At 41.7% G+C, this 68,886-nt stretch overlaps 7 protein-coding genes across 10 annotated transcripts in view; 6 read left to right on the forward strand and 1 right to left on the reverse strand.

Annotated features, from left to right (window-relative positions):
- Positions 1 to 3,729: 3,729 nt before the first annotated feature.
- scinla (scinderin like a) lies at positions 3,730 to 13,116 on the forward strand. Its single transcript, XM_040129541.1, has 17 exons — positions 3,730 to 3,818; positions 5,251 to 5,476; positions 5,643 to 5,797; positions 6,549 to 6,710; positions 6,807 to 6,956; positions 7,048 to 7,137; positions 7,228 to 7,357; positions 7,572 to 7,660; positions 7,768 to 7,983; positions 8,071 to 8,204; positions 9,171 to 9,261; positions 10,586 to 10,756; positions 10,861 to 11,035; positions 11,127 to 11,242; positions 12,057 to 12,134; positions 12,223 to 12,283; positions 12,369 to 13,116. The coding sequence occupies exons 2-17, from the start codon at positions 5,296 to 5,298 to the stop codon at positions 12,536 to 12,538; spliced, it is 2,169 nt and encodes a 722-aa protein (XP_039985475.1). The 5' UTR covers positions 3,730 to 3,818; positions 5,251 to 5,295; the 3' UTR covers positions 12,539 to 13,116.
- Positions 13,117 to 13,464: 348 nt separating this feature from the next.
- zgc:109982 (uncharacterized protein LOC553564 homolog) lies at positions 13,465 to 15,846 on the forward strand. The gene is made up of 6 exons (XM_040129070.1): positions 13,465 to 13,561; positions 14,100 to 14,261; positions 14,410 to 14,589; positions 14,675 to 14,768; positions 15,314 to 15,497; positions 15,610 to 15,846. Exons 1-6 carry the CDS (start codon positions 13,465 to 13,467, stop codon positions 15,844 to 15,846), a joined length of 954 nt encoding a protein of 317 aa, XP_039985004.1.
- A 699-nt stretch (positions 15,847 to 16,545) lies between these two features.
- Positions 16,546 to 19,813, forward strand: dr1 (down-regulator of transcription 1). Its single transcript, XM_040129635.1, has 3 exons — positions 16,546 to 17,476; positions 17,625 to 17,788; positions 18,602 to 19,813. Exons 1-3 carry the CDS (start codon positions 17,257 to 17,259, stop codon positions 18,746 to 18,748), a joined length of 531 nt encoding a protein of 176 aa, XP_039985569.1. The 5' UTR covers positions 16,546 to 17,256; the 3' UTR covers positions 18,749 to 19,813.
- A 76-nt stretch (positions 19,814 to 19,889) lies between these two features.
- Positions 19,890 to 23,601, forward strand: LOC120791288 (protein wntless homolog). The gene is made up of 12 exons (XM_040129634.1): positions 19,890 to 20,138; positions 20,360 to 20,623; positions 20,730 to 20,854; positions 20,948 to 21,103; positions 21,210 to 21,346; positions 22,009 to 22,177; positions 22,265 to 22,362; positions 22,449 to 22,512; positions 22,739 to 22,882; positions 22,992 to 23,075; positions 23,210 to 23,375; positions 23,501 to 23,601. The coding sequence occupies exons 1-12, from the start codon at positions 20,033 to 20,035 to the stop codon at positions 23,599 to 23,601; spliced, it is 1,614 nt and encodes a 537-aa protein (XP_039985568.1). The 5' UTR covers positions 19,890 to 20,032.
- A 3,546-nt stretch (positions 23,602 to 27,147) lies between these two features.
- On the forward strand, positions 27,148 to 55,032 carry gng12b (guanine nucleotide binding protein (G protein), gamma 12b). Of its 2 annotated transcripts, XM_040128930.1 has the most exons (4): positions 27,148 to 27,261; positions 34,581 to 34,627; positions 52,822 to 52,942; positions 53,036 to 55,032. In XM_040128930.1, the coding sequence occupies exons 3-4, from the start codon at positions 52,850 to 52,852 to the stop codon at positions 53,159 to 53,161; spliced, it is 219 nt and encodes a 72-aa protein (XP_039984864.1). In that variant the 5' UTR covers positions 27,148 to 27,261; positions 34,581 to 34,627; positions 52,822 to 52,849; the 3' UTR covers positions 53,162 to 55,032. The 2 variants fall into 2 exon arrangements, with proteins under 2 accessions (XP_039984864.1, XP_039984865.1); XM_040128931.1 differs by lacking the exon at positions 34,581 to 34,627 and having other exon boundaries at positions 27,158 to 27,261; positions 53,036 to 53,161.
- Positions 55,033 to 57,997: 2,965 nt separating this feature from the next.
- On the reverse strand, positions 57,998 to 60,113 carry gadd45ab (growth arrest and DNA-damage-inducible, alpha, b). The gene is made up of 4 exons (XM_040127665.1): positions 59,966 to 60,113; positions 59,354 to 59,455; positions 59,030 to 59,237; positions 57,998 to 58,784 (listed from the first exon to the last, which is right to left on the reverse strand). Exons 1-4 carry the CDS (start codon positions 60,013 to 60,015, stop codon positions 58,671 to 58,673), a joined length of 474 nt encoding a protein of 157 aa, XP_039983599.1. The 5' UTR covers positions 60,016 to 60,113; the 3' UTR covers positions 57,998 to 58,670.
- A 1,375-nt stretch (positions 60,114 to 61,488) lies between these two features.
- sec16b (SEC16 homolog B, endoplasmic reticulum export factor) overlaps positions 61,489 to 68,886 on the forward strand; it is a 12,403-nt gene continuing 5,005 nt past the window's right edge. For 2 of the 3 annotated variants that reach the window (XM_040129545.1, XM_040129544.1), the window contains exons 1-12: positions 61,489 to 61,839; positions 62,170 to 62,478; positions 62,966 to 63,063; positions 63,190 to 63,292; positions 64,646 to 64,860; positions 64,952 to 65,103; positions 65,227 to 65,288; positions 65,494 to 65,632; positions 65,722 to 65,952; positions 66,297 to 66,394; positions 68,465 to 68,546; positions 68,683 to 68,800. In XM_040129545.1, the coding sequence (XP_039985479.1) occupies positions 61,808 to 61,839; positions 62,170 to 62,478; positions 62,966 to 63,063; positions 63,190 to 63,292; positions 64,646 to 64,860; positions 64,952 to 65,103; positions 65,227 to 65,288; positions 65,494 to 65,632; positions 65,722 to 65,952; positions 66,297 to 66,394; positions 68,465 to 68,546; positions 68,683 to 68,800 (1,639 nt within the window). In that variant the 5' untranslated portion in view covers positions 61,489 to 61,807. The remainder of the gene's footprint in view (positions 61,840 to 62,169; positions 62,479 to 62,965; positions 63,064 to 63,189; positions 63,293 to 64,645; positions 64,861 to 64,951; positions 65,104 to 65,226; positions 65,289 to 65,493; positions 65,633 to 65,721; positions 65,953 to 66,296; positions 66,395 to 68,464; positions 68,547 to 68,682; positions 68,801 to 68,886) is intronic. The other variant, XM_040129546.1, reaches the window with a different exon arrangement.

Consider the following 68,886-nt stretch of genomic DNA (forward strand, 5'->3'; position numbering starts at 1 on the left):
AACTATCTACATTGAAAGATACCACCACAAGAAAGTGAAAAAAAGTGGTTTTATTCTGTAATTTAGGTCAATTAATCCTTTTGAAGGAGTTCTCCAGTAATTCATTATTGTATTTACTTTAAGTGGTGCGACTCACAAGAGACAGATTTTAAGAAGAATTATTCAAATTAGTGCATTGGAGGCCGAGACATGTGGACTTTTAAGTGGACTTTTAACAGACACCGACTGCATCGGGCAGTGTCACATTGTTTGACAAGTGATGCACATAGCACACAGTGGATCTATGATAGGAATAGTGGTAAAGTGGTTGGGATGTGCCTTTCCCAGCGATTGAATGCGATAAAATTAATTAAAATTACTCCTTTTCTGGAGCTGTGACACTCGTTGACACCAGGAAATAGGACCATGTTGTATTCTGATGTGTTGACCCCAGCCCAGTATAGGATATACTTCCATGTTGGATGACTATGTACCTCACCCTTCGCCAACACCTTTTTGAGGCTCGGTGGAAAGCAAGAGTTTGAAAGTCAGGGTAGTGGATGGATATGTTTATATATCAGATTTTCATACACAAGACATGAGTTTACATCCAACTTGCACTTACCATTCACGCTTTGTTTAAACATAACCATGATCTTTCCCTAACCTTAACCACGTGTTTTAGTCGCCTAACCTTAACCACACCCTGACCTAGGTTCTTCAGTTTCCAAACCATTGTCATAGTTTATTTGTCATAATCATGATATATATATCTTAGTTGTCATGCATAGATATAGTAGAATAGAGAGAAAACAAACAAACAAAAAAGACACATAATCCAGGGTTTTGCAGGGTTTTCCAATACTGCTCTTCTTGTCTGGCTTCAAAATTTGAAGTCTACGGGACCAAAAAGAGATGACATCATTATGGCAACACCGAGAGTTATTTTCTCCATTTCCTCGGAGGCAGCAGAAGACACACAGGGTACACCATTCAAAGAGTAGTACTCCCCATGACTAGTGGACTGAACTTTATGTGTGAAATCAGTCAAGTACCCATTGAATGCACTGAACAGTCACACTCTGTGGTTAATGTGGTGTTTCTGGCTTTTGAGATAAATTGCTGAACTTATTCATCACATCCGTTCACTCAGGTAGTCGGTCATTTACAACAGCTCAAACTTTGACATGTAATTTCACTAAATGTCTTATCCACTGCATTTGTTTAACTCCATTTCCTGTTATGATGATTGGTAAGTGTTGTGCCTTAACACTTTCACAAATATATTGTGGCAGACAAATCCACTCACTTAGGACCAACGAATGCAATATACCAATCAAGTCCATCACATTTATCTCAACCCAAGAGAGCCCCACTCCTGGCCTGTGCTTCATCTGGACTCCTCAGGTGAACGCAAACTGAAACCCAACATCTGCCCCTTGCAGCATCATACCGTGTTCCAGTCAGGTTATTGTCCCCCTTCTTTTCTATCCTGGAGAAATCCAATATACATTAAAAGTAAACTTCGTTAAATGAAGGTGAGGGTATTATGAGGGGCTCTATTTGCTCTATTTGCATGTTGTTTTTGTGGTGTTTCCAGTCTGTGTCAAGATAAGCTAGCTGGCTGCTGGCTGTAGCTTTCTATTCTTACACCTAAAACAAATAGAGGGATTTCCCAAAATGTCAAAATTCCTTTCATCTTATCCAGAAAATTCAAGTCTAAGCAAGTGCTACTATGCAGAAAATAAAAACTTAGATCTGTGGGCAATTTTTACTCAATGACTTATGTGCCCCTTGTTTAACCAGCAGGAAGTCTTGTTATCAGACTTGTGATTGTGGCATACGCTTCACAGCAGTGTTCTGGCAACATACTGCTGAGGGGCTGTTTGTCTCTTCATGTGAAGCTTTGCAGCCCTGTAGGCTACAGTAGCAGCCGCATCCACCACTGCTATGCAATACAAACTGCAGGAGGGTTTTAGGCCTACTCAGGTTAGAACAAATAGCTTGTCTTTGGCAACCTTTGTGCGTGTGTGTGCCCACAAACACTCGCGCACACACACACGTACACACACACACACACACACACAGCATTTGGAGGGAGCATTGTGGGAACCAAAATGCTGGAACCCAGAAGTTTAAATGGCTGTTTAAGGGTTAAGACATGGTTTTAGGATTAGGGCTAGAATTAGGTTTAGGGTGAGGCAGTTATTAGTGATATTTAACATTAAGGTATGGGGCTAGGGAATGCATTATGTCAACGATGGGTCCCCACGAATATAGTAAAACAAGGATGTGTGTGTGTGTGTGTGTGTGTGTGTGTGTGTGTGTGTGTGTGTGTGTGTGTGTGTGTGTGTGTGTGTGTGTGTGTGTGTGCGTGCACTTGTGCATGTGTTTAGTCTTGTGGAGGCTTGGCGGTATGTTCCAGACAGGGGCCTGTGAGTTGTGTGTACACTACACAACAAGGCAGAATGTGCTGATGCAGCTCTAACAGTAGGCATGATGGACCCAGCCCAAACCTGAGGCGACGGCCGGAGCTCAGAGGAGAGATTTATGCTTTTGCTTCCTGTCAAGCTGACACATGGTACTCACAATGGTCATAGACTCCGGCCGCTGACAGGCCAGTGCCAGACACTTACACCCCAGCCCAAATGCGTGCAAAAAAATAACAAAGCAATTGCCAAATCAACCGTGCGACCAAATTAGATGCGTGTTGTTCAAAGTTCACACAGTCGGATGACTTTCAAGAGATGGCCAGCTGTTCTTGCCACTGCAGATCCACTGCGGGACCTAGGAAACAGAGGAACAGTTCAATTTAGATCCAGTTTCCTAATGTAATGATTGTAAAACCTCTTTTGAGACTGACAGATACTGCTTAGTGGCATCCAATTTCTGATATGAAGTTAACATTTAAATTCTAAAATATCTTGTGTGAGTCAGGTTTAGTTGCATCAATCTTAAAGCTCCGATTTCTATTTCCTACACTTGAAATCCTGTCTATACAGTAATTCATAGAAGACGCTGCAGCAAAATTAGCACAGGATTTTTTTTCACCTACATTTCTATGAATTGTATAACGAAAAATATAACAGTGCTCATAAGGGTTTCTTTTTTTTCTCTTTGCAAATCATAAATAACCACAGGTGAAATCAGAATATTAACCACCCTTCATTTATAATGGCCGCATGCGCAGACTGTTCATGAATGGATGGTGATGGGTTTCTGCAGTGGTGGAGGAAATACTCACATCACTTCTGTAAAAGTAACAATTGTCCTTTACAAGCAAAGGTCCTGAGTTCAAATTTTACTGAAATAAAAGTACAGATGTGTCATCATCCAAATGTTATCAAAGTAGCAGAAATAGGAAAAGCCTCAAGTAGGCTACAGGTACCCAGACAGCAGAGTACTGAAGCAAGCGCAGGCTGCTTGGTTTTATTCTAGCACTGGGTTTTAGTGGGAATTGGTGTCGGTTCACTGCCACCAGTCTGGCCCAGACGTCAGCATATCACCCAGAAGTTTTCCTCTCATTTTCGACACCGGATTTTCCCTTTTTTCGCGCGGGTAGCATGCCAACCCTGGGGTTTCACTTTTAAACCCAGCATTGTTTCACACTGCGACATAGCTGGGCGCGTCCAGGACCCGGCGCTGGGCGCGGGGCGTTAGCAAAGAAGACTTTTGGCAGACCGGCTTGCGTCGGGGTGCGGCCGAACACGCCCCTGCGTCGGCGCGCCGAGGTCTCTCCAGCCTACATAAGGGGACCTGCGGGGCGGAAAACCTGGAAGAGCAGCGGCGCGGCAGTGTCAGCATCCTCGCAACCGGCACCTGTCTTCTGTCCCCACCAGGTAATGGAAAAATCATTCATAATTAGCATACTTCTGCGAAATTAGTACTAAGTTTATCATTTTCTCCAGCTGTCAGAACAGCTGGAGAAAATGAAGAAATGACAGACCAAGTTGTTCAAGCGTTTGAGAAAGTAGTCCTAGCGACGCGTCTTCATGAATCCCAGAACCAAGTCCCTGACATGAACTCTTACCTTGACTCTGCATCAGTGGGGACGAAACGCTCCACGCTTTACACGGGGGAACTTCGAAGATACATTGGTGAAGGTTTTGAATGTATTTAGGGCGATGAATAAACCTGTTTATTTCCCCCCAGGGATTGGATGCCAGCCAGAAATTCTGTCAGTTAATGAATATGACAGCAAGAGGGAAACAACTGTTTCCTCTGGCTCATGATATATATTCATATTTTATTTTCCCCAGTGTTGTGTCGGAACTTCACAGGGCAATAATTAAATACTGTATAAGATGCATTGTCTGTGCCCGTGGGGAGTTTATTTTGCAATAGAGCCCGACCGATTTTCGTCAGTAGATTGTATCGGGCTGATATTTTGCTTATCACAGATATATTCGTAACCGATATGCGCCGACATGAAAACTTTTTTCTCCAGAACATAATGCAGAAAAAGATGCTCGGAGTAGTTTAGAAAGGGTTTCTTCACATAGATTGGGGCTCCACCTCCGCCATTTAACATACTCTCAGCGCTGTCTACGGCACTTGGAGCAGAGTAGGCATCGCAGCTGAGCAGACTGCAGTGCGGAGTGGAGTGGTGTCCTCACAGTAAGTTGCTAACTAGTTTGTGAAATACATTTATGGAAAGTTAATAAACAACAACCATATGGGTATATATGTGTATATATATTCAGCAACACATTCAGAATAAATACAGGATGGACCTTGTGTTCTGGGGAAAAAAGCGAACTTGTAATAGGTTTTGAATAAAGCAACATTATTCATTGTTGATAGAATGATATAACTGCTTAAGGATCACTATGTTTGTACTCCTTGTTGTATTTTCTTTTGAGTTTTTCCTCAGTCTAATCCAAACATGACAAGAATGGTTACCTGACTTCAGCAGTCTCAATGGCAGAATTCAAATTTGTATGAAACTAGAGCTGCAACAATCGATTATTTTCATCACTGAGTAATCATTGAGTCTATAAAATGTCAGTAAATAGTGAAAAATGTCCATTACAATTTACTAAAGCATAGTATGATGTCATCCAGTTGCTTGTTTTATCCAACCAACTGTCCAGAACCTAAAGATAATCAGTTAACGATCAAGAAAAGGTGGAACTAGGGAATGAATGCCATTTATGCCTGAAAACTGAATTCAGTTTCCAGTTAATTTTCTGTCGATCAAGAAATTGATTATTCAACTAATCATCAGTCCTATATGAACCTGTTACAAGCTATGAACTCTCTGTGTTTTAGGGTTAGTTTTTGTCCTTGCCGTCATCCTCTCAGGCCCAGAGCACTATGGCATACCACAAAGAGTTCGAGACTGCAGGGAAGAAGCCCGGCCTGCAGGTGTGGCGGGTTGAGAAAATGGATTTGAAATCTGTCCCGACTGAACTCCATGGAGACTTCTTCACCGGGGACGCGTACATAGTACTCTACACCACCGCTCCTCCATCTTACAACATTCACGCCTGGATTGGTATTGTATTTAGATTCTTTGCTGACACCTCAAAGCAGCCTTTGGCTTATAATCTAATTAAATTCCCCTCATTTGTCTTTCTATACCCTAATATTTTACTGTCATTGCTTTTTTTGTGTTGTTTTTTGTTTTGCTTTTTTTTTTTTTGTTATCTGTTATACGACAGGCGACGAAGCTTCCCAGGATGAGAGGGGGAGTGTTGCCATCCTAATGACCCAGCTGGATGATTTCCTGCATGGTGCCCCAAAACAGTTCATCGAGTTTCAAAACCAAGAGTCACTCGTCTTTCTGAGCTACTTCAAGTCTGGCATCAAATACAAGGTGAAACATGATACATGCATGCATGTTGTTTTTGTGGTGTTATAAAGAATTTAAAACATATTTTCATTTAGGAAGCAAGAGAGATTAATTAATTTATGTGTACCAAACAACAAAAACAAGACTTGTGCTACCAAATGAAACTGATGTAATGATGTAAGCTATAAGGGTTGTAAAGTATTGTTTATATGGGAAGTGGAACTCCTCACAGTGCTGTTTTGGGAGCTGTTTGGAGTTGTGGTTGGTTTGCTCCCTCAGGTTTTCTGCTGGAGGTTTCCATGGAGAGTTTGAACCAACAAACAAGCTGAGCAGAAACATGCTCTTTAATGCCAAAACACCAAAGAGCTGTCGATGTCATGAGCTGAAGTAGGCCACTGAAAACAGACAAGCCTGTGTTGTATTTTTGTATCACAGGTGGTGCAAATTTGAAGTTGAAACACTAATCTTCTCCAATTAGAATCTAAACAGCTTTAAAGGAATAGTTGAATATTGTGAGAAATATTCTTATTTGCTCTCTTGCCAAGAGTAAGATGAAAAGATGAATAATGATGCTCCACATTTAGCGTAGCAGCCTCTTTTCATGTAACTCTCGGCAAGAAAGCAAATAAGATAGTTTCCCAAAATGTCAAACTAATCCTATAATATTAATCTTTACACCTATGAACAGTAGGCTGTCCTTTGAAATCCACATAACCTACATCTGTAGTTTAATAGCTCTAATGCTTTATTCGACTTGACTTTGCTGCTGTTACAGAAAGGTGGAATAGCCTCAGGCTTCCAGCATGTGGTGACCAATGACGTAAATGTGAAGCGCCTGCTGCATGTTAAAGGTCGTCGGATCATCAAAGCCACAGAGGTGGACATTTCCTGGGCAAACTTCAACAAAGGAGACTGCTTCATCATTGACTTGGGAAAGGTGATCTAGAATTGGGACTGGATACCCAAAATATGTTGGACAGTGTTTCACCATAACTAATCCTGTTTTCCTCTGATCCTCCCTGCGAAATGCTAGGATATCTACCACTGGTCTGGCTCCGAAAGCAATCGCTATGAGCGCCTGAAAACCACTGAGCTGGCCATTGATATCCGCGACAACGAGCGAAAAGGCCGTGCTCAAGTACACATGATTGAAGAAGGCTCTGAGCCAGAAGATGTCATTAAAGTGAGCTTTGTTTGACAAAGAATTTATCCGGCTCGTTTGGCTGTGAGGAAGGATGTGATGTTGCAATCTGTCTGTGTGTGTTTATTTATAGGTGCTTGGACCCATGCCCAAAATCCCACCTGGAAGCTCAGATGATGTATCTGCAGATAAGCAGAACAAAAACCAGGCATCTCTCTATTTGGTAAATATGCACAAATATTCAGCTTTTAAATGAACTCCGTTGAATAATAATAATTAATGTAGATGCCCTGATCATCTCTCTTCTTTCTAGATTTCTGATGCCGCTGGCTCCATGAAGACAACTATGGTGGCTGAAAAAAACCCATTCAAACAAGACATGCTCTCCAACAATGACTGCTACATCTTGGACAGTGGGGACAATACGATATTTGTCTGGAAAGGTATTGCACCTAGACATCTATTCATTTCTGCAACCTTTTGTTCTTTCGATACGCTCTGTTTGGTGTGTTTATCAGTGTTGAGTTTGCTCATAGCAACAAGTTATTAGTCAGCACTCTGTGGTTCCTCACTAGCTCAAAAAAAATATATGAGTCATTCAAAAATTTTACTAGAGCTTGAAGTGTCTAACCACAGTAACACACCCCCAAACTGCAGGAGGGAATGCAAATCCAGAAGAACGCAAAGCGGCACTGACTGCTGCAACCAAGTTCATCAAAGACAAGAATTACCCCCAAAAAACTCAGGTAATGTGGTCATGTGGTGAAAGTCTGCTACCAGTACTTCAGCTTTCCTATCTTGTCTTGCTGTCTAAGAATATGCTTGTTCGTCTTTCTGTTTCTGACGTGCACAGGTCCAGGTGATGCCAGCAGGGGCTGAGACCACCCTGTTTAAGCAGTTCTTCTTCAACTGGCTGGACAAGGATGAGACTACAGGCCCAAGTAAGCCCTACACCATCGGTCGCATTGCCTACGTGGAGCCGATTCCCTTCGATTCCTCCACACTTCACACCAACCAGAGAATGGCTGCCCAGCACGGCATGGTGGACAATGGCTCTGGGAAAGTCAAGGTGTGGTCACTAGTCTAACTACGCTCATGCTATGTATTCATTTCTTCAAATATCAACGTGTAGATGTGACAGCTTTGGTGTCTGTAGATTTGGCGTGTGGAAGGAGGTGATAAAGTACCTGTGGACCCATCCAAATATGGACAGTTCTTTGGAGGTGACTGTTACCTTGTGCTGTACTCCTACAACATGGGAGGTCAAGAGAGGCATATCATATACACCTGGTGGGTGCAACCTTTTTCAGCATGGTTGGTTTTACCTGTTAGGGGGACCCAGAGCAAAAATTTGTTGTTGGGTCTGGCTGACCCCACTTTCCATAGTAATATGCACCATGTGAGCACAACATAAACTAAAAGGTCTTAAAACTAGATTAGGACACAGAGCCCCTCTACAAAACATGGCCACAATATTAAATGATAATACAGGAACCATCTTAGAAGATATCTCTAGTAGTGCAAATTCCTTTTTTGTGACCAAGTTTTATTAAGGTGTTACACCATTCACACAGAACAGCAGAAACATATATTTATACAACTGACTGTAATAGAATTGCAAAATAAGAGCAAGGTGTGATGAAGTGAGAAGAAAAAAATAGATGGAAAGAGAGTTAAAGAAAGGAAAGAGGGGAAAAATGCAATTCAACCACCCATTTGGTCTAACACAGCTCCCTTGCCACTAATTACTTCAGTTAGAGTCTGTCTTTACATTTACATTTATAAAGGATTAAAGTAAATTGAAACTGATCATCATTAAGACATTAGATGCAATTGACACTTCTGAAACTAAAGGGCTGTGAAAAGACTATGCAAGGGTTTCACTTTTACGAAAAGAATTTTCTTAGCTGTAAGAAAAAAGAACCTTCTTTTGATATCTGGACAGATTGAGGAGTGACTTGAATCCCAATAACATCTGAAACAACATTGGTTTGTTGACAACAACGAGACTAGTAAACAAGACTAGTCAAGACTAGTGGCTCTCTGATGCTATAATGAGGCACAGTTGAGCTAAATTCTAACATGTGATCAACATCAAATCATGTACAACCAACTCACATGTAGTGAATCTAGGGCTTTGTGGGCCCTGGGGGGGTCGACCACTTAACCCACAGTTGCTTTTCAGACTTAATTGTGAATATCACTCATTTTGTTTGAAGCTGGAATGAGTAACGGATGCGGTTTTGTTGTCTTTAGGCAAGGGCAGAAGTGCACTAAGGATGAACTGACTGCTTCAGCCTTTCTCACTGTCACCCTGGACGATTCCATGGGTGGAGTAGCTACACAGGTAACATATTACTGTAAAAAAAAAAAACATTCAGGTTTATCTTCAAGGAATAGTTCAACATTTTGGGAAATATGTGTACTTGGCAAGAGCTGATGACTCACATATCTGTCTGTTATCTATTATGAAGCTACTGCCCGCAGCTGATTACCTTAGCATAAAAACTGTAAACGAGGAAACTGGTGTTAATTAGTAGGTTTTAGAGCTGCTGGTAGATGGACTTTATTACTTCTGGACAGAGTCAGACTTTACCCCTGTTTCCAATGTTTATGTTAAGCTAAGCTAACCCTTTTGCTGGCCCTAGGTTCATATTAAACGGACAGACGTGATGGTGGTATCCGTCTTCTTATCTAACTCTCAGCAAGAAAGCGAATAAGAATTACCCTAAATGTCAAATTATTCCTTCAATGGTTTACCCCTGCCATTCGAGAATAACTAAAATCACACCTGTCTTCATCAAACATGTAGGTGACTTCAGTGGTGTGTGATGACTTTTACAGATAGGAGCAAGCAGAGCCAAAGACCCGACTACACCCCAGAAAGGAAAAGATATTAATATGATAACTGAAAAGCAAAACAGAATTAAAATGCTTGGGTATTGTTTCACCTGGTAAAAAATACCAGGTAAAATGTGTAAATTGAATAAATGTGTCTGTGAAAGCTTTCCTGTTAAAGCCTTCCTTGCGCTTTCCTTAAAAGCTGCTTACTTATACCGATTTGAGAAAATCACAGTGTAATACGCTTGTTTACTTGATACTGCTACCACTTAACGCTTGAGAAGAAAAGACTGTTGACAAAATTTTCCAATGCCCAAGTACAGTTTCCCAACGCATCTGTGCGTGTGTATAATAATGCGTGCAAAATATCGCAACTGATCTCAGAACGGCGGAAGCCGAGTCAAGAGCGGCTTGACAAGCACACTTGTCTGTAGCTAGCTATAGCTAGTCACCTGTCCAAGATCCCAGGACTATCCACAATACGAATGTGCAAACGTGAAAATGCTTCTCTCCCCTCTGCTTAACAAGCCCCAGCCTTTGTCAATGGGACACGGCCCCACCCATGAAAATGACGGAAATGATAGATGCGACGGCTAGCTTCCAGAGACGATAGCTTAATGCAGCCACAAGAGGGCAGTAAATTACAAGATGAATGCAAACAGGCTATATTAGATCATTTATGGGACAGAACACTGTCCGAGTATTTAAGAAGCGTTATCGCTTATTCTTCGGCATCGTTTGAATTGATGTCTATTTTTAGCTTTTTTTTTTTTTTGTCCGCTTGCCTTGCTTTGCACGCCACTTGTTGAGCTACTACTATGTCTCTGCAGGTTCGTGTCACTCAGGGCCAAGAACCTCCTCATCTTGTGAGTCTGTTTAAGGACAAGCCTTTGGTCGTCCAACTGGGCGGGACGTCCCGCAAGTCTGGCCAGAGCAACCCTGCCAGCACACGACTCTTCCATATCCGCCAGAGCTCCACGAAAGCCACACGGGCTGTTGAGGTCAGCGTTGTTTATTACATTGAATGTGCATAAACTGACACTTTATAATGAATAGTTCACACCATTTCTCCCTCTCCTTGTGTCTTTGTGTCTCACTGACCCAGGTGGAGCCCACTGCCTCCTCTCTGAACACTAATGATGTGTTTGTGCTGAAGTCACCCAATTCCCTGATCCTGTGGCTGGGAAAGGGAGCAACTCCAGAGGAGAAGGCAGCAGCTCAGTATGTTGCTGGCCTGCTTGGAGGAACTGCCACTGAGGTACAGGAGACCAAGGAGCCAGGTGAATGCTGAAATTAGAGCTTTTGATCTCTGCAGGATAACTGTATACAATAGTTCCTTTGGAAAACTGTCTGTTTTCTCCTCGTCGTCAGCTGCTTTCTGGGCAGCACTGGGTGGGAAGAAGGTCTACCAAACCTCCAAGATCCTGCAGAAACCAGTCAGGCCTCCTCGACTGTTTGGCTGCTCAAACAAGACTGGCAGGCTGATAGTGAGTATTTAATTTTTCATCTATTTTGATTCATTAAGTAGAGGTAGTTATTTGATATGTACAATAATTTTATTTATTTATTTATTGTCTTTTTTTTAAATTAGAGTTGGGACCAATCCAATCCAATGTCGGTATTGGTTGCCGATACTGATGTAAATGTACTTATCGGTTAACGGATTTAAGTCACTAATCCGTGTACTAATCCAGAGTCCATAGTCTGATGTTTTTATGAATTATAAATATGTAATAATGAAATTTTAAGCCCATAGCCAAAATGTTGTAGCACAGATTAATTAATTTGTAATTAAACAGTGATAAAGCGATTTCTAGTAGTACCCATTCTCTTATTACTTTTGAACTGTTGTATAGAAATCTATTTAATAGTAGTTTATAATGCATTGCCGTGCATTGTTCAAGTTTTTCAGAACATCAAAGGCGTTGCCATTGCAATTTTCACTCCTACACCTGTTTGTATGTGAAGCCTAGTTAACTTACAGTTAAAATAAATTGCTTTAGAATAGATTTATATTTAATGCATTTTTGTTTTTTTTTTGCTCTTTTAATAAGAAATGTTGTATGGTTTACTACAGCCTCATGTAGCCTTACACATATGACCAACACCACCACCAACAACAACGATAATAAGAAAAAACAGTTCTGGTATCGGTATCAGTATTGGTATCAGCAGATATCCAAATCCAGGTATCAGAATAGGATCAGAACGGCCAAAAAGTGGATTGGTGAATCTCTAAACCTAATTAATTGGCTGTTTTTTGTATAGCCACTTTATGAATGTGTACTGCTCAATTTCTAGGCAGAGGAGGTGCCAGGTGAGTTCACACAGATGGATCTGGCAATCGATGATGTCATGATTCTGGACACCTGGGATCAGGTATGGTGTCTTCGCTTCTCCATTCTTGCAGATCTCATTTTTATTGCTGACTTATCCCTAAATGCCATCGGGTTATTTCTCCCACCAGATCTTCGTTTGGGTCGGAAAGGATGCCAATGAGGCCGAGAAAACTGGATCACCCAAGATTGGTAAGATAAACAGAGCTATTAGAGATTAAGAGAATTTACAGAAGAGTCTTAGTTCACAAAAATGTATCCTTGTTTTTCTTTCCAGCCCAAGAGTATATGAATTCTGACCCCTCCGGCCGTCGCGGTATCCCCATCACCATCATTAAGCAGGGGGAGGAGTTATTCACTTTCACGGGCTGGTTCCATGCCTGGGACCCCAAGATGTGGGACAAAGATCTTTTGAAATGCATACAAGAGCGTATCAAAAAGCATTAGTAGAAAAACACAAAGCAGTAGCTCTTTTGAAACATCTGAAAAGATTGAATTCTTCCTTAAACTTGTAAGATATGGTGATCTTGGAATTTCAAAGTTCTGTGTGGGTGCAGGGCAGCTGGGGGATATATTGAGCATTAAAGATTTGACATCCTATTTTGAAACACAGATGTAGTTAGCATCTCATGGGTGTTATTTAAATAACAAACCATAGTCTGAAAGAACATTCACATTGCGATATAGCAACACAGACAGGATCTTATAATTCCACACTCACACAATCTAAAATATAGTGAATCAAACCTTTGCTGGAAAGGTTTCTGGAATTTCCTTGGCAGCTTTTTTTTCATTCTTATATATGCATTACAACAATAATTGTCAAGTGTTTACGATCGAGTGAAAAACCATGATGGACCATTTCTCCCAAGTTCAGTATGACCTTAAGGAAATTTTGAAAATGTACACGTTTCATAAATGAGCTACTGGAAGTGTTTGTGACAAAAACAATGTCTATTTTTACACAAAATTTCGCTTTTTACAGCCTGGATTGCCAAGACAAATTTGGATTGAGAAATTCTGCATTTTAATAAAAGTATCACATTTTTGAAAATGATCTTTTCTGACTGCGTGTTTTTATTCAAACCAGAACGTGCTTGTGCTGTGTAGTCTTTCACCGTATTTTTCAGATCTCACGATTCACTGCAACAATAAATTTGTTATGATTATCCTAAATCCTCACTACGCATTGGCACCATGTGCAGACCATGCTTGATGTAATCTCCAGACCGTGTGCACAAGGCTTCTGCTGAGTTGCAGACCTGTGGATTAAGGAGCAGGCTTTAAAAGTGCCTTTACATCGCCTATTACTGCCCCTCTTTTGTCCTCTTTCTCTGCTGCTGGAGCTGCAAGATAAACACTCACCAGGCACAATGAACCAGAAGGTTGTACTGATCACAGGCTGCTCCTCTGGGATTGGCCTTGCCTTGGCTGCCCGCATTGCAAAAGATGAGAAGAAGAGGTTCATGGGTAAATTTTCCACATTTTAAAGAGCTTTGTTGAAACTTGCCATGGTTGAAAAATGCCTTTCTGGAACTGTTTGTGTCACTGGTATGCAAGTAGACGGAGGAGCAAAAATCAACTGAAATGAAAGAAAGATAACGCTTCAAGGTGTCTGTGTTGCACATGTTTCACATTGTGATTGCTGAGGAACACTTAATTTGAGCTTCAAGGATTTGATTTAACAACCTCTTTTGGTAATTGGCAATTCCTTGATGAGTGCAGCAAGGGGTACTTGCTTAAAATGATAGAATGGTAATTTAACAGTTTAGAGACTGTACAAAAGTTCGAATTATTCATGGGCGAGGGGAATGCTATGTTACTTTTTTCTGAAAAATGTATTGGAAGAGCAGGGCAGAGTCCCTTAAAATTTTCTCACCCAAGATTTATATTTTATTGCCATTTAAGAAGAAGTGTCTGATGCCTTTTGGACTTTCACTTCCCCAGACACTTCTGCATCCAAGTAGTAAACAAAATCACTGCTTCAAATTAATTTTGTTTGTCGTAGTCTACGCCACCATGAGGAACCTGAGTAAGGGTGAGGCGCTGGTTGAGGCAGCAGGTCGGACTCTGGGCAGGACCTTGGAGATCAAACAGCTGGACGTATGTAACGAGGACTCCATCAAAGCCTGTGTAGACAGCCTACCTGAGCGCAGGGTGGACATTCTCAGTACGTTCAGTGTGGTCAGAAAAACTACAAGTTCTGCAACTGCAGCCCAAGTATTGTTTTTGTGTCTCTGCATATTTTTCCACTACATAGAAATTTTGCTGTAAATGGCCCTGTGACATTTCTTGCCATGCTTGGCTTCCTCTCACAGTAAGTAATGCTGGGATGGGTCTGATTGGACCCATCGAGTGTCAGTCAATTGATGAGATGAAGAATGTCATGGATACCAACTTCTTTGGGCTGGTGCGGTTGCTGAAGGAAATCCTACCTGACATGAAGAGGAGGAAAACTGGCCATATTGTGGTCATTAGCAGTGTCATGGGTATTCAGGGTGAGGACGGGTCCACCTTTTCATCATGAGAGCACCCGTTTATGGTGACAAAACAGTGTCTTAACTGTGTCTTTCTCTGTTTTAGGAATTTTATTCAATGACGTCTATGCAGCTTCCAAGTTTGCAGTGGAAGGCTTTTGTGAAAGCTTAGCAGTACAAGCCCTGCGATTTAAACTCAAGTAAGATAAAGATTCTTTTATATTGCTTCTGCAGAACACAGACACATGCACATTTTTGCTATTTCATTTTCTACTTGTTTTGTCAGCGAAAATCAAACTGTGCTCACAAAGCTGGGATCAACAAGGGAAGCACAATTCCCCTTCAGAGCTAAAATGAAAATGCCTGAAAACCTACACTTGTATGTGTCAGAACCATCTGCACACCTATTGTTGCACAACCAGACCTGCCATTGTCCTTTATCTCACCAGTGAGAGCAAAATATGCAAGCCAAAATATGCGATGTTAGACCACAGCAAAGGTTTGGGGCAGGTCCTAACAAAGCTTCATTCAGTAAGCAAATGTTAAAGGGAGCAGCCCTGCATGGTGGTTTCAGATAGGAGCAGAGGAACTGGGGCATGTATTACAAAATGTTCTATTACAATGTATCAAAAGTAATATTAGCGCTGAAGCAGTCATTTACATGTTAACTTAGCATGCTGCTCCCCAGTTCCCTATTGGGATAGGATTATGTTTGTACTGTACTTCTCCTCTTTTCTTTCCTCAGTATCAGCCTGATAGAGCCAGGTCCAGTGATAACAGAGTTTGAGCGTAAGGTCTATGAGGAGGGCTTGAAGACTGACCTCAGCAAAGCTGACAAAGTGACTGCTGACATGTTCATAAACATCTACTTGAAGAACTACAAACAAATCTTTGAAACCCTGGGGCAGACTGCAGAGGATGTAGCCGAGGTATAGGACTGTTAATCTACAAACAAAATCCATGTTATATCATTTTGTCATTACTGCTGAGATAAATAAGTGAGCATTATGGTTTATGTTTCTTGTGTGTTTTTTCTTCTAGCACACTCTCAAGATCATCACAATGGAGATTCCACCTTTCCGTCATCAGACAAACACTCTTTACACCCCTATGACCACACTCAAATATGCTGACCCCAATGGCGACCTTCCAATTGACACATTTTACAAAATGGTGTTTGAACACGACAAGGTCTTCAATGCCAGTCTGAACTTCCTCAAACTTCTGCGCTGGAGAAGTCGAAAAAGCTTTACCTTGGAAAAGGACAAGAGCAACTAATAGAGAGTCCATGTCGCATCTTTGTTATTTTCATTAGATTACATTCATTCTTGTATGGTTTCCCAGTCATTTTCCTTTATTTTATTGTCAGATTTAAGACTTCTCTGGGATGAAAAAATAAAAGCAATAAATAATGGTGACAATGCAATCTCTTCTCACATGTCTCTGTAAGATCCTGCTGCAGGTTTTAAACCACACCCTGGTAACCTTCAACAGACTACCATAACTATCTTAACTCGTTAAGCCTCCGCGCCCTATATTACATAATATGTAAGTAGTAAGCAAAAGAATGAAGGGCAACGACAAAGTCAGTGCATCAGATGAAGCATTCAGACAGTTCAGATGGTTAAACTACCTTATTTGGGGTTGATATGTATCTTTAAAGACATTTTAAACATTTAAAAGCCATCTTTTAAAGATGTTCGATACCGTGTCAACCAGTTCTGTTTTTGACATTGTGTTGTAACACTGGATTACGGGCTGTTTAAACATGGCCTAATCTGGGATTCAGCTGTTTGCTTGGAGCCTCAAACCCCATGGACATTTGCTGATGAAATGTTTTATTTTAAAAAATCCGAGCTTTTAATGTGTAGGCATACAATAGAGAAATATAACAAATTTGAATATAATGGAATAGAAATTTGTAATTATTTAAGTGAACAGTAGATGGCAGTAAACACTAGCTAGGCGACTTCAAACACCTCTTGGTCACACACTGTATCCGGCCCTTTGTTTGACGTTGTATCCGGACCAATTTGGGCTAATATTATCCAGAATACAAAATTACAAATGAATTGCTAGTAGCTTTAAGATTGTTCGACATGTTTGGCTCAGTTTGTCGATGCAAGGAAGAGTAACTTGCAGTGCCGTGCCGACTTTATTCTACTCGTCGTCTCTGCCTAGCCAACTATTTACCTCAATTTAGAGGCAGTTCATTGTTAGCCTAGCTTTAGCCATGCTCTCAGCCTCCGCTTTCACTTGTCTTCAGGGTTACGGCTTGCTTGCGACAGGGACCACAGCTACTAGCTAGCTTGGCAGCTAGCTAGCTAAGCATTTTCTCCTCGAAAGTATTCACGTTTTTTGTGTTCCCTTATTTGTACTTTAACGTTTCTTGAACCTCTCATTTTTTTCTGTCACATTCCGCGTAACAGCAGCGCTCTACAGAAACTGCACCTCGTCAGTACGGATAAAATTAGCTATTAGCTTAGTTGGCAAGCTATCCAGCCGGCTGTCTTTGAGGAAACGTTTGCTTGATGACATTTAAATCGGTGTTGACGTTGTCTTGATCCGGGCTGTATACCTTAACTCCATTAACTCAAGAAGGACTGTCAACGTCTGCCAACGCTTTTCACCACTCAGTCAAGAAACGGAGTTGTCTTTTATCTGGTTTTTGGTCATTTGCCTGCCACGATGGCTTCCTCCTCTGGAAACGACGACGACCTGACAATCCCCAGGGCAGCTATCAACAAGATGATTAAAGAAACTCTCCCTAACGTACGAGTGGCTAACGACGCAAGGGAGCTTGTGGTTAACTGTTGCACAGAGTTCATACACCTCATATCCTCAGAAGCCAATGAAATATGCAACAAGTCCGACAAGAAGACCATATCTCCCGAGCATGTCATCAATGGTGAGTCTTGGTCCACGCTTGCTCTGTCTCTTTGCACTGCAGCTAATGTACTGAGGACTACGGGAAGGGGTGTGTCCATCTCCCTGCCAAGAATTTTAAACCATATTGAGTAATTATTTCGCTTTCACCTCTCGTTTTCGCACCACAGCCCTCGAGAGTCTTGGTTTCGCATCGTACATCACCGAGGTGAAAGATGTCCTGCAGGAGTGTAAAACTGTAGCTCTGAAAAGGAGGAAGGCTAGCTCTCGACTGGAGAACCTGGGCATCCCAGAGGAAGAGCTCCTCAGACAACAACAGGAATTGTTTGCCAAGGTATGATCTGACGATGCAAGTTACCTACAAATCTGAAATTCTCCACGTATTGAAGTTGTGGATAACAATCATTCAAATATTACCGTGCATCTGATACTGAATTGGAGGCTGGAAATCACTGAATGGTTTAATGCAATTTTGTGGCAATATATACTATAAGCACTTTTTTGGTTTGGTCACCCCTTCTACGGAATTTGAAAAAAAAAGTTAATATAGTAGTTTACCCATTGCAGTTTTGTGTACGAACAGGAAAGGAAGCAGAGATTTAAACATGCAGAGGTAAGATTAATAAGTAAAAAGGTACATCAAATAGAATAAATTCACACATGATGGTGTAATAAAAGCCAAAAATAAAACAAAAACAACTGGAGTCCTCTGAATTTGTTTAATCTATATGCTGAATGGTTACATGCTCGCTTTCATATTTTCATAGAAAATTGAGATAATGTGTGATGAACTGGAGCAGCTTGGACACTTGGTCTAAGTTATTAAGGCGACTATTTTAATAATTATGACGATGATGATGATGATTATTATTATTGTTGTTGTTGAACTAACCTTTAGGCATGTCCTCTATGGTATGCCAACCTCGCCTCAGTAATTTATTGCATAAAATCTTCTTGTAATATTTTTTTTTCTCATGCCTCTTACAATAATGGCATAATATCTTGATGAAACGAAAAAGCTGTGATATGTGAGTCCTAATCAGACATGGGATCTCACCATCGTTATCCTTTCTAATTGCCTAATAAGCTCTTCGTTCGACTTCCCTTGTCTTATGTGTCTGTTTTGGTTTGTCTGTGGTACCTGCAGGCACGGCAGCAGCAGGCAGAGCTCGCCCAGCAGGAGTGGTTGCAGATGCAGCAGGCCGCCCAACAGGCACAAATGGCAGCTGCATCTGCCAGCGCCGCCCAGCAGGCTGGTTCCTCTCAGGATGAAGAAGAAGAGGACGACATGTGATCCCGGGACGCGGTTCAACTTGTCCAAATCCCTTCCTGGGACAGTGTTCGCACACAAATCTCCTAGTACTGTCATTGGCAGAGACATGACACGTGTTTCACCGCTGGTATACATCAGTGAAACATGGGCAATGCACATAAGGAATGGACAGTGAAGAGATTGATGAAGGGGGATTTGAAGATAGCCACCCGTTCAGATATCAGAACCTGAAAATGATTTGGATTGAGAGGCTGTTGATGAAGTTTTTGATTATTCTCATCTTCCCCCTTTTTTCCCACTTACTTCTGTTTAATTATGTCTTGATATTATGTTGTGAGAAATTTGTAGAATTCTGGATGTGTTGTGGACACACTGAGGGCAGCCGTTGCCTGGGATATGTTAGTGAATTTGGTGATATTGCAACAAGTGTTTGCTCCTGCAGATACAGCACCAGCTAGCTTACTTTTGTTATCCATTTTACTAGATCACTTTGGTGGTTTAGGGGAACTGGTTTAGAATACTTTTAAGAGCTGTCGATTCCTCCTTTCTTGTGGTTTGGCGGTCATTATTACAGAAAGGATTTTCTTTTCCCCCGTCATGGTATATTTGTTCAACAGAGGATCCTGTGAGGGCTTGTGAATATTGGAATTGTTTTTGTTAAGTAGAGAAAGAAATTGACATTTTTCTTAATTTTAGCTCAGTCAGGTGTTTTATCTTGCATTTCCTCTACCTTGAACCAACCACAGTATTGCTAATTAGCTGCACCTTTCAGAAACAGAATATTTTTGTCTCATAGAACCAAAGATAGAGGACAGAATAAGAGCCCAGACTTATTGTTTTTTAAAGGTGTAGGTGCTACTGTGATTCTTGTTGCTGACTCCAGGTCAGGGTAAACAATGTTAAGGATTATCAACCTATGACTTTGTAAGATGCTTTGATATCCAGGCTGATTTTGTTATTTCCCCTCTGCTCGGGTATAGTATCAAACATTTGCAATTGTGACTGTGGTCAGTCCTCAGTGTAAAGACAAGTAACCTAGTACTACAAAGTTGTATTCTTTAAGCAATAAAGAAATCATGTTTTATAGTAAGTTGTTTTGTGTTCTTTCTTTTTTTTTCTGAATCTAAACACAGGATGGTCACACCCACCATTCCTCCCGCACATGCTCCGTTTGATGATGATTTCTGGTGTGATCCTTAGGAGAGTCAGATCTGTGTGAGCAGGTACACAAGCTGCAGTGAAGCACTCAGCCTATTGGGATCAAGGGTACTTTCAAATGTCACTTTTGCAAATGATCTTCTAGAAATGGCAGGGGCAATCATAGAGAACATGAGCACTAAGAAATTGGTTTTCTTGGGTTTTTTTATTTTTGTTCTCCAAGTTATTTCCATCATGATTGGAGCCTTAATCGGTAAGTAGTCAGTTTTTTTATTCATTGTTGTAATTAAAAATAGTATTTTTTTTTAGAAGATAGAACCCATGTATGGTTTGTGTTATAAAAGTGTACAAAAAGTCTATTTGAACCAGCTTTTCCTATTCTGGCTAAATAAATAAGAAAGCTTTATTCTTTCTGTACTTAATAAATCATAACTCAAACAACATGTCTGTGACAGCTCATTCCCTATTTGCCAGCTCCCAGTCCCACCAGCGCCATCCGCTACTTGGCCACCAAATGTATAAATCGCCACAGGGCACGTGGCTGGCTCGTGCCGTGGGGATCAAATCGGTGCCAGCAGGTCCACAGTTTTGACGAGCCTTTGGCAAAAACGCTGGATGCCAACGACATTGTTTTTGCTGTACATGTACCTCTTCCCAACATGGAGATGAGCCCCTGGTTTCAGTATATGCTGGCTGTTCTACAGTTAGACATTGCCTTCAAAATGATCAATCAGATTGGTAAGATGTGTGTCTTTGTGTCAGGAATGTAAGTAATATAGCTCCAAGCTAGTGTAGTTCTCGTGGTGGATATCTGAAAAATGGAATTATGTCCCTGTCTGTGTAGAAGAAGACGTTATCATCACTATTGATGCTGGCATCGCATACAGGGATGATTTGATGTCTGAGTGGACCACAAAGTTTCACTCAGTGGAACATAGGCCACTCAGGTGCATAATTGGAGTCCCTAAGGTAAACCTGCATGACTGCATTTAATACATGCAAGTGAATTATTTTAAAATTAGTCTCTGAGTAGTAACCTGTAACATTCCAATCCTTTAACAGACATATGAAAATGAAGGACACTTTTATCACTGTGACCCCATACCATTCATGGAACTGGGTACTGTTGCCCACAAATATTTTTTAATTAACCTGCGCTTGCCAGTGAATGACACAGTGAATGTTGGCATTGGAGAAATAAAGGACATCCATTTAGTGGTGAGTTAAATTCATCTATTTATACTTCCATTATATGTTTCAATAGAATTGAATTCCAAAGCCTGCACGTGTCAGAATCACACATTTAATGTCCACCTTCTCTAAGGGCATCCACCAGAATGGAGGCTTTACTAAAGTGTGGCTCAGCATCAAGACTGTGTTCAGTCCCTGGATATTTGTGGCGACAGCTTGGTACTGGAACAGAATCAGCCTGATGGCGAGACCTCCAGTCCTTTTGGAAAAGTATGAGCCAATACGTAACGATGTATTTATTAAACCAAAAGCTTTGCCTTATTAGCACTAGTAATGTGTAGCCACATCAAAAATATTACAAAATTTTCGTATTAAACGCAGGGAACCCTAAAGTGTTCAATAATAAATTAATTAGTTATACATTATGATGAATATTTAATAATAAATAAATAATCAGATATAAATTTCACCAAAAAAATAAAATTTCATAATTGCAGTTTCCTCACGGACCTTTCAATTTCATGTCACGTTTTACTTCATAATTTCACTTATATTTTATAAACCTAGTGAGTTGTACAGACTTTTCTTGTCTAGATGTTTTATGGCAGACTGACTGAACACAGCACCATCTTTTCTTTAAAAGGCAGAGTGAGGTTATACAACACAGCCCCATTACTCTTAAGTTGAAGTGCATCCTTTTTTGCTCTTTTAGTCTCTTAGAGCTTAAAGCCATAGATAAACCCTGTGTCATACTTTTAAGAGGTATGAAATGCTTCAGGGTGGCATGTGGAGAGCAGGAGACAGGAAAATGTCTTGATCTTAAGTGCACGATCAGCCTGGTAGAACCAGGTCAATACTCTGCCCGCAGCACAAAGTTACATGTCTTTTAAGAGCAAATGTAAGTCATTATTGTGTGTATTTGCCTTGTTCAGGGTGATTTTTGCTCTGGGTATCTCTATGACATTCCTGAATGTACCAGTGGAGTGGCTCTCCCTGGGCTTTGAGTGGACATGGATGCTGCTGTTTGAGGACATCCGACAGGGCATCTTCTACTCCACACTCTTCTCTTTCTGGATCATCTTCTGTGGTGAACACCTCATGGTTAGCATTTTGTACTTGCTCTCAACTGTACCTTTCTCCAAACTTTCTTGCCACTTATGCACTTTCTTTCGACAACAAACCCCTTAGGACCAAAGTCAGAGGAATCGTCTCTCGGCGTACTGGTGGCAGTTTGGGCTCGTGGTGTTCGGCTCATCGATTCTCCTCATATTTGACCTGAGTGAACGGTAATGACATGACTGCTTTGGATCAGATCTTGTGTTTTTCGGCTGTATTTTTCTTTAAATACTAATGTGTTCCATTTCTTATAAAGGGGGGTTCATTTGACCAACCCTTTCTACAGTGTGTGGGCATCAGAAATTGGGACAAAGGTTTCAGTATCCTACATCTATCTCTGTAAGTAATGTTATAAAGAATACAGTCTAGACCTGCTCTATATGAAAAGTGCCCTGAGATAACTTCTGTTATGATTCAGCGATATATAAATAAAATTGAATTGACTTGACGCTGTATTATAAAAAGTCAGATTTTGCCCTATGAGATCATACCTCAAATGTGCTTCTCTCAGTGTCGCCGTGGCTTTTTCCTTGACCGTCCTCACAGATTACCTTCATTATTGTAGCAGGGATCTCTGTTTGTCTGTATTTCCTTTCCCTGTGTTGCATGGTGTGTTGTGTATTCAGGAACATTGGTGGGAAAATACAGCAGCTTCCTGCAATGCCAGAGGCTAGGAGACTGCGCTATAAGGTTTGTTTTGTTTTATTTTGTTTAATTTGATATTTGAATCAAAAATAAAAAACAAAACATTGGCAGAAAAACCTCTATACAAAATGGCCGCTCTTGCTGGTTTTGACAGGGTATAATCTTCAGGTTCAAGTTTTTGATGCTGGTATCTCTAGCATGTGCAGCCATGACTGTCATCTTCTTCATCCTAAATCAAGTAAGTATTATCGCTCTAATAATCAACATGGAAGTCATAATGGCTGGTTTTATAATATTATTATTTTATTATTTACAAATTTTGACAAGATTGAGCTCCTTTAAAATGTTCCAAATTTTCTTATTTTTCACCAGGTCAGTGAAGGTCACTGGCACTGGGGAAACTACACTCTCCAGGTCCACAGTGCCTTTCTCACAGGGATCTACGGCATGTGGAATCTCTATGTTTTCACCATTATCTTCCTCTATGCACCCTCCCACAAGCACAACAGAAACAAGTCAGAAGACAGTCAACATACAGGTCTGTAACATTCCTACTGTATACTTAGAATCCATTTCTGTGAGAACAAATGAAAATCAGTATTAGACTTAAAACATATTCCGTTGCAATGGCTGTTTGTCTGAGATCATCTTCACTATTTACAGATATAATGGAGAAGCCAGAAAGCCAAGAGACGCAGCTAACATGCGGAGAGCAGGGGCCAACAAAGACCTACAGGATCACTGGGAAGGTGGCTGAGGAATAACTGCCAGCCTCAATGTAGTTCAGAAAACCTCTATTGTTGTGTTAGTTCTTTCTTTGTTGCCATTTCTTGAATGTTTTGTCCACAATATATACACAACAAGATATAAAGTTAGACTATGTAAAATACTGTAACTTTTAAATAACAGTGTGATTTATCATGATACCCGAGACTTACAACAATGGGAAAAGTGGAAGCTACAGGAACATACAGTTCGAGCAAATCTGAGGCGCTTATACAAAGGATTAGAAAATAGATTGCCTAAGGTCCTAGAACTCAAGGGCCCCCAAAAGCCCCAAGTTCAATGAGTGGCAAATGAACTGTGGTAACTTGTTCAATTGTAACTTTGTCTGGGAAAAATCTGGAAAATGTGGAACTAATTCATGCACAATATCAACTTACAAATTAGGGGCCTTAAGGTGGTTGATGAACGGGTGGATCAGGGGTTAATAGGGGCCCGCCAGCTTAATTTTTGCCACGAGGCAACCTAACAAGTAAATCTGAAAGTGCTAATACAACATCCCACAGTATTGTAATACACATTTGTTTTCCTAAGCCTTGGGCGGTGGGGAGGGGGGTGGGATATCATTGCAACGTGTCAAAATAAGTTCAACTTCATGTAACTTATGGCGTCCTGGAGATTTGGAAATATGCGTCTTTCATATCTCAAACCAGGTAAACACATTCCAAAACCTGTCCGATCGTCAGAATGTGAAAGGGCCTTTCCATAATCGATTTGTAGCACAGCAACAAATCGGGGATGGGTTTCAATCCGCCCGTATTTTTTGGAACGAGGAAATAACTGGAGTAAAATTCCTGATTTTCCTTTTCCTGGGGAACCCTGGAAATTGCTCAGGTTGGTGGGTGTACAATTATTTGATGTGCTGCTCTTGTCATGGAGAAGGGCCAAGCCCAAGCTTCTGCCACCGTTGCCCATGTTGGAGTGTCCTCCGTGGCCACCCATTGGGGCAACTGGTCCTTGCTGGTTTTGACGCCGAACACCGACGTTAGATCCGGACCCGGGGGGGGGGGGCAAATAGCAAGGGCCAAATAGCGCTTTCGAGCAGTGAAGGCTGCAGAGTTATGTTTTGGAGTTCTTGTTTATCAAGTCTAACAGGGCCCTGGTTTCCCCTCCTACATTTTTGTCCTCCTTCAAACTTTCCAGTGTGGCAAGTAAGACAGGGTATGATGAGCAACAGCACTGAATCGCTTTTGTTCACACAAACACCATCTCGTTGGGCACAAGCCCAGAATGTTGACGATGACTTCTCCACAGCCAAATATGGGATTGAAAGACCTGCTCAGGTTGAGCTGATGAGCAATTGAACAAATAAACACAGCAACACCCTGCATATAGTTTAGTCCTTCTGCCTTCAGGCTCACCTGACGTGCGATTTCCTGAAGTACAAGATCCAGGGAGTGATTGCAACCTTGTACATACAATGTACGAGTGTGGGCTTACTTCTTTCAGCCAGGCCTGAACACGGGGCAAACGGCCTGACATACTGGAGGAACCATCAGAGCAATACCCCTGAAGATGAGCTATAGGAATGTTCAGCCTCACTAGAATGTCTTTTAAGCATGTGGACAGTGTTTCGTCGGTAGTGCTTAGGCGTCGGTAGTGTGAAATCCTAAAAAAGTCACAAAGTGTCTCAAGATTGCGGTCAACGTGCTGAACACAGCAGGAAAATTGATCCACTGTGCTGATACCTGTTGGGCTAACAGCTCTCAGTCCATAAAAATCGCAGCCTGGTGCAGGAGATACCACTGTCCTCTGAACAGAATGGGCAAACTGGGCAATGATCACACCTTGGATTGTTTTGCTTGTTTTCTGGTTGTCTCGCCTCATCAGCCATTCTCTGTCTTTAGGCAAATTAGAGGTCCGCTCCAACATCAACTCATAGAGGATACCATCACACATTGCGTCTCCTCTAAAAGGCATTCCCTTTCTTCCTAGAAAGGAAATGGAACAGAAGAAAATTCCAGGGCATTTCTTGCTGTCTGCTTTTTTTTAGCTGCTACATCAGAAAGAAGAGCCTTTATTGGTGTTTGCTGTAACCCTGCCAGTGTTCGAATAGCATTGCTGTGAAGCGGCGATTTCTCATGCAAACTAAATTTTGCAATGGCTTTACTCCAATTGGAAAATCCTGTCCTTACCATAGCCTTACCATCTGCGCATTTTGATCTAAAGATACTAGCTTTTTCTGCACCGCCTGGAGGCACGCAAAACAAAAAAAATGCCGTCCATCTCTGCAGTGTAGTATAATCATCTCCACCTATGAAATCACTGAGGTGGAAAAGACCGGGAAAAGTTTTCATCTCCAAAACGCCTACCAGGGAAAGCATTGTTGGAAGGCTGGCAGGGATGTGTTAACGTTTGTGGTTGTCCTCCTGCGGCTGCACTTGGTTCAGGGGTGCTGCTAGCTTCCTCCTCTCCTCTAGTTTGATAAACGTTAGCTCCCTGCCCTCCTAAGGGCAAAGAGTTCACAGAGGTACTTGGGCTATCATGGTGCGCGCTTCTGTCAGTTGTTAATTCTGATCCGCTAAATGTTGCTCTTTTCGATGGATTCATAAAGAAATCCGAAATTCGCTTTTGTGCAGCCGTTTTCTTGTGCTGTTGCGGGCCTGTATGAAACAAGTGTGTGGTCACTGAACCTAAGGAACCTAACATCCACTATTAACCTCTTAGTGAAATCAAAATATTATTATGATGTGAACAAAGTCAACAAAAATTAAATTAAGCTTTTTTATTATTTTTCTGAAATTTATAGTTGTGGTCATGCATTTCTTCTATCATCCTCCAGGATGTGCTGCAGCACCCTCCGCACTCCTACTTCCAGTGGCCTTGGGATACAGGGTTGTAAGGGTGAATCATAGGATTAAACTCCTTGATTTTCAAGTAGGATTGTTAAAGGTTAAAAATACTGCATGGGATGAAACTCGTGTAATCCAGACATGATCACTTGACTTTTTCTGTACAATGGGAACATGTTGTATGGGTAACACTTAACTTTAACCCCCCCCAATTTAGCATTCATATGCGGTATACAAACATTCAATACTGTAAATGGTTTATGTAGTAGTACACAGCTACAAGGACAATTGTAAGTGTTTATTAATGTACAGCCTTTGTCAACGATTATAGTTTGTCAAATGAAAACTTATTTTATTTTATTACAGTTATGTTTTAGCCTATTATATAGCCATTCATTATCTGTTTAACACACCAGCCTCCATTTATTAGTGGCCACATGAGTTAGGCCCACAGTTGTCTAAAATAAAAGAAATTTCTAAACTACATATATGAGTGACGGCCGATATCTTCTACTCGTCCACTTCTCATAGTGTGTTGAAGGAAAACCGACAGGCGGCGCTGTCGTCCTTCCGTACGCAGGAGCTACATCGAGTCCCAGCCGTAGGTCCCAGCCCCACAGCTCAGCGGCCGCCGGCGGCGGGTGACTCGCTCCCAGTCCCCCCTCGCCACTGTGCTCCGCATCGCCCGGGCTACACGCTCGTTTCCTCCCCCCGTGAAACTTTTCAGTCGACGGCGCTAGGGAGCGTTCTGTTGTTCGAGGGAGCCTCGCCGGGATTATTTCATGGCTCGACCCTGAGAAAAGAAAAAAAAGAAAAAAAAAAACCCCTCTGTCGGATCCGAGAGGCCAGGTGAGTGTGGGCAAAGAGACTATTTGAATAATCATTTCGCAAGTGTAACAGGACTTGGTAGCTTTGCGTGGACGCCGGATAAACTGTGACCCACCCCCAGGTTCGAGTGACACAACCCAAACAACCACCCGCGTTAACGAGAAAGGAGCAGACTTTGGGGGGAAAAAACGCCACGAATGCCGTTGTGTTTTCATCAAGTTGACATGCTGTCTCCTTCATTTGCCGTGGAAGATTTAAAGAGTGTTAAATCGTGGGCAAAGAACAGTCTGTGAAGGCACCAAAAACAGGTGTATAAAAGCAGCATGAGTGACGGGTGGACGTAGAGGGAAAGTAAATGAGTGTCAGAGATATTTCCAAATAGGTTACTGGATAAATGATGACACATTAAATCTCCATAGAAAGCATGGAATTACCTGCAGTATGGCTTGACAGCTTTCTTTTGACCTGTAACGTCTCAATAATAAGTCAGGAAGGAATCAAAAGTTTAGGTCGTACGTGGAAACCAAGTTGTGGAAAGTCATGGAAAATCAGAGAATGCCGTATAACATCCATTTAAACCTTTAAACTCATTATGTTTGTTTAATTTGGCTGTGTGGTCTATTGGAGTACTAAGATGGGAATCAGTGACCTAACCATGAACCCCCCCCCCCCCCCCCCCCAGGTTATGGGTTTACATCAAATGAAATGGCTGGTGCGGGTGTGGGAAACATGGTGAGAAACGTAACATTTTTGGAGGAGAAAAACATCAGTGGTTATATGATTAATATGGGCAGCGTTCAAATACTCACAGGATCGGCCAAATTTGTTGTTGCTTTAGTCTGCAGTGTTTTTGTACAAGGTCTTGTACTTCTCTGCCTGATACTAAAAAGTAATGTTAAAAAACAAAAAAAAAAACCCCAAAACACAGTCTTCATCTTGTGACCTTACTGGAATGTGACACTAAATGTCATTGTATATATAACAGTTGCGATAATAGGGTATTTAAAAAATAAAGCAGTCTGTTATATCTGTTAAGTCTCTGTACAGTACGCCTCATTTTTAACCTCGACTACTAATCTTTGGTCACTGCGTCAGTTTTAGGGCGGCCTTGATTTTTATGAAGTTCGGCCGACGTGGTTGTGACTACTGGTTTATGCTGCTTTTATATATTTAGTAGGGCTGGGTATCATTTGAAATCAGTCAACACCAGTGTGAATATGATATAACAATGCAAAAACAACACTTTCTCTCTCTCTCTCTCTCTCTCTATATATATATATATATATATATATGAGAGAGAGAGAGAGCTATCTCTCTGAGAAATATATAGACCTCTGTCAAAGCCCACATTTTGACTTGTACGAAAAGTACTAATTACAATAACAATGGCTCCATTCTGTTCAAGTGTCCAAGTAAGCCAGGGCAGTAGGGCTGCAACAAATGATGATTTTCATTATCAGTTAATCCTTTCATTATTTTTTTCAGTTGATCAGTTAGTGTATAAAATGTCAAAGAAAAGATAAAAAAAATGCCCATCACAATTTCCCAGGGTCTCCGGTGTCATTTTCAGACTACTTGTTTCGTCTTAACAGTTGAAAGCCAAGATAATTTTAATTTGCAATGATATGAAACAGGGACAAGCAGCAAATACTCACATTCGAGAAGGTGTACAACATGCTGCGGACACACCAGAGGTCATTGAGGTTCAGCACCCATCCCTAATAGTGAGCTGTCTTTAACACTTACTAGAGTGCCTCCAAGTTAGGGTAACACATGACATTATCACACCGACAATGATTTTTTTGCTGCTTCCCAAACTGATGTTACGATGTCGATAACTAGCACAGGTGTTTATTTTAGGCAACAAGAGAGATGGCTGTTTAGAGAATGACACATGATTTTAAAAACCCTACTTTTGTGTGTAATGTGGAATTATCTAGTGATTTCTTTTTCTCAGATTGATGGATGGTTTGTGCCGTTGAGCTGCTATGATGATATGGCTGTACTTTTGTAATATATTATTTTTTTGTTTACTCAAAAATATGCACTAATAAATCTTCAGAATAATATTTTCAGTGAGCCTGTTTCAAACAGTGCTCTGTATAGAGTTCATGCCATCTGAGAATGATTTAACAGGAGAAGCTGACAGTGTAAACATATAATGTGAATCTTGTTTAACTATATAACAGACCAGAAAAAGAAAGGACTCAAAGTGTTTTTGTGACTACACCTTAATGGGTTTTCGGTGCTGACGTGGGTTTGACCATGTTGCCTGGTTACACCACAGTCAGTGCAGACCATAGTGCAGTTTAATCTCGTGAGAGTGCCCCCCCCCTTCTATCCCTCGACTCAAATTCCACGCTCGGCCTCCGGGGAGCTCGTCTGTGCGTCACTGCTCTGGTCACAAAGACCTTCAGAGAATGCTTCCAGTCAACACAGCGGAGCCGCCGCCGTTCGCTTCGAGCCTTGTTAGTCCACAGTAATATGTGAAAAATGTTCTGCTGCTTTTGACACACGTCAGCGCTCCCTCGGCCTCTCTCAGCAGGAGTGGATATGTCACACATAAGAGGGCTGCATAGCACACAAGGCATTGACTGCTTATCAACAAGTGATGAAGGCTTTTGCTTCGGGCTCTGTTGGCTTTTCGTCAGAGCCCAATTCACTTTCCGTTTTCAAACCGATAATATGTTTACATGCTCACTGTCATCCCACTTGGGACCTTCGCTCTGTCTTTCAACAAGCAACATCTTTTAAAATCCTGTGTGGTGGCCGGCTGGTGTTGACCAAGCATTAATATTGTCAATATACAGCAAATTAACCAAGAAAACAATTTTGATTGTTTAAGTAATTTATCAAGCAATATTGCTTAAAATTCTGACATCTAAGAAGTTGGAACCTGCCTTTTATTTGACTGTTACTTCTGTGTCACTTGAGTCGCTGCACCTGAATACTGTACAAAAGACAACGTTTAGAAATCTAGGATAAAATAAAACCCTGGTTTCTGTAGAAATAACCCAGATTCCTTATTGGGTTTGTTTTCATAACTGGATACTTCAAAAAACCTGATCATGACAAAAGTGCTAGTGTGCAAGTAAATGTACATAGAATAGGACTATGTGACCTTGATTATTACGTGTTCTGTTTTTACATTTTGTTCCATTAGATGCAGCATTGGTACAGCTATTTTTGAACACTGAAAAAAGAATCATACTCTACCAAACAGAGTGTTTTGTTTGTTATAGGTCAGTTATATAGACTGTGTTTTTATTGGTACAATATCTCAAGTGGATTTAGCTTGTGGTAGAGAATATTTAGTCGAGGGCATTCTCACATTTTTTGGGTATAAAAGCGAAGATCTGTTTGCCTGGGATGGGATGTTGATGTCAAATAGCTGAGTGTTGCCGTGGCAACCTGGCAGCAGCATAGATGAAATAAGGCCTCCATGGCTCTCCTCATCTATGTAACTGGGTTAGCAGAATTAAGACTGCAATGTAGGGTGCTGTCATGGCTGATGGAGGCAGCAAAGGCAAAGGTGGGACCCAACCGAGACACACAGGCGGGATGAAGTAGTGGAGTTGCTTTTATTGTGGGAATAACAGGATTACTGGCAGACGAGATGACAAGATGGCAGATAGGTATCCAGGAGCACACGACAGGTAAATAAGCGCAGGTAGCAGTCTCACAAGGAAACTCAGGTGGTGCCACAGGATAACGTACATTAGGAAACTCGAGGGATCAAGCGCAGATGAACAGACCAAGAGCAAAAGACAGAGGTAGGTTAAAATACAGACTGTGCGAATGGGGTAATTGGGAACGGGCGTGTGAGCGAGAGGGGAAGGTAGGTGATGACAAGTGAGAACAGGTGAGTAAGTGGAGCAGGAAAAAACTCCAGGGACATCTGGTGGGAGGATGGAAAAAGGCGGGTAAACAGAAAGGTGGGAAACACACATGGGCAGGAAGTAAAATGACAAACAGACATACGAGGAAAGTGATTTCAAAATAAAGCAGGAAATAATAATACTAATGATAGCCGAAGATGTTGACTATGCATTAATGAGTTTTTTTTAAATTTTTTTATGGCTTTCATAGAACACCCGGGACTTCTAAACTGTTTATCCTTAGATCAAAGAGTGTGAGGAAAAAGTGCTGCCTCACTTTTGCTCGTCCTGTCCCTGTGGCAGGATGTCCTTGCAGCTCCCGGGTCGCCGTCGCTGCGGAGTGACACACGCAGGCCTGTGCGACAGCAGCCAGGTCGCTGGTCAGTGTCACCCCGTATATGATCTCACTGACATTGTGGAACCTGTCGTATGGCTGCGGTAGGATATTTATAGACGTGCTTTGTCGAGTCCCAAATGATATGAAGCTCAGCTGACACGATTACACAAACCAGCTCCGGGTCTCTGCGGTGCATCTGTGCAGCATCAGGGGAATGAGTCTCCTAATAAAGCCATTGTCATGAAATTGAATTACCTTCTCTTCATGCCCTCCCTCGAGTCAGCTGGGCACGTATGCTGATGTGTAATGAGTTGGTTGGGTTGCGCCATGTATATCTCTCAGTGTATTTTCACTAAGCTAGACCTATTGAACAAGGTGACTGCTGTATGACAAAAAAGTCAGAATCCAACATTTGAAATGATTCTAACTGTGTGTGTGCCCCAGAATGGATTTTTGAAGTTCGGTCTTATACTTCTTCTTTCCACCAAGAAATTAGGATCCCTAAGTTCCAACAGCAAGTGCTCCCAATTTAAATATTTGTTTTGAGTGAGAAGCAAGCACATGCCATACGAATTTAGAAATTCAAACTTTATTCCTATGCCAAACATTAGTATCCCTGATTTAATTGGTTCAGTCTAGGACTAGGCATTGTTTGAAAATGCTCTACCTAGGTTTCAGTACTGATACCAGAACATTTCCCCCCTGATATTGTACAATTTGATTTAACAACTGAATGAATAAATGCTTAATAACTGTAAGGATGCTACTTGTGACCTGGTGAGGAAGCGGGACAGAAACTGCTGATGACATCTATCTTGCCCTTGCCTGTGTTTGTCACCTGAGAGGAGAAGTGCTATTGCCTTGTTGACATCCCAGGTAGCGAGTGTTGGGAAAAATATGTGCTGTTGTATGTACAGTAAAACAGATTTGCAAACAGTCATTGTGTAAAGCTTTCTAGTGGTGTCAAATTCTTTATGTTATGGTAATTAGTTCCTATTTGGATACAGTGTTGTTTATACTGACACACAACAACCCTCCACCACCCTGCGCTTATACTGGACAGCATGGTAAATTATAAACTAGACAAGGAAGGAAGAGGTTGCTTAGCAACTGGAACACAGAGGGTAAAACGTCTTTGGTTTCAGCATTGTACAATAACAGACCTCTGAGTATTGGTATAACAGATGAATAGTTATTCATAGTTTACTGTGATAGTATGCTGTATTTCTGTGCCGTATAGCTGGTACTGCTTTGCTTTAGATTGAGATAATTTAGACATGGCAGACTTTACCTCAACACACTAACACCAGCAAATATGAGCTGTTGTTTACTCTAAACATATAGCTAGAGCGCTTCTCTATCCTGGTCCAGCAAACTACCTTTAAAATGGACATAGATGACTCAAAGTGGCTCATTCATTCAGCCATAAGGTTGCTGACCAGCAAGGCTTTGGCAGGAACAGCTTTCGGTTTTAAAGACTCGGTCGGTGACTTTTGAAACTCTCTTATTTTGTTATAGAAGACTGCCTTTTTTAAAATGTGGATTTGTGTGTGTTTCATCCCAATTCCACTAAGAAGGGCTGCTGTAGTGCTCTGTTCGCAAACATGACTGATTTAAACAAACCTTCTGCAGTATCATTAAACATTATTAAGGTATTGAGATTTATGTAATGAACTACTTTGCATATCAATTTGAATGGTAGGAGTGACAGGTTCATACCTTAAATTTTGGTGTTGTGTAAAGCTTTTGTTTACATTTTCAATCACAAATTATGCCTGAATTTGTTGGAAAAAGGACAAATGCTACTTAAATCTGCACTAAACCATATTTTTGTAGTAATAATGGATCAAATGATACTTCTAATGTTACCAACCCACAGAGAATTATCACTGTACTCTGCAGATGAAGCGTTTTACAATATTTCAGCTCATCGTTTTGTTTTTAAAGCCTGCAACGTCACTGTCTAGGTTCACTCTCACTGCTCTCATCAACCTCCTTTCCAGCCACAGGCGTTTTTTTTTTTGTTTTTTTTTTTCCCCAGCGAAAAATCTGTGGTAAACCCACTGTACACTACCAAATGGCAGACAGACAAAGTAAGCAACTAGCTGGTGAACATAAGGAGCATTTAGCAGCTGAAGAGTTGGTGGAGACCAAAACACAGCTAACAGGACAGTGAATATTTGACTTACATTTGCCACGTGGCCGGAGACATGACTCCAAATGAATGCTAAAGTTGTCTGCTGGATGTGTAAATACCAAATGTTACTTAGTGCTAACATGTTCAAAGTAACAATATTATAAGGTGGTAATATGTTAATATTGTATTTATAGCTTCTTTCCCTTCTTTCACAAAAATTTAGTATTGCTACCCAAAAAAGTGAGAACATACTATAAAAGCATTGCCAGTTGGCATATCAAGCATCCTTGTGTGGTTTCCTGACCCTGAGGTCAAGAATGTGTGCTTTTAAAATCCATTCATTACTTTTCTTAAATAACTCTCAATTTTTACGTTTAAGTGTGTGTGATGGGTTCGGCCTTTAAATTGGGGAGAAATGTTGGTGCTGAAAGCAAGTAAACATTAAAGAGTAAACAGTATTTTGGACTGTCCACTCTCTCGTTCCCACCGCCAAAGCCCACCTCTACTTGTGATAGAGAGTGCAACACACGCAGAGAGTTCTCGGACCAAAGGACTGGCCATCTAACTGGTTTCACTGGAATGTGGTCATGAACGCAAATAGAATGCAGGCAAGAGCATGTCTGCCCGCAACCGATTTGGCCTGCCAGTGCTCAACTTTTACCCTGAATGAGGAGGAAACTCGTGTCAGTGGATTGACATTGACATTCGTCACACTGTGTGGGAGCGGGTGCTCTCATGGTTTTACTGAAAAGACAAATAAATGAACAATTTTCTGTATTCACACAAATCTGTCAGTTTTTCTGTTGAGGTGTTGAGGAACAACGATTTTTTTTTTTTTTTTTTTTTTTCAGCCTCGGGTGCTCATTGCAAAATCTGACTATCTGGTGTTGAAAATGTCTTGAATTTGACGTTGGTTTGCTGTCAGAGCTGATGAGAAATTTCAACACATTTCCTTTGCTTTTTCTTTCCGGACTTATGCTGGTGGCAGAGACTGCAACACCCAATACGTGCTCCTTGAGGTCTTTTCCCACACAGGTCAGTGTCTCTGTTGAAGAGAGTTCCCACTTCAGTCAACTGTCGCCGCTAGCGTCCCCAGCCTCTACTGTATATTTGAGAGAAGGATTAGGATACAAACATTGCTTCACCGGTCTATTCATGACCTCTGCCAAGGAAGTCTGTTGACACACTGTCAGCGTGTCGGTTTTTTTGTTTATTTGTCAGCAGGATTATGCAAAAAGTACTGTACCGATTTGCCCCAAACTTGGTGGAGTGGTGGGACGTGGGTGAGGGAAGAACCCCTTAAACTTTTGGTACGGATCCAGTAAAAGGGAAGATCCAGAAATTTTGTTTTATCAGTTTCCTTAACATTGAGAGAGGCCATTTTTTGACCTTTTTCTGTCAAATTCTCAGGATCTCGATGTAAAATATCACACATATTTATGTTGTTGAGACCTATGAGTTTTTTGTAAAATTTGGTGGAAAGAAATGCTAAATCCTCATTACACACTGAGTTGTAAATTTTTTTATGTCATCAGACTACTTCCTTTTTCCTTTTGTTTTTCATGCGTAGGATTGTTTGGCCTTCACTCTACTGAATGTGTTCTAGCTATTTATCTGACCCAGTCCCCACAAGTCTTTCATATCTCCAGGCACATTTCATTAACTGCCTGTGAGGTGCTGCCCTCTGGTGATAAAAACAGTTTACAGAGCTGCTGTACATGTCAGCTGGCAGGCTGTTACGTTTTGAGTTTGCTTGTAAATGTGCAAATTCAATACAAAGTGCCGGGGTTTCTTTCCTTATTCTAAAAGAGAAATACGCTGTATTGGAAGACGACTGTTTTCATTACATGTCACCCATGGTGTCATTGCTCTAAAGGGGAACACCACAGATTTTACACCGGAGGAGCAGTTTACTGGTCATGAGGGTAACTATTCAGGTATGGAGTTTGAACGACGGGGGCATTTATCAGGCAGAAAGTGTTCCAATAAATAAATCCTATTGTTTCCAGTATGGAAAATGTGTGCTGAATTGTTGAGCTCGGCCCATATTAGGGACTAAAATTTAGAATCTCTCGGCCTCTGCTGCAAATGTTGACCATTCTTTTCTTTTTTTTTTAGTTTTTCTTTTGTGAGTGCCTCAATTTTATTGAAGTCAGTCAAATATTTGAACTGGTAGCTCCTATAGAGGCAAGAGTATTGCCCACACATAAGAAACTGTAGTTTTTTTCACTTGGATTATTCTTAGTACATGATGATATCAGTGACAAACTACAACCTCTTGCATTGTTATGTTCAGAGAGCAACAATGAAAAATGTAAGATACACCTCATGTCACTTCATGGTCCAATCCCTTGTTACATTTATTCATCAGCAGATGATATTGGTGATACTTGAGAAAAAGTTAACATTTTTTTCAAATCGGTTTTAGAACAATATCCAAGAGTTAATGGTCACTGTAATTGTTCCTCATGTCCATACTGTCCCTGAAGTGATTCACTCATAATGTGATCCCAATGTAAGTAATAGGGGACAAAATCCAGTCCTCTTTCGCTGTAAAAATGTATTCTGAAGGTTGAATATAGCTAACATGAGGCTTCGGTAGTAGTAGTTGGATGAAACGAGTGGGAACCTTCGGAAGTTGCGGCCGTTTTATTACAAACTCCACCATTTTTGTTGCAGTGCCTCTCTTATGGCTCAGCAAAGACTGTCTGGGGGAACAGAAAGCGGGGCCATCTCACGTACTTTAAAACTGCAAAAACCTCATATAAATGTCAGCTAAACCTTTGAATGCTACCTTGCACAAAACGAGGACTGTGGAGTTTGTCCCCGATCACTTAGATTGGAATCACATTAGAAAGAGATTTATTTACAGCCAGTATGAACAAGAGTAACGATTACAGCGGCCAGTAACCATTTCAATGTACATTTGGACATTGGAGTATTGCATTAAGAAGGACTTAAAAATGTGAACATATTCTTTAAGTAGCTCACTCCTTAGTTCTCTCCACATGATGGCAGTATCGGGCAGTCAATCTTTAAGAAAACCCTTCATCGCTCTAGTGCTCTGCCTACTATACTGCACTATATAATGGTTGATCAAATCAGTAACTTTGATTGATTATCCAAAACCCTCTTTCCTTGTCCTTGTTTAGCAATGCAATTTAAATACGGCGAATCAGGGAGTCACCTATTTTTTAGCAACCCATTATATGACTTTATAATGTACACCTGCTCCTCTTTACATTTTTGTTGGGATTTTGTGTGGTGGCACATGCTGCTTTAAGCACAGTGGCTCATCACTGCAGTGCCCTAAAAAGTTCTTCACGCAGGAGATATGCTGCACCTACCGTACACGAGTACAACACGATAAAACCTAAACTGCTTTCCAGAAGGGGAGAAATTGGGAAAGATGGGCAGGATAGTGGATTTCTAATGGCACCCAGGGAAAAGACACACACTCATATCGATGCAAGGTAGTTTGAATTAAGTTAAATACAATGTCATCTGCAGGGCAGTCCCTCAACAAAATGGCAAGAAAGGGAAATAAAACTTTTAAATCAAATTTACGTCAGAAAAAGGGGAAATTCCTAAAAAATGTACCTTCCCTAGAACACGGCTTTAGAAATCACCAATGAACATTTAACTGCATCAGAACATCAGTTCTAATTAAATATGACACAAGAGTCAAAAAGGGACCCAGTCGACATGCGGGTGTTAAACAAAGGCTCTTTTTGCCAGTGTGCAGGTGTGTTGCTAATGAGCTGCAGGGCCTCAGTTTATTGTGCACAGTTGGCCGACACAGAAACCTGCTCTCTGTTAAAGGATCAAACTCTGACACCCCTGGATGGGTATCTTTATCTTTGGGAAATGATAAATCCTCGCAGTCTCCGCTTGCATTTTAAACACCTGATTGTAATGATCATTACATAACAACAAGGTTTCAGGCTTGATGTATGCTGAACACGCAGTGTAACTGTGAGGTTGGATGAAAGTTTGGGCTTCGTGCAGCTTGAGCTTCTGAGCGCCAGGCTGTGTGTTTATACATGTAGGAGGAGGTTTACACATTTGCTGCATTATTGTTGCACCCAAGGGAGATCCCAGGCCTCTTCAGGCATGTCCTCCATCCTGTTTCATAAGCATCTGCTCATATATGGGCATCTTCCTTCCTTCTGCTCAGTTGCACTACATCCGCTTCCTGAACAACCAGCCCCCTCCTTCCAAATCTTCCTCCCACTCCCCCCCATCACACACACACACACACACACACACACATACACACGCCTGCTAATGTTGGTTAGGTTTGGGCAGAGGCGGGAGTGGCTTTTCCCTGTGCAGGAAGTAATGTGGTTAATACTCATTTGATCACCAGTTCAGATGGCTTGCATCCATGACCAGCAATCCAGCACTGGTTGTGGACTTTGCCTTTTTGTGTTTTTTGTGGGTGCAGGTTCCATCTGTAACCATATGCTAAGACAGATGGAAATAGCTCATATGTCTGCATGTGAAGCTGTTTGTTTCTCTCATGCCACACATGTCATACTTCAGTTTTTGAAGCAGAAGAAAAAAAAACCTGTTAGATCTGTAAGAAATTGTGGACCTTGTTCTCTTGTGCAATATATTTGGACGTTTTCTTCTCTTCTCAAGATCTACGATGTAGTCTGTGTTCCTTCATAAAATAAATCTTAGACTTCCAGAGATTTATGTTCTTAATGTTATTTATGTACATGGACCTCTGATTCTGGGGTCCTCAAACCAGGATCAGTTTGCACTGGGTGGCCTCCCAATGCCCTGGATGCATGCAGATACCACTTGAGATTAGCTGTCCTATCTGTCCCATCTATAATGTGGACCCATGGTGGCTTTGAAGTAGGACAAACAGCCTCATCAAGTTTTTGCCACAGGGCACAGAAAGTATCACTAGTGTGTAGCTGGCGCTCCTTCGGCCATTGAATTCGACTTTTGTCATGTTCACTTGAAAAAAAGTATTTACAATGTGAACCACATACATTAGATTAATACTATAAATGTTGCACGGTGTAGTTTGTAAGCACAGGAACAATTCCCATGTGAGGCTTTGTGGGAGGAAAACGAATGTCTGCCTTAGCCAACATCGAGCCTACACTAAACCATTAGCGTGAATGAATTATTACTGCAGTTTCAAAAGTGTAATTACCATGCCCCCCCTCATTGTTGCCTCTTTGTGACATATTATCAGCCCACTCAACAACTAGGTCACTGCAGATCCTGTTTCCATGGGTAGGATTCTCACACAACTGCCTGCCAAGTGCAGTCTACACCTCTGTCCGTCGAAGGAATTGTAGAGGACAGTTACATGGATGTATTGTTTTTAGTAACACTCGCGTCACGTCTCTAGGGACATGGCCGGCAGGTCAGTCCATTAGCTCCAGACCCACAACCAAGCCTCAAAAACTAGTGGATGGATTGAGATGAAATTTTGCACAGACATTAATGGTCCCAAGAGGATGGATCCTATAGAGTTTGGTGATCCTCTGACTTTTACTTTTCCTTCCTTTTTGTTTTTTAGGGAAATGTCTTGAAAAGCAAGTGTGCTGATTTTACAAATAATACGAGTTCGAGAATACGAATATTGCCTACGCAATATTGTAGGAGTGCAATGCTGAATTGGTGGAGTGCTCTTTTAACTGCTGTTGAGAGGGTCGCATGAAATCTAGTGAAGATATCAATGGTCCTCAGAGGGTGAATCCTAGGACCCCCTGTCCTTTAATCTACCATCACAAGCAGGTCAAAGTTTTCACTTATCCAGAGAAATATCTCAACATCTACTTTAGTGATCCCGGCTGCTTCTCTTACACTAACATTTGTGGTTTTGAGTGAGGTCTCAGCAGCTAATAAATGGATTGTCATTAAATAGGGTTCAGACATTCACGTTCTCCCCCCTGACTTTTCCTCAGGTCAAAATTTAAATTTGTTCAAAACATCAGTTTTATGTACAAAACACCTGCAAAACCACTGACACTCCCATCAGCTTCAGTTTGTCTTTCTGCTTGGTGGTAACTAGCAAATGTTAGCATGCTAACGTTGTTAGGCTAAGAGGGTGAACATGGTAAACATTATCCCTGCTTAGCATCAGCAACATGTTCACCATGTTAGCTCAAAGCACTGTTGCATTTGAAGTAGAGCCTCACAGAGCTGCTAGGGTGGCTGTGGACTTGTTTCAGTTCTCATTTGTCATTTTGCATGCTTTTGCCTAGAATATACTCGAAAGTGCTTCTGCATGGCAACAGAATGTCTTCTCTTAAACACCCTCTAATCGTGATTGCAGGGTCCCGACAATAAACAGTCCACACAGCTTGCTTTATCTGTTCCTGTGCTGCTGTGTCCACTTTGAGACACTCTTGTGCCACGTGTCTGCCAGACAAGAATTCCAGCCACCCGGATCTTTGCTGGGGGAGCTGTTCAGGGAATGTCGGCCTGCAGTTAACAAACATAAGGGTCTGGCAGTTAAGAGAGGAAGACCAAGCAGCAGTCAGGATGTCACCCTGCCCAGAAAATCTGCCCAGCCACTGGTTACATGCCTGAGATTCTTTTCTACAAGCTACTCTTTCCTGGTTTGATTTTTTTTTTTTTTTTTTTTTTTTTTTTCTAAAACATTTTCCTCCACCAGACAGTGGCAAAGGAAATATTTTCTAGTCCAGAAATAAGTTGCTTTTAATTGCCTTTCCTTGCAAGTAGACACTTGGTGGTCTGTGTCTCTGTAAAAATGTGCCTTTGATTGATGTTCATTAGGGGCGAAACAGGGTGGTATGCTGCTCGGCATTGCAGCCGCGTTCCATTGGAGTTACACTGTTCTGAAAACAAACCGCTGCAACCGGCCCGCACATACTTTCCCTGTGAGATCCTGGATCACTGTGCTTTGAATGAATACGACATTATAATGCTCCAAAATGCACGACTGAAAAAGGCTCAGTCATCACTTGAACTCTCTGCACCAGACAGGACTTGAATATCGTATAATGTACAGTAGGTCATTGTTGACTGAGGTAATGCAGGGCCTTGATTTGGGAAGAGGAGTTCCTCATTTTGGATAATAAGCAGGTTAACATTGCATTAAATGACAGATCTCTGCCCTTTTAGAGAGCAGACTTGTCCAGGTCTCTGTGACCTCATGACGGAATAAATGTTCTCACACTGTAAATGATTTACTCTAGCATGATGATGTGTATTCAAAAGTGTTTTGTTTACCTTGCATTGTCAAACCATATTCTGGCAGCGTTCTCAGTAGAAAAAGCTGTTGAGTTTTGCCTCCTGACAATCACATGAGAGTCAACTCACATGGGACTTTACAGACAGAGACAGACCAGTTGACATTAAAGTAGTGAGGTCCTGCAAGAAATCCTGTGACTGGATTGCATGGATCGTGGTAGCTGGGATGCATCTGCGCGGGCCTTCGAATTTCAATAAATGCAAATTTAACTTACTTCTTTGCAAATGCATATGCATTTTTTCCCTTGCTATTTAAATTGTCCTTGCAACTGTCACATCAGTAGCACACGCAGGCATTCATCTGCTACTGAGCATCCTGCATTCAGTGCATGAGCTACAACACGTGCCTTTATGCATGAGTGAAGGCACAACAGAAGACATACAGTCTTGGCTCTTGCACCACAGTGTCACACCCTGGTCTAGACTGAACATACACTCACAGGTTCCACAAGACTCTTCTTTTCAGATTCTCTTTTTGCTCCTTTCCCATTTTGCAGATCTTCACCATGATGCATTGTTCACAACAAGAAGGAACTCCTCTCTTTGCCTTATCACAAGATGAAAGGTCTTTGCCCCTACTGCTTGAGAAACTCTTTCATTTTCCGTTTCCCTAAAAATGAAACTCTACCCAGTGTTAGGAGAGGTACGCACCTCTTTTACTTAAAGTGGCTATAATTAATATTTTTATATCAACAATGAATCCAACGACAATGTGTGGAAACAATGTGACAGTGTAAAAAGGGGCCGCCCGTAGTGATGACCCTACAGAGAATAATCTCCTGAATCTGCAGCTCCCCTCATTTTTATGGAGCTTTATTATGAGTTTCAGCTTAGTGTTTACTTTACTGTTTTGGTTCACTCCCGCTGCTCTTATAGCATTGTATTTTGGCCCCAGCAGGCAGCGCTTTTCAGTGAAAGACCTCTAAAAACAAAAAATGTCGCTCCATAATGGCATAAAAATGTATAAAATGCATAAACTTACCTGTAAGTAATTTTGGGGAGGGGCATTGTCGCCTTTATTGGACAGATGATAGTATAGAGGCAGCCGGGAAACAAGGGATGAGAGAGGGGCATGAGAGTTTTAGACACAGCTGTGCATTGAGCTAAATGCTAATGTCAGCATGCTAACATGCTACCATGCTACCATGCTGATTTTTAGCAGGTATAATGTTTAACATGTTCCCTGTCTTAGTTTAGCATGTTAGCATGCTAACATGTGGTAATCAGCACAAAGCACAAAGTACGGCTGTGGCTGATTGAATGCTGCTAGCATGGAAAAATGCGTCAGCTCACCCTGGATGAGGTGGATGTTTCTTTCACTGTTCATAATACACTGTCTGTGTATGCAAACTCTCTGCTAATAATGGGTAGGGCCAAAGGGGCAGATTACTAATGTGTGAAGACTGCAGGCTTACAATCAGGGGGAGATATCATGAGACAAAAGCTGCAGCCAGTTGTGGTGCCTCCCTATAAGGACACTTTGGACATGGTGTCCACCCCAGCGTCTTTCACGTCTGCAACCTTCTCCCTCTGCCTCCCACATGGCTGCTCATTATGTGCAGTTAAGTGCTCACTCAGCTCTAGGGTGCTCCAAAGTTCACAGGAAGGAGAAGGGGGGGAGTCATTCCTGTCACTGAGGTCAGAAGGCTGTGTTTTGTTTTTTTTCCCAGCCCTCCCCTTACTCTGTCTCTCTCTGTCTTTTGTTTATCATGACAAGCAGTCAGGTGGTAGCAGTGAAGAAGCCTCCCTATCACCTACCACCACCTTCCATCAGTGCTGGGCATGGGCTGATTAGATCATCCTCTTTAACTACGCACACCACAAGACTGCTTCCATTTCGTAACTATTACACATTGTACCGTGGTGATGCAGTCACTGTATTTTCGTGGTTCAAAGGATCCGTCATGCAACTTTTTACAGCTGTCTAGATGCCATTAGATCCGTTTAGTTTTAGAGTTTTTCAAATTTTTTGCTATATTAGAATCATCATTGCATAAATGCATTATAGGGTTTGCTTTGTATGAAATTGGAATGCATTGCCCTTTGTGATATAGCTGATTTTCTCCAGTGTCAAGAAGTCCATTAATTCTTTGATCCATAAACCAAGTATCTGATATTTTATATTTTTCCATTCAAATTTCATGGCAAACATCATGAGAAAGCTCAGTGTCAAATTCTTCCTACACTGTATTTTCAATTTATTGAGGAGTTCAATACGATGTGAATGAATCTGAGGATATACTTTTTACTCTCTTTAATGCCAAAACAAATTAAACTCAGTTGAAGGGGGTGGTTCACCCAGATTTCATGTCATTCCTAACTTTAGATTCCTAACTTTTGCTTGCAATAGGCTAACATAGAAGCTGTTGTGGACGTTTCAGTCGTATCCCAATTCTGTGACAACTGGGTAAACTCCGTCTGCAGAGGAAGCTTCAGAACAGCTGAGTTTGTGGTTGTTGGTGTTTTATCCGTTACTTTAAAACATATTTTCACATCTCTGGTGGTATCTAGCCGCAGATATAGTACCTGTTTTATGTAGCCAGGTTGAGATTTTTTTAAAAAGAAAATCAAAAGTAACATCTGTCTCCAGATAAAGTGTCCTCTTCATTCTGGGTAATCCAGAGAAACAATTTTTAATTGGCTACTTTCTACCAAAGATGGGAGTGTGTTCTGTTGATTATTCAGAGTTACTCATAATGGAATAATAATGGAAAGATATTTTACTGTAGAGCTTATAAAATGTCATTTGTTGCTCTCCTTTGTATTGGAGTGACAGTGAGTGGGAGAGAGACCAATATCTCAAAATCTAGGCACGATGAAACAACTCTACATACCAAGAGAAGTAGGAGAAAAAGTATGTCTTTTCTAATTTGAGTGAACTGAACTGTGAACTGTAAGAATCAAAACAGAAACCTTGCAATGCAGCTATTATAGATTTTCTAGTGTAGTTTTTTTGTATGTGTAGTAGTAGGGTTAAGTGATTCTCTACATAAAACAGGGTTGCAGCTATACTAGTTATCTTGTTATAGGACATTAAGGACACTGTGGTCATGTCTTTAGTGTCATAACCTTTTTTTGTTATGGGAATTTGGGAGTTTTAGCAACCTGGGGAGTTCTGCAGTTAGAAAATGACACATCGAACTCATTAAATTGGGTGATTCCAATATTTCTAGATATTGTATATTTTTATATTATGATCAAAACGTAAATAGATATGGGATTTGCTGTTTCCCTACCAGAATTTAGTCCTAGTAGCAGAAACAATATTTAGACATTCGATGATTTACGTTTCCAGGAAATAGTAATTGATCGTTTGAAAACAGAAAAAATGTGCAAAGTCCAAGTAATAAAAACATCTTAAAGCCTTTGTTTTTGGTGTCTGGGCAGAATTTTCTCAAAGTTGAGGGATGCCATGGGGAACCATGGATGTACCACATAAGTATTTCTAGAATCCTAGGGCCCTGCTTGAAAAGTATGTTATTGTTCTGCAGCTTTTTTTGGCCTGAAAATTAAGTCTATGAAATGGCGCTTACTGAATGTTCTCACAGTGTTGTAAAAGTGGGCAGGAGGAATTGTTTTAATATAAAAGAACTGGAATTGGGAGAAAAAACTTTGCAACCAGTACCCAGCGGTCAATACCATGCTGAATAAACCTACACATGATACAGAATCAATAAAAGAAAGAACAACGAAACCTTAGCATGCATGTGAAATTATGACTGTGTGGGTGGGTGTCTGCTTTTTAGGCATGTGAGTCGGGAATTGGGCAAAAGGTGAGAGAATTCTGTGTTCGTAACCTTGTCAGCGTTGCAAGCTCGTTAAGGCTGGGGAGGAAGAGTTGCTGATGTTTATCCTTCTGCAACGGACCACGTCAAACAAGCATGCCAGCCTCCCATACTAACATGTCATTCTCTCCTCCACGCCCTTCACACGGCACTGCGTGCATCCCATATTACTGGTTTAGAAGCTTGATGGGAAGCAAGCAGAACATGATCGGTGTGTGTTGCAGCCGGAGGTGGAATGAGAGCCATTTTCTGCAGCTTGCATTACATTAGCACATAGTTCGAAGGAAAGAGCTGAGTTTCATGCACAGAAAGAACCCTGTGTAGCAAAATGCGCCGGTGCCTGTTATTTCAATGAATGACAGAGTGGTGCATTTAGCTGGAGTCTAAATGCTGGATCAGTGTAACAATGAGAGCTGTGACTTGGTTGTTTGGTGCCATGTGAGAGCGTCAGGCTAAAGGTGGTGTGAGAATGTGGGTCTGTGGGTTTACTGAATTCCTATCTGGTGAGCGGAGCATTGGTTTCTGTCTAGACAAAGCTCAGTTGTCGGGGAGACCCGTGCAGATCCAGGACTGCCCCGGTCTCCAGGAAGTATTGGTGGGAGACAGCAGACTCTTTTTTTTTTTTTTTTTTTTTCATCCCGCTAACTTGGGGAATTTCAACGAATGCAGTCAACTGCTCAGAGCAGGGTTTTGTTGTTGGTGGTGGGAGTTTTTCTCCCATGATAGGGTGGAGACAGTTTGGTACAGTTGTGCAGAGATATCAACGGCATAAAAATCTCACTGCTTTCATGTCTCCCACTCAGCAGGAAATGGCAGCCTGGCCCACCTTGCACACAGAGCACTCGCAGACACGCACACAGACAGACTCATGCACTCACTGGTGTAGGATACTGTGTCTTATCCATCAAATTTGCGACTTTTTACCTCCTGACACCAAACCACAAAGCCAGATCTCAAGATCTGTGGTTTTGGAGCCACTCTGTGTTGCTCTATTGTCTTTGGGTGAGCAAGATAAGACAAAGACAGTTGGCATGACGACTCACGGCGTCAGATCAGGGAGCAGACAGGGCTGACTAAAGGGTTCATTAACTGTTACACTCAACTGTGCCCTGAGGGCTTTTTCTTTGAGGTGCGTTTGCTGTTCCACTGCCGAGGCAGTTTCTTGCTTTCAGAGGATTTGTAGTGATGACAGCAGAGTTGTAAGTGTTTCCAATATCTAAGAGAAAATAATGGAAAAAAAGACAAAAATAACCCTGTCTCAAACTGTATGTCTTCAAAGCTCTTTGCACTTGTTGCTGGATTTGAAAAAGAGGAAAATCCTTAACCCATACAGGCTGCAGGACCTTGTGTATGCCAACATCCCTTTGAAGTCAAGCTTAGGCCCGTTATTAGTGTCAGTCTTAAAGTTGGAACTTAAACTTGAGGGTAGACATAGATACCAACTCTAGTATTTTACAACCATGACTTTCTTGTGGCTGGCCACAACTGCTTTTGATGAGTGGAGAAGAGAGGTTTTATTCACTTTAAAATATGTTATATTATAGGAACAAGAGAGTCTGCTTATGTTCCACAACCTTAAACATAATGTTAATCTTCCTAACTCCTCTTCTTTTTCATACAATTGTGCACTGCACATAATGCCTATGAATGGCTAACGGGCGTACGTGGGCCTTTCATCCCCTTTGTACCGGCCATCTGCTAAAGGAGTAGTCTCAGATTTATGTTAGGACATAAATAATTAGCCCTTCCCTCACATAACATAAGGTTGTGATACTTATCACCCTTTAAAACAGATAGTAACTGGCAGCAGTTAGTTACACAGCGTATGCATATGGTATGGGAATGTCCATACTCGAAACCGTAAATGGTAACCTCATGGTGGCGCTAGGGGAAGAGTCAGGGGATCACCTAAGTCAGTAGGTTTCATCCCCCGGGGACCATTAATGTCTGTATGAAATGCGATGTCATTGCAATACATCCAGTGGTTGCTGAGATATTTCAGTCTGGACCAAAGCGTTGGACTGACCGACCGACACTGTCGCCCATAGAGCCATGCGGCTGCCGTGGCAAAGAATCGAAACGATTGGAAAAAATAAAAGGGTCTGGCAAGAGAGCTGCTTCCAAAGCTCCTTTTATTACACTCATCGGTCATAAGCATTGTTCTGCATGCAGCATGTTTGCATGATAACCACCACCCACATTCATCTGTATGACAGCATTTCTGTATCAATAGAAGCAACTGGGGTCACACTGGGTTGCATCTGGCCTTCCAGATTTAACTTCAGACATGGAAGAGCAGTTTCTCTGTTTCATTTTTTTTTCACTTCTCCGAATCTCTGATTCTCAAATCAAAGCAACATCTCCCAAAGCCAAATGTGCAGTTTTTTTTTGGGAAAATAATCAGAGCAAAGCAGGAAGGAAACTCATGCATGATGATATGTAGTAGAGGAGAGCAGCACTTGGTCCAGGGCTTTTTGAGCTGTTCATCTTCCATTGATTTCCAAGTGCATAAAGGTAAAATCACCAAAACTTCAAAGAGCCCTAACCCATGGATGTTATTCACCTCTCCCCAGGGTGTGTATGAGGGGCTGTAGATGAACTTTTATCTCAGAGAATCAGAAACAAGTTACTCAAAGCTTTGAACTTTTAAATGGCTGTGACTTGTCTGCAGGCTGTGTGAGCGGAGATGCACACACTAAGACCCACTCAAAGGAACCGGTTTTTCTGCACGAGGGGCCCAGGTGGGTAGGAGGGACAGAGCGACAGAAACTGAAGTGAGAATCTGTTGTCCCATAGCTGACCTCGCCCTCGGCAAAGCTGTTGCATGCTGCTGCAGAGCTCAGGGCAAAGGTGTACAGTGAAGTGTGGAGCTGCCTGTGACTCAGGGCCTGGAACCCACATCTCCTGTTTAGTTTGCAATGCAAACACCGATGCCTTCTGTGTTTCTTTTCCTGTTGGCTGACTTCACAGGGTAGGTCTTCAAAGCATCTTGGACAGCACCCATGCCACCTTTTAAAAAATCTGTCACCATCAAAGCTTGTAGTCGATGATGTTCATGCCTAGATTGGAATGTTATGGCATAAGTCATACGGTTTGTCTCACCAAAGCTCACAAGAGACGTTGTGTGTTTGTTTCCCTTTGGGAGGCCTCTGTCTCTTTCCTCTGCACGCCTGACTGGACAGTCTGGCTCCCAGATAGCATCGGGCTGTCTGAGATTAGCGCTCATGAGGGTGCAGTTAAACTTGTAAAAGCTCTGGACCCCTGTCCCGGTGCCTCTGTTCTACACAATGCCCAAATAGCAGTTGTGAGTGTGGCACAATACTGATAGCTGTCTGCATTGTCACCGTGCCTCTCAAATGTGCCTAAGCCTCGGAGCTTATTGTAGAGGCAGCCACAGATCCTGGCCCAGGAGCAGACTGTAGAGCCTGCTGGTGCTGCTGCCAGGCAGTTTAGCAGTGTTACGGGCAGATAATGGAGCTGCTCAGTGTCCCACGGCCCAGCACTTTTGGAGCAGGACAGCTGATAAGTAATCACTTAGGCTGCAGCTCTCAGCCTGCCTTCTGTTTATCAGACTCTGAACAACACCTCTGTAATCTATGAACAAAGTGATTATTATGCTTGCTCATTATACAATTAATGTCATACATGCAAGGAGTTTGTTTTCATTGGTAAGGAGATATGTCGGATATAATGCATAATAGTGGAACACAGTTCATTGCAAATGTAGGGCTGCAACAAGCGCTTGTATACATTATCTGTTAAAGGACAGGGGTAACTGATAATGAAAGTTTGTCTAGACTCACGCCCATACATGCCCATATGTACGATGAAATCATTTTTGTCCACTTTAATAGTTCCTCCTGTTCATACTGGACAAAATCCACAGTCCTTGTCCCATGCAAAATGGTATTCTCAAGTTCCGCTGAAGCTAATATGAAGCTCCGGCAGCCTGAGTTGGCTAAACAATGATTGTATCTTCCGAATTACAGTCTCTCTCTAGGAGAATTCCCTGTTTGTGTTTCAATCCCTCCACTACTGCTCAGGAAAGAAACATTATCGGGGGAGGCGCAAAAAGGGAATTTTGTATTAAAAAGAGTGTCGCATTGGTAGAAGTCCACCTGGTTTTTCTAGGTCGGACTGTTGAAGGCTCATGTTAGCTTCAGCTGAACTTTGAAGTGCATTTTTGAACGGAATACCATGTTATACCATGTCGTCCACTGGAATTGTATTAGAAAGGGATCTCTTCATGTCCACTATGAAAAGCAGAAATGATTAGAAAATCTGTTTCAACATAAACAGACGTGCGAGTATTGTTTTAAAACAGACTTGAAATTTCTCTGTGCCCTTTTTCTTTTTGAGAAATTAATTAAATGTCAGAAAAATTGCATCTAGAGCAACAGTTGAAAACTCAAAAATATTCCATTTGAAATGATATAAAACAATGGGAAAAGCAGCAAATGCTCACGTTTGGGAATCTGGTACCAGGAAACTCAAACTAACTTTGAATAGCAAAAATATTTTTATAGATTAAAGGCTCATAAGAGTTGCAGCCCTAGTAATGACTTATGAACTTATTTGTTTTCATGTGTGAAGAGTTTTGTTGTAATGTGTAATAAGGGAGCACAGTTCATTGCACCAACATCAATGAGATTATTTTATGTGACCTTGCACATCTGCCATATTCTGATGTATATCAACACAAACAAAATCAACGCATGCGAACTAGATGACTATTGTTCCACACTAAAGTGCCCAAATTCCCATTTAGTCCTGTAGGCTGTTGATTTTAAGTGTATTTGTTCAGGCAGCGGATCTAAAACGGTGAGTAGGGTTACACACCCCAGGGCAAAATGTGCTGTCATAAACTCTGCAGGACCTCTCTGTTGGCACTCCGGGAGCCCACCTGTGTAAAGCTCTGCGGCCACTTCAAAGAAATCTCCCTGCTGTAAGGCTTCAAATATATTTTTATCAATGCTTTCAGTGTGCCACATGTTTACATTTACCGCACATAAGCACACATGCTGGAGGCAGACAGGCACACCACAGCTGAAGGCATTGCTGACATTCTTTTAAAGGATTTTAAAGGTTCAGTCCGCAGACAAAGAAGCACACACCCTACAGTGACAAATTTACCTGCTTGTTTGTGTTTGTTCTACTGGAATGAGGTGTGTTTTCACTCATTTGATGACCGAGGTCTTGATTCAAAACTAAGATTAGAAGGCAATAAGGGAATAGCTTAGAATATATTTTTGATATTTTTCTGATGCCACTTCAGCTTCTGCATATAATTGATGTTCTGCTTCAGGGTTAAGCGTCAATTGCAGGAAGAGTCGGTCACACGTATCGTAGGCTGTGATTGTCATTGATCAAATATTAAAGCGATAAATCAACATCTGAGACATCAAGATGTAGCCTGTAAGAATGTTAGGATCCCTCAGACCCAGCCGGGTTACTGTAAGTCTGCCCACCACACTGCCCAGAGAGAGAGGATTTTTTGAAATTCAGCACATTTGAGGCAAGCTGCACAGCAGCGTCTGTGTGTGCCCACACCAGGGGGATGAACCAAGCCTGATGCAAGTGTGTGTTCTCAACTCATTCAACCCCGCCAGACTGACTACTGCAGAGGATTTGCCACACACGGGCCCTCAGGCCTGAGGGGGAAGGTTCTCCACAGTCCCCACCTCTGTGATTGCTGGTGGAACATGCCACAGCAGCTCTATTTCTATGGATCAACTATTTTACTTATCGGTCTCAGTCACTGCTTCTGGTGAAAGCTAAACATCTCTATAATTATAACAGCAATCAATGCGAAAAAACTACATTTGCACAGAACCCTTTGCCCTAACCAGCTGCTAAATATGCTGGCCAGATGTGTTGTTTCACCGCAGCTTTTATCATCCAGTTGGAGCAGGGCTGGTATAGATGGATGCACCAACCTTTGCTCAGATTGCATTGTGATTACATTTTATCTTGGTCTAAATGCAATCTGACTGTAGTCTATAAACAAACAACGCGACAAGATGGAGAAGAAGAGTGAAAGAGAAAGAAGAAAGAAAATGCAGACCCAGTACGATTTAATACAATTTTGATGGCAAATGACAAGTGCTGTGAAGTTACTGGTCTCCATTAGTGCCACTTTCAAGGCACTAGCACAACCAGGGACATAGTGCAGTAACACAGAAAACACTTGTCAACAATGTCTTTTACAACCGGTGACGCCTCTTGTGCCTCCTTCCAATCCTGTGGGGCTCTACAGTGGCCGCTGGCGTCACAGTGTCCTGGCATGTGTTAGGGAGTGAACACCAGCCCTGCTGTGACGCAGCTCTCCCTTCTCCTGTGTCCACTCATGCCTGGCCAGTGCAGCTGAGGGCTTTAAAACTACAGCCATGTGGATAAGAGAGCTACAACATGAGGGGCTAGGTTCCTTGGAACAGTGAGTGCAAAGGTCAAAGAAGCACAAACTACAAACGCAGGTTGTTTGTACTAGCGTGACAGTACAAAAGCTTAATACAGTTTTGCTTGTGGATTTAATGTCATCGTGCACTCATTAGGAGAGCTACCTTTCTGCTACACTTTCTGTTTCCTTGGCTACTGGAGTGTGTGTGTGTAACTTCTATTTTTAAAGCCTCCATCCCATATTTAATCATTTATACTGTAGAGGGTAACTGGCGATACTGCTTCCTGAGGAGGAAGCGGAAGGGAGTGGGTGGGGGGGGGGGATTAGAGGGATGCATAGTCTCGTCTCTCCCGTCTGTAGTCAGTTCTGTACTTGTCCATGTTTCATCTCCCTTCCGTGTTAGTGCGCCCCCCTCCTCCATAATATCCTGCACCAGAGCGCAGAGCAAACATTTCCCACACCACATGTCAAAGATGATTTTTGTCAGTCCCACAGAGCCACTTTCGGGTGTGTTTTCTTCATTTGATCCATGAACAAGAGCTGCAAAGGATCACTGCTGAACAATTGTTGGGTACACAGAAATGATCCTTTACTTCTCAACAGCATTCTGCTTAAATATAATCTTGAATACAAGGCGTTCCATTCTTGCATTAGAAGCTGTTCCTCTTTCCTCGTTTCTTTTAAGAAGTTATGTTTGTGCAGAACAAAAGAGAAACGGCACTGCAGTTGAAGTACCAGAGTGAAAGGCAGAAAATTACAACTGTGCAGCCCCTCCTTCAAGTCATTCAGAGAGTGACGTAAGGAGCCGGTAAAAGTAAACCATTGTATCCTGGAAGTGGGAATTGTGAAACAGGAGTCCGTTAGGTTGGGCCACAGCTTTTACGCACATTGAGTCAACTCCAGATTAAGTCAACTGTCACTTCTGAGAAGTTGCATGGTTAGAGGCATTGGAGATTTCTGCTGTAACATCTTAGTAACTTCACTTCTTATAATTTCTGCCATATTGTGCAAAGCTGCTTATGCATGAAACTCAGTGCTTTAACCAAAGATGCAGCTTTGATCATTTTTTAAATTATGTACATTTTTATTTTCATTGCACACAAGCAGCATGGCCCCCGGGGATGGCGGTGTCGATCTGTCAGTTGGGCTAGCCCATGACTTTGATCCAAACTGAAATATCTCAACAAAGATAAGATAAGTTTGCTAAGCAATTTTGAACAGACATCAGTGGTCCCGTATGGATAAAAAAAAATGAATGTCTGCACCCAAAAAAATTGGGTGCAGACATTCTGTAGTTCCCACATGATGAATCCTAATGACTATGGTGATCGCCTGAACTTTCCTCTAGAGCCACCGTAATGTTGACCTATTTGGTTTTGAGTGAAATGCCTGCTAAACTAGGGGATATTTCAATCAGCCTCAGATGTTCGTTATGTTTAGCGCTAATTAGCAAAAATATCAACACGCTAAGATGCTAAACTAAGATGGTGACAATGGTGAACGTGGCATAGTATTGGCATTGTGAGCATGTTAGCCCGCTGACGTTAGCATTTAACTTAAAGCACAACTGTGCCTAAGCACAGTCTGACAGAGCCGCTAGCATGGCTGTAGCATGCTTAGTCTTGCTGTAGTTTTACGTTATACGATTATCATAATTAGAAGCTTTATCACTTCTGGCAAGTTCCCTACATTGCTCTCTGCATAACACAGCTGGTTGGACTTCATCTCCTTTGTGCAAATCCCAGCTGCATCTCTACACTTATTCACACACATGCACTAAGTGTTTTTTTCTTCTCACACAGGTTTGAGCACAGCTGTCCAATAACTGCAATGTCATCAAAGATGCAGAGCTCCAGTAGCATAGCTCAGGCCAGGCGGACGGTGCAGCAGCTGAGAACGGAGGCCAGCATCGAGAGGATAAAGGTGCGTTTATATTCATAGTCATTCACCCTGAGGGGTCTACTTCTGCTACATGTATGTCAAGGCAGATCAGTGTGTGGATTGATTTCTTTGCAGGTGTCCAAGGCTTCATCGGACCTAATGCGCTACTGTGGAGAACACGCCAAGAATGACCCGCTGCTCATGGGCATTCCCACTTCAGAAAACCCTTTCAAGGACAAGAAGCCTTGCACTGTTTTGTAGGCGACCACCTGAAGTCTTGCTGCTTTTCATTATGATGCTTGTGTGGAAAAGAGCTGATAGTAATACTGTTCACAACTTGCCTGAAGGCCAGTGTACCCCCTTATTTTTTCAAACGCCTGCCGCAGTTTGATAAGGAATATACTCGCTCTCTGCCTTTCAGTCAGATAGCGGTTACACCAAAGAACAGGCAGGAATCTGAAGCTGTGGTCTTGAATCAAAGCTTTTAGCTCAAGCAAAGGTGATTAAAAGTTTGTATGAACGCTCAGTGGTGACTTTTCTTTTCTCCGTGCTATTATCAACAAGATCTAAAAGGCCACAGACTTCAGCCTGAAAGGATCTGTGCCATTGAGGGAGAGTTCCTGACTCTCTAATTATCACAGCATGCATAAACAAGCCCCCTCAATCATCGGTCCAATCAGATTTAGGCTTAAAGCTTTCACCTCTTACTTTCATCAGGCTCGCTTCAGGAAGCAGTTGTTGTAGTTTGTGTGCTACCGATAATGAGCACCCGAGTTAATGATGTCCTGTCGTCGGATGAGTAAACCGTGCTGCCCATCACAGGAGGGCAAATGGAGAGGGCAGAAGTCCATTGCCACTGCTCCTCCAACCTTTCTTGCCATCCAGTCACAGTCAAAAATAGTAGTTTTCAAAAATGAGCTATTTAATTGTTCCCAACTCTCTCTTAGTTTTTCACTTTTGAAATGTTTTTTTTTTATTTTTTTCGACAATCTTAGAATACAGTGTAGTACAATTGCAGTGCAGAGCCAGGATTTTGGGATGAGTTGACTGAATATTTGTTTTCTGCAACTTTCCTTTTAGCTTGTTGCATTCTTGAAAATGCCTCCCCAGTTGTACAACAGACTTCGTATCCCTACCACCAGTTTCGACTGAATCTAGAGCAAAGTCATTAAATGTCATGAATATGATGTCGAAAAGTGATGAGTAATGTGCTTATTCATTCAAATATGGAGACAAATATTCAGACATTATTGCCGAAGCAAAATATTCCAGATCAATCTGTGCCATCTAATCAGTGTCACTATTAGACTACTGGTCTCCCACCACAAAATGTTTGTTTTTTTTCCCAGCAGTTTTCTCTGTTTCTCTCTGCGTAGCTGAGGCTTACTATTGTACTTTTCAGACACTTTGAAACCTGTAAAAACCAGACGACTGTTATACTCTTGAGTTTGAGACATTCCATGTTTACAGCTGCTCTAAAGCTTACTTTGACTTCATTATGAGCATGTTTGACTGGTGATATATATAGTAGCTGTAACTTTTTTCCTTTGTGTGTTGGTTCTCAGGCAAAATGTAAGCAACTAATTTTGCAATTTTACCAGCCAGGGCCTTAATAATGAAGTAATCCTGCTTCAAATTCTTGACTACCTTTTAGTCACACAAGTGCTGTTGTCTAATACTGTGAATAATAAAGGCCCGTTAGGTGAAGGGAGCGTATCTTACAATAGGCTATAAACCCTGTGTACAACATCCTATTTCAAAATGACTCGTGTAATGATTTGGTTTAAGATCCAAATGTATGTCCATAAATCTGGTAGTGCAGTATGTATGTCCATGTATCACAGTATGTGCTTGCTTATATGTACTTCGCAGGATTGCACTCGAATCTCAACTTTGAATTTCTGTTTCGTGACATTAATTCAACTTTTGGAATTAAAATTGAATGTGATGTTTTGGTTAATGATATAATTGGTTGATTTTTAATAGTGAGTATGAATTTGTGTTTTTATTAGGAAAACAGTTAAAATGTGAATGCTTTCTCACATTGGGTGAGAAACCATACACAACTTACTCTATGTCATGTTCTGCCTTCACTTGTTTGTGGTAAGTGCAAATAAACCTATGGAAAACAAGTAATTTGATTAAGTATTTTTTTTCAACTAAGGTATGATTTAAAAAGTACACCTTACTGGAGGTCTTAGTTGCTGAACTAGAATATCTGATGAGTTGGCATTTAGTGAATTCCAAAATATTTGGTTAAGACCGTGTTGGGCTGATGCATTTATTAGTCTTTATGTGAAGTAACATCTTTGAAAGATAGATATTCATTTTAAAGCGTCATTTATATGAGTTAAAGCTGCACTAATCAATATTTTGATATTAACCATGGTTCAAATGACTATATGTACTGTGAAAGAGTCACTGATACTGACAAACCCACAGAAAATGATCAACCAACTTTGCAGTTGCAAATTGTTTGGTGCAGTCTCACAGCTCTTATCAAATGTGTTTCAAGCCACAATAGTCATCTGTTTCCAGTTGAAAGCTCTATAAACCCCCCTGTACACTACCTGCCTGACACTGAACAACAGCTAAAGAGCCAGATATATGAGGAGTGCGTGGAGACCAAAGCAGAGCTGAGAGAAGGGTGAAACTTAGACTTCCATTTGTTGCGTGCACAGAAACAGGACTCCAAAAGAATGCTAATGTTGCTCAATGTCAGCTGGATTATTAGGCAATTCTTTCCTGATATATAACAACTTCATTAGGTGATAATATATCAGGGTTGTATTTACAGCTTGTACCGCTGCCAGGTGGCAAACAAAATCAAACAACGCTGCCTCAAAAAGAAAATGCTAGACATTCAGTGTGTTCAGATTATTCCCGGAGGCTTGACTTCCCATAAGTGTTCACATGGGCAAGAATAGATCCTCAGCCTACTACCTGCAAATCCAGTCATTCATCTTTGTCTTTAAATTTTTATTATTTTTTTAACTCACATTGTAGTTTGATATGAATAAAAGCCTGCTGAATTATGCTGTATAAATCGGGAGAGTGTAGACTTTGGTCTCTTGCTCATGGATAAGTGACGAGAATTTTACCCTCCTTTTTAGAGGGGGTACACCGACATCCAACACTAAAGACTAGCATTATCAGACACAGCTTAGCCTCGGCTGGTTTTCATGATATGCCGTCTGTGTTCGGAGGTTGGTAACTATTGTCTGCCCATACTGAGAAAGAGATAACTATTCAGCCAAAAGTGTTCTGACCTCATTTGCACTCACCAGGGCAGTTAGTTGCTAACAAGGTGTGACGTTAACCAATTATTATTTCCTTGTCAGAATTACAGGTCGCCGTGTTCAAACCATGGGATGAGTGTCTGTAGTATCAGGTCAGGAACACATAAACATTCTGGCTTGCTCTAATTTCTCACTAAGGTGTTTCTGTGCCCCCAAGCCATGGCCGGCCTGTTATGCAATAATCCCTGCTCTTCTCGACATCCCTTTCTCCCCTTTCTCAGCCTCCTCAGGTGTGTTGTTACATCCACAACAAGGTCAGCCCATGTACGTTGGCGCACACTGATGTAACCCTCACTCGAGTAAGATGATCGATAGGGCCGGCTTTGTAGCTTGTGTAGATTGTGTTACCTTGTCAGTGTAGTGGAGAAACCCAGGGATAAGTCAATAATCCAGTATTTCCAGTATCTCACCTACTTTAAGCGGCCCCTCCCTGTGTGGAAAAAAAGTGGGTTCCTCTCTTTTAATGATGAAATTGGCTTTCAGGTGTCATGTTACCGTCATCCTGCGCTAGTATTTCTGGTGTTATTGTTGCACTTTCCAAGAAAAGTGTCTCAGTTCGGCTTATTGGCCACTACAATAAAGAAAGACAACAGCAAAACTACTGTGTCAGTGGAAAAACTGTGACTAGAGTGTTCTGCCATAGACTTTGGGACTGAAGGGACTCGAACATCTGTTCAGCGGCGTGTACTGTAGATCTGCATGTTTGGGCCTACGTGCACATTTTGTCACATTTGCAAATGGAACCCCTTTGACTTCAGTCAGTATAACACGGGCGCAAAGCCTCCAGCTACCGTCACACCCCGCATTCTCCAGTCTTCCAGTCTGTCCTGCATTTTGACCCAGTTTTTCTTCCCCATCTGCTACCTGACAGTACCAACAGAGGTTTGCTGTCCCCGCAATAGTCTGGGCTGCACACTGGCATCCCTGCAGCAGACCAGCCTCTCTGCATACACTGCCTGTTAATTACAAGTGCTACTATTGTCAGTGTGTCAGTGGTTAGGGGGAAGGCCTCTATTCATGGGGCTATTTTTAGCCATGAAGCTAAAGTACTGTACAGCTCTAGCAATGGAGACCTGAATAGCCCTGACTCATGCATCAATTGTCTCATGACCCTCTGTGTAGAAGGCTTTGTCCCTCCCCATTCTACACAAGCACCAATAAGTTCTGGTTGTCTCTTTTTGCAGCCTGACATGGGTCTTCAACGTGGATTTTTCTCTTCTTGCCTCTCTGCTATTTTTAATCCCCTCAGCAGTAAATTTAGCTGTGATTGCGTAGATGCACAGGGCTGTGAAGAGTGAGCAGTCACAGTGAGGCCCGTCCCATTCAGATTCGACTACAATGGGAATTCTCCTCCCTTCAATGTAACTAGATCTTCAAAATGTGCAAAAGGTCACATTTTACTAGAGTTCCCATGCAGAACTAAAGCTGATATCAGGGAAGCTCAGATTTAGCCCAGAACAGTAACTATTTTAAGTTACAACAATATTTTTGACAAGTAAAAAGGTGGTAATCATTTTAGCAGACCACCAAAGAAACAAAACAAACACAAAAACACAATCTTGTTGTGAATCCAAGAGACACAAGTAGCAGAAAAGGCTAGAAATATGCTGAGTAAATAATTTAGCCTGCCCAATGACACACCAGGCCAATATCCAAACCCTGTGGGGCAACATGTTGCTTCATATGAGTTGGCTGTGGGCATGAGAGGCATGCACTGGCCCGAGGAATATTGTGCGACTTCCTACAAGCACGCTAAATGTGTCGTACCAGGAAATCATTAAGGCCATAGCACCCAGGGAACTGTTGGTTGTTTGTTTATTTATTTCATTTCAACTTAACACATTCCATGAACTATGCACAATAAATATAATTCATTAAATTAATTACACATAAAAACATCAGTTAGTGGACAAGTCCAAACATTGCATTGCCCTGAAGATAATAACAATAAACTGTGAAAACTTTCCCTTTTGAGTTATCAAAGTGACAAGTCTTAAATACTATTAAATAAATGTGCTGTTAAAGAAATGCTTGGATTTGGTCAAATTTTCACGAGGAATTCTTCAAACTGAGAGCCCTGACTGGTCCACTCCAGCGTGGTCCAGTTCTTGGAGTCTTGTCATCTGAGGCTCTCTGTCTGCCTTTCCCCAGTCCTGCGCTTGTGCTCACCACCATGTGTGCTTGTCCACTCACATGATTCAGTTTCCTGTAAAGGCTTCTATCTCGGCAGAGAAAGCCGCAGTCATTCATAGGAAATCCTGGAACCGAGACCGCTGAGTCACTCTTCCTTGGCCCACGAGCTCAACCTGACCTGGTAAATTCGTTGGAACGTTTCTCTTCCTTGTGTTCTTTTTTTCTGCCCCTCCCGTCTCTGGGGCGCTTTCCAAAGGAGTCCAACACAGACATTAACACAGGCCTTGTGAAGTTACTTTTCCCCCAATGCACACAATACGGTAATATTCCAAGCAGTTTCATCGGTCAGGCAGGTTAATAACGGGCACCCACTGATCCAAACAGCGACTGTCTCTGCAGAATCTGTTCACTTTGCTCAGTGCAGGGTCCTTCCACATTGACGACTGAGGATTCTGCAGAAAAAGGGACACAGCAATTACCATCTGCTGATTTATGGATGTGCAAACAGTCTGAAATCATCCAAATTGCGAAACCATAACTAGTAACAGTTCCGTTTGAGTATGACAAAGGCCTTGGTGCGAAAACTAGCACAGCCTCAGTGACGGCAGAACAACTGTTTTTCCAGACTAAAGGGAAATGAGCAATACACTGCAGGTCTGTAGTAAACAAACCTGAGTAATGGAGTGTCGGCACTTACACTAACTAGAACACAGTGCAGGTCCATAGGCTCCCCTCCAGGTTTCACTCCACCAAGGATTTCTGCCAGACGCCTCATGTTGCTCACCCGCAGGATGTTGATGTCATTCTCACAGCAGAATGCCTGGATTAAGGTGAAATGAATCTGTAGAGCCACATCCTCCTCGTCGTCTGTGGCCAGCAGACACAACACCACGTTGTCTGGATCCCTGAAAGAGAGACAGGGAAAGGAGTTGTGAGGACAAGTTAACGAAAATAGAGCTTCCTCACACTCATCCTTAAGGGATTCATCAGAGCTACAGCAGTTACGTTATTTCTAACTTACGCATTAAGTGACTTTGCTGCCTCATAGACTCCGACAGTGATGCAACCCTGAGGCAACGCAGAGCTCAGGACCTCCTCTAATGCTTTGGCCACCGATTCCATCCTAAGGAAACAGAAATTGAATACATTTGAGCCAAAGATGAACTCGCAAAACACACAGCGACGGTCAACGCGAGAGCTGACCGTCGCTTCATATTTTAATGCCCAAGTCAACCGGCTATATTATTCAAATGAGATGAATGAGGAGTCGTGATGTAACCTTGCAAGTCTGATAGACACTGCAAAGCGTGCAAAGACAAAGCAATGAGAGCGTTTCTGTTTAGAAATTCATACACAATGAGCACGTAGAGTTCACGTTAGCTAAAAAAAGCTAACTAGCATAACGAAAGCTTGACGTTGCACTTTGTGTTAACCGTCGATATAGCACGAGACCTAGCAACGACAGTCGGAACTAACGGTGGGAAGAAAACCTCATTGGAAAGAGTAAAATAAAACGTGTCCAAGTTAAGGCATTTGCAGTGGTTCTTCCGCCCGTGAGTCTTAGAAAAAAGGTTAAAAAAAGAAGTTCACCCCCAAAAAACAAGTTAGAACCCGAGCAAATGCAAGAGCTGACCTTTCTGAAGAGTTATCTCCACTGGTTTCTTCAAAAGTCATATTGCACATCCGAGCGGCTTGGTGTCCCACAAAATCCCGAGCGGAATCCGAGATCCGACGTGCGCTGAGATTCTCACCGATTGCCCGGTGACCGCCGGGTTCCCACTAGTAAAAGCCCGAGAGCTCGGGGCTCATTTGCATAACCCGCTCTCATTGGTCAAAGGGAAAATACATTTTTTTTTCTTCCTCTCGTCTTTGTGAACACAGCGACACCCCGCGGCCGTAACCCCCACAGTCGCCGCCATTTCCAGGTTGAAAAAGGACGATGCCGACCTGCCCGCGTTCACGTAGACGCACGTCAGCGGTAGCTCGTCGTCTTCAGTGTCAGACGGGTGTTGGGGGCAATTTAGGGGGACCTCGGTGATAACCAAGCCCTGTTGTATTCCTGGGAAAATCCATTCCCTCACATACGGCGACCGAACATGGAGCTCTCACAAAAGTTCTCGCAAAAAACGCCTCATAAAAACTATTTATCAGATACTCATCTATATGTAGGACGGAGGTCAGATGGCTAACAGGAAATGAAATGACCTGGAGAAGAGGTTATTGCACATTTTTTCCCCAAATACCTCTCAATGAATTTGACAGCGGAGCTTTTTTTTTTTTAAGTCATTTATTTTAGTCATCCCCCTATTGCAAATCATATTTCTCATTATGTAACACTTGAAATAGCAGAAATGTAATATTTAGAAGCACTAGCTTATGTAAAAGGCATACGTGAAAGGACATTTCAGAAGTTTTATCAATCTGAAGCTGCAGAAAACTGTCCTCTTCATCCTCCTCTTCCAATTTTTTCTTGAATTAGTTAAACTCTCCAACTCAGCCAAACATATTATTTTAGCGCATGCTATAGATCTAAAGACTGAATTTATATACATAATCATACACACGACAGTGCACAGAGAAATCTTTTAATCACCACTTCCATAGAACGTGTATTTTAATAATACACAGTGCACAGTAAAATTGACAAAAAAAAAAAAAGATTTTTTTTTAAAAATAGCAATATAATAAAAAACTAATTTAGGCAAAATGAAATTTAAAAAAATAAGGAGCTAAAGTAAAGTATGATAAATGCAATGGGTAAGGAAAAAGTAAATAGTAGATGTGGAACAACGGATATGAAATATGTTGGTGGGACAAAATGAGGAAGTGGGACATTGAAAAGGATAAGAAATTCAGAGGTACAAATATAGTGTACTGTAATGTAAAGTAAGCAGAAAATGAAGAAACAAGCTGAAATGAATCCAAGTGTACAGGTCAGACTGTTGTGGACAGGGGGTGTTGCAGCTTGAGGGAGCCCGTATAAAGTGCGCTAGGGAGCCTCTGGTGGGGCTTCAGGGTGAACGTTTTTCACTGCAAGAAGCCTCCGAAGTTGTCCCCGCTGACTCGGGATCAGTTTCCCCTGCTTCCCTGCTCCCCTGCTCCCCTGTGGCATCGCTACGACGGACCGGAGACCAGTTGACTCGGGATGACCGCGGCCGTCCTCTACATCCTCCCTACCGGCAACGTGGCAAGACGCAACACCTCAAAGATGCGCTCCCCCCTCCTCGTGTAACCTACAGTCCGCGAACACGGATCGTCCTGTCGAAATGACACGGAGAGAGCCGCCAGCAGCCTGCTTGTTTCGTTTTTGGTTTTTACTTTTCGAAATCATAGCGGAGCCCGAAGATTGACGTGATTTCCTCTTTCCCTGCCCTGCGGGACTGCAGCTGTCAAACTCCTCAGGGCGTGCTCCACTGTTTACCTTCAGATCACCGAAAATACACGGGCTGGGATACACAGTGCAAACACAACGGGGATGAAGCAGTATACACGGACATACCCTGAATGGTATGATGTTGTTGTTGTTTTTAAAGTAACCTCTGTAAGGGTTTTTTTCCCCCTAATTTACCCTCTTTTTTTGTTACCGCTGGGAACCTGTGCAGTAACACAACGTAGTTATATGGGTCACAGTAGTTTGTGAACTTTATCCTCTTGTTATCATGCTGACTTGTTATCACCTCATGTTGGGACCTCCCAGTGAAATGATGTGGCAGTCATGAATGTACTTTGACTGCGTCCGGCACGTGTAAACTCGTAGCACCCAAACAAAAGATGTACAGATTTCTTGATTCTACTCTGAAACAGGATTTCCTACAGACAGATTTGCAAACTTCCCAGGTGTCAAGGCGGCGCGGGCTTGCGTGGAGGTGTCATTATGGATCACAGAGGTCACCCCAGGCCCGAGTCTGGCCGTCACTCCCACAGAACGAAAGACAGAGAGGACTACCACTGGTATTCTCAGCAGGACAGGGGCCAGAGCTATCCACCACCGGACCCCAGAGAATGGGACAGACACTGGGCTCATCCTGATCCCCGCTACAGGGCCAACTTCACCAATCCTCCAGCCAGACCAGAGCAGTATCCTTACAACTCCCACCAGTATCCCTACGGCCATGTTCGACCAGAACCCCAAAGACCCCAGTCCAGGTGTGTACGGTTACAGTTCTCCAAAGCCTATGGGAGAGAATTGTCTATGGATGATCTTACCAGGAATTATCTCACACTGATTTTCCTTATTATATGGATTGTGCCAAAGCGGCTACAACTCAATATTAGGAAGAAGGTAATAATAATTTTAGAGTGTGCAATCATGCAGTGCAAGACAAACACAAATGTTGTAACACTTTGTAGTCTGGTTTACTGATTTGGGAACAGCATGGTGGTGCAAAATGCCCAGGCTCAATTATGTAACCCATTGGGTTGACGGCATGTTTGCCCTCCTGCTGTTGGTAGTCACCAGACATCTGTCACCATGAAAAGGGAGAAAGGGAAAATTTGAACACTATACAATCTAGATAGATTAGAAATTCTATAGATCCGCATTTGAATGGATGGTGCCTTCTTCAGGATGGAAGGATTAACGTGAAGAAAGTGAATGAATGCATTGGTGTGACTAGTGGCCCTTTGTTTCCAGGCATGGGTATGACTATCCACCCCACAGCCACTGGGACTACAGAGACAGCTATGGTTATTACGACCATGACTATTATAGAGGACAGCGTGGGCGACAAGGTACGGTTACGCAAAACAACTCTGTGTGATAACTAAGCTTTCATTGCAAAATGCACTACACGCTTTGTCGTGGTAAAAAAAAACAAATAAAATAATAGTATACGGCATGTTAATCTTCTCTTTAAGATGCCAGCCAGTGGGGCCCGCAAGACTCATGGAGAACAGACCGTTTCCATGAAAGACAATACAAGCAGGACCACTCAGGGAGCGCCCACTCAGAGGAGTACAGGTGAAGAGCAATAAGCCACTTCCGTGAAAGTCGACCCCTTTTTATCTGGAACTGAGCGTAGAGTCGAAACAATTAGTTGATTAATCAGTTAGTCAGTCTACTGAAAATTGAGTCATTTATGAGGAAGAATGTTAAGGATTTACGGGTTTCAGCTTCTCTAATGCAAGTATCTGCTGGTTTTCTTAGTCTTCTATGATAGTAAACTGAATGTCTTTGAGTTTTGGGCTGTTGGTCGCGCATATTTTTTTGAAAAGTAAGTCAACTTGGGTTCTGAAACATTGTGACAGTTAAACCGATATATCAAGAAAACAATCGGCAGATTATCCAGTAATTTAATTTAATTTTTAACTTTTATTGTGGAAACATTCTCGGTCACGTTTGCAATTTCTGTGGTATTTGCGCACCACACTTCCCAGAGAAAAGTCCAGATGGAAATCAAATGGCGCCGTTCGCTGGTACTATAATTTGTTTCTTTGATAGTTTGTCAATAATATTAATAATAATACTGTAACAATATTAACTTTATTTTTATAGTACTCTTCGTAACAAAGTTCCAAATTCTTTACAGGGATTGAAATTAAGTCATAAAACAAAAGGAGGACACAAAAAAAAACTTAAAAAGAAGAAGAAAACATACAATGGCTGGGGTGCAATGGTAAAACCAGAAGAATATAATATATTCACAAAAGATTTCGTTTAAAAGAATGTTTTATGAAGAGATTTAAAAGATGTCAAAGATGTTCCAAAGTCTCGGGGCTTTAACTGCAGAGGCTGATCACCAGCCGAGACATAGGCATAACCTGCAGAGAGGGACACGTGCACGCAAAAAGTAAGTCAATCAATAGAATTTTACAGTCGATGCGAAACCCAACAGGAAGCCAGTGTGAGCCGGCTAGCGTGGAGGTAGTCTCTGTCTTGGTGCCACTTATTAGAGAGACACTGATCTGGACCAACTGGAGCTGGTGCAAGGAGCTCTGACAGATAGTCTCTGTGTCTCTCTGGGCTTGTTTTGCGTCTCTGTGGTCCTTTTCTTTCTCTGTAGACATCTTGTGTCTCTTTTTGTTTGTTTCACATCTCTTGGCGGTCGCCTGCATCTCCTTGTAGACATTTGCTGTCTCTGTAGTCATTTTGCGTCTCTTTGTGGTTATTTAGAGTCTCTTTATAGTTGTTTGATTGACTTCCCAACATGAAATGTGAACAGTCACCTCAAACAGAGGCCCTGGCCCAGTGCCCCATGACCCCTTTGGTCCCAGGGCCTTAGCGGAGAATAGGCTGAATCACTGTGCATTTTTGCAGTAGAAGAAAGTACCTGTATATGAAATATATAACACATTATTCCTTTATTTCTTTCAGGTATGACCAAGGGAGAGACAACTCCCAACATTACCTCAATGACTACGAGGAAAATCTTTCCAGAGAGAATGAAGAGGTTTCCTCTTATCACCTTGGGACATTAGAAGGCTCTAAAACCTCAGGGTTATCCTCCAGCAGCTATGAACTGAGTCAGTACATCAATGGAGCTGAACACAGTGACCCTGTTCTACAGCCTATTCACACGTCTCATGCAGGTGAGTGGGCAGTTAAAGCTGTTTTCTCTCAGGGTCACTTGGCTCAGCGTTCATCATGGCACATGTCCCTTTATGCATCACATCTCCTCAGAGCATGGACCCGTGCATCGGATGTCAGCTCCTCTGAAGTACTCAATCCCTCATGCGGTAGTCAGCTTCGGACCTGCGGGCCAGCTGATTCGGGTCACTCCAGGCCTATCCACACGGGAAAACGTCAGCCTGCTGGAAATCCACAGCCTGGAAGTATGTTCAACATTAGCCTGTAGTCATAACATTATAAGAATTTCGTTTTTTTTTTTTTAACCACATACACTGATTTCTTGAATAAGACTGTTAAAGACAATTTTTGTCTTTATTTCTGCACAGGTCATTCTGAGCGAGACAAAGGAACAGCAGGAGATGAGAATCTTCCCCGGTCCCCTAACTAGGTTTGGCTTTTTTATTTGTGGTTTAATTCTGAAAATGCTCACCACTAAATAATCTTAACAAAAGGACTGATCCCATTTTCACCAAGGTCAGAATTTATTCTGCCGAATGACGAGCCTGAAATCGTTGTTCGTCTTGTGAGACTTGTGAAGATTAGATTTCAGATTTAGTGTTGTATGAATCTGATAGTTTGTCATATTTCTGAAGGGAAGATCTGCACAAAGTGGACGCTATAGAGTTTGCCCACCAGGAGGCAGGCGCCTGCATGAGAGACGACGAGCTGCATGATAAGAGCTCCGCTGCCCTCTTGTGGAATCTACTGATACTGCTCTGCAGACAGAATGGAGTAAGAGCCTCGTGATTCTTCATCAAGTAACACCAGAGTAACTTTGACGTTTCTCTGAAATAATTCTCACTACATTTCCATTGTTTCAGCAATTAGTTGGATCAGATATTGCAGAACTGCTGATGCAGGTCTCACATTCCAGTGGAAGCTGGGAGTCGGATGCTCCCACGCTCATTGACTTCAGTGAGAGCGCGACCGCTGAGGCGCCACCTCAAAAAGGAGATGACCTGCTCACAGGACACTGGAGCAGCTTCAGCTCTGAGACCTCTGAGAAGGCCCTGCAGAACTACACCCGACTGCTGCTGGCTGGAAGAAAGAAGGTCTCTACCTTTCTATCTTACCAATCATCTGATGTTCTCTTTAGGTTCTTCTGGTTATCTCAGTGTTGCTCCAAATGGCAGATTATAAATTATTTCATCTCTGGCATAGGATATAAACATGAGTTTCGGATTGTTATCACCATATGATAAAACTGTTCTATCAGGCTGTGATTGACTGTATTCCGATCAAGGTAACTCAGACTAGGGCTATAAAAATAAAGGAGGAATGAGTGGTGTCAGCTACTATAACAGAGTTACTCTTGTGTTACACTAGTTGCCATGGATGTCATACTGTGCTGAGATCTAAGTGTTTGTCCCCTCACTCTTTCCAATGTGGTTTCCAGGAGGCCTTGGAGTCAGCTATGAGCAGTGGCCTGTGGGGGCATGCACTTTTTTTGGCCAGCAAAATGGACAACAGGTCCTATACCACTGTGCTGAACAGGTGAGAAAAGAATAAAAGATCTTGACAAGATTTGGAGAAGAAAATACTTACATTTTAGATACTGTTGCTCTAAATGTATATATATATATATTATATATATATATATATATATATATATATATATATATATATATATATATATATATATATATATATATATATATATATATATATATATATATATATATATATATATATATATATATAGATATATATATATATATATATATATATATATTTAAATATATATATATATATATATATATATATATGTGTATATATATATATATATATATGTATATAAATATATATATATAGATATATGTATATATATCTATATATATATCTATATATATATATAGATATATATAGATATCTATATATATAAATTTAAAGCAGAGCAAAAGTATCTAAGTTGTTTCGTCAGAGGGAGCATTTGCCTTTCTTCACAAATTACCACTCATCTGTAGAATTAGAACATTAAAACCGATACCTGGTTTACCTGGTTGGCACTTGTTTTTGGAGTATTTCCTCAGCTTCCTGTGTGTAAGTTTTAGCCATGCAAGCAGCATGGCTCTGCGGCTGGCAAGCAATGTCGATCTGTACAGACTTTTGGTCAAGAGTGAAATAAACAATTGGATTTCCATTATCCAATTGTCATTCAATCCTGTGCTGGTATTCATGGTCCCCAGAGGATGAATTGTACTGACTCTGGTGACCTCTTGAATTTCCCTCTAGCTCCACCAGCAGGTGAAAGTGTTCACTTATCCTGTGAAATATCCTTATGTCTACTAGATGGATTGGCACAAAATTCTGTACAGACATGGACTGTTCCCAAAGGATAAATTCTCCTGACCTGGTGATCCTCTGATGTTTCCTCTAGTGCCACCGTTTGATTAATATCTGTGGTTTGGGGTAAAAAACATCTCAACAGCTATCGGATGGATTACCACGAAATTTGCGTTACAAAGTTTCAATCACTTTACAATACTTTGGATTATTATCAAATATCTGCAAAAATAGTGATCATGACATTTTTTTACAAAACTGTATTTGACATTTTTATGGGAATAATTGCACATACAGTCAGTATTTCCATGGACTGAACAGATGTTAAGACAATTTAGTAATGAAGAATGGTCAGCCGATTGCACACCTGTAGTATCTGGCTGCAGTCAGAACTAAGGGACCAACTTGAAGACTCACATATTCTTATACTTGTGACTTGTGTAGCGAATTGCAATGACAGGACATCTCTTCCATCCAACAAGTGCTGTGGCTTTCCCACAGCCCTGTGTCCAAAAATAATCACAGTAATGCAAACGAAGAGATTAGACTTCTGGAACACTTGGCTTCATATTTGTAAACATTTTCAAAGAAAAAAACAAGGTAATTGTTCTGATGTTTCTTGATAAGTGTTTAGGAACTTATTTGTAATTTTGAAATGTGTGTACTTAAAGATGAAATTTATTATTGATTTATCAGTGATAATCCATTTTTCCTCTGAGCCCACTTCCATCTTGTTTTTCAGAGTTTGTCTTGGCTTCTGAGTTATTTATAATTTGCAGTACATAACAGAGACCATTAACACTTCCTTTGAGAGTGTAAGTCATCTGACTTGACATTTAATAGGTTCAATTAAAGCCTTTTAGTCCCTGTGCACCAGTCTCAGAGAAATCATCCATTTTCAAAGTGAGGTTTGTGCTGATTGACAGCTGCCTTTAATTAGGAGAAATCACTAAACTGCAGTTTATGTGAACTATTTATCATGTAACCCAATCCATTTTTACGGACTATTTTGGTATCAGCAATATGTCCTACAGCAGCATTTGTCAGGGTGTCAGTAGAGGAATGTTTGGGGGAGGGCTTACAGATAGCCTGGCTGATTTTGACTTGTGATTGACAAGAGGGGCAGAATTTGAGCTGTAGGCATAGTGTGTCACTTCTGTACAGTGTAGCAGTAAGGATACTCTTTAAATGGGATAGGTCCTGGTTTAGTACAGTGTAGCAGCACATTTTAAACAAAGCCTTGGTTAAGATGTGCAATGATGGAAACTGTTTTGTTGGCAGGTTTACAGGCCAGCTAACGGCCAGTGATCCCCTCCAGACTCTCTTCCAACTGCTGTCTGGGAGAATCCCCGCTGTAGCCACGGTAAAACATGCTAAACATAATTTAAACCCTCAAAAAACCCAATCATCACAGTTTCATTTATTGTATTCTAAATCTTATGTCAGCGTGTACCTTGTTAGCAAATAAGGGTATTGATCGTGATGTTTTCTGTGCCCAGTGCTGTGGAAATGAAAAAGTGGTAGACTGGAGGCCCCATCTGGCCGTCATGCTCTCCAATGAGACGGGAGATCCTGCTATCCATCAGAAGGCCATCATCACCATGGGAGACACACTCGGTACAGACAACACGGTGTGTCTGACAGCTTGTAATGCTGTTTCTGCCCAGACATAATAGCTGATTGTTTTTGTGCTCCTCTTCCCC

Source organism: Xiphias gladius, chromosome 6 (assembly GCF_016859285.1).
Source record: "Xiphias gladius isolate SHS-SW01 ecotype Sanya breed wild chromosome 6, ASM1685928v1, whole genome shotgun sequence".
Classification (NCBI taxonomy): domain Eukaryota; kingdom Metazoa; phylum Chordata; class Actinopteri; order Istiophoriformes; family Xiphiidae; genus Xiphias; species Xiphias gladius.

Excerpts from the sequence above, each read along its gene's own strand:
- scinla (XM_040129541.1), top strand. The coding sequence starts at position 5,296 with ATGGCATACCACAAAGAGTTCGAGACTGCAGGGAAGAAGCCCGGCCTG. Across the intron at positions 7,138-7,227 it reads ACCAGGCATCTCTCTATTTG|ATTTCTGATGCCGCTGGCTC; the intron begins GTAAATATGCAC and ends TCTTCTTTCTAG. Across the intron at positions 9,262-10,585 it reads TGGGTGGAGTAGCTACACAG|GTTCGTGTCACTCAGGGCCA; the intron begins GTAACATATTAC and ends ATGTCTCTGCAG.
- gng12b (XM_040128930.1), top strand. The coding sequence starts at position 52,850 with ATGTCATCAAAGATGCAGAGCTCCAGTAGCATAGCTCAGGCCAGGCGG. Across the intron at positions 52,943-53,035 it reads CCAGCATCGAGAGGATAAAG|GTGTCCAAGGCTTCATCGGA; the intron begins GTGCGTTTATAT and ends ATTTCTTTGCAG.
- LOC120791288 (XM_040129634.1), top strand. The coding sequence starts at position 20,033 with ATGGCAGGGGCAATCATAGAGAACATGAGCACTAAGAAATTGGTTTTC. Across the intron at positions 22,883-22,991 it reads CTAGGAGACTGCGCTATAAG|GGTATAATCTTCAGGTTCAA; the intron begins GTTTGTTTTGTT and ends TGGTTTTGACAG. Across the intron at positions 23,076-23,209 it reads TCTTCTTCATCCTAAATCAA|GTCAGTGAAGGTCACTGGCA; the intron begins GTAAGTATTATC and ends ATTTTTCACCAG.
- zgc:109982 (XM_040129070.1), top strand. The coding sequence starts at position 13,465 with ATGAACCAGAAGGTTGTACTGATCACAGGCTGCTCCTCTGGGATTGGC. Across the intron at positions 13,562-14,099 it reads TGAGAAGAAGAGGTTCATGG|TCTACGCCACCATGAGGAAC; the intron begins GTAAATTTTCCA and ends TGTTTGTCGTAG. Across the intron at positions 15,498-15,609 it reads CTGCAGAGGATGTAGCCGAG|CACACTCTCAAGATCATCAC; the intron begins GTATAGGACTGT and ends TTTTTCTTCTAG.
- gadd45ab (XM_040127665.1), bottom strand. The coding sequence starts at position 60,015 with ATGTGCAATATGACTTTTGAAGAAACCAGTGGAGATAACTCTTCAGAA. Across the intron at positions 59,456-59,965 it reads GGAGATAACTCTTCAGAAAG|GATGGAATCGGTGGCCAAAG; the intron begins GTCAGCTCTTGC and ends CTGTTTCCTTAG. Across the intron at positions 58,785-59,029 it reads TGCACTGTGTTCTAGTTAGT|AATCCTCAGTCGTCAATGTG; the intron begins GTAAGTGCCGAC and ends CTTTTTCTGCAG.
- dr1 (XM_040129635.1), top strand. The coding sequence starts at position 17,257 with ATGGCTTCCTCCTCTGGAAACGACGACGACCTGACAATCCCCAGGGCA. Across the intron at positions 17,477-17,624 it reads TCCCGAGCATGTCATCAATG|CCCTCGAGAGTCTTGGTTTC; the intron begins GTGAGTCTTGGT and ends TTCGCACCACAG. Across the intron at positions 17,789-18,601 it reads AACAGGAATTGTTTGCCAAG|GCACGGCAGCAGCAGGCAGA; the intron begins GTATGATCTGAC and ends TGGTACCTGCAG.